At 45.2% G+C, this 71477-nt stretch overlaps 2 protein-coding genes and 1 pseudogene across 2 annotated transcripts; all 3 read right to left on the bottom strand.

Moving 5' to 3' along the window:
* Positions 1-22724: 22724 nt before the first annotated feature.
* LOC147416332 (protein mono-ADP-ribosyltransferase PARP12-like) lies at positions 22725-33912 on the bottom strand (annotated as a pseudogene).
* Positions 33913-42186: 8274 nt separating this feature from the next.
* LOC147416331 (protein mono-ADP-ribosyltransferase PARP12-like) lies at positions 42187-48893 on the bottom strand. The gene is made up of 7 exons (XM_086468017.1): positions 48834-48893; positions 48234-48354; positions 47092-47182; positions 45763-45838; positions 44880-45010; positions 42903-43054; positions 42187-42467 (listed from the first exon to the last, which is right to left on the bottom strand). Exons 1-7 carry the CDS (start codon positions 48891-48893, stop codon positions 42187-42189), a joined length of 912 nt encoding a protein of 303 aa, XP_086324143.1.
* Positions 48894-56200: 7307 nt separating this feature from the next.
* On the bottom strand, positions 56201-70812 carry LOC104354139 (cystine/glutamate transporter). The gene is made up of 12 exons (XM_086468007.1): positions 70617-70812; positions 67723-67849; positions 66867-66982; positions 66051-66176; positions 63523-63622; positions 63389-63433; positions 63078-63201; positions 62664-62767; positions 60772-60868; positions 59799-59948; positions 57154-57328; positions 56201-56265 (listed from the first exon to the last, which is right to left on the bottom strand). The coding sequence occupies exons 1-12, from the start codon at positions 70810-70812 to the stop codon at positions 56201-56203; spliced, it is 1425 nt and encodes a 474-aa protein (XP_086324133.1).
* Between the last annotated feature and the right edge of the window lie 665 nt (positions 70813-71477).

Here is a 71477-nt window from a genome sequence, read left to right as displayed (position 1 = left end):
TCACGCAACAAGCTAGTGCTACCTCTCCGGTGCCCTGTGAGGTACAGTCCTCCCAATATAAAGTAAAAGAAACAAGAAAGCAGGAAAGTAAGGTGTAATGTATTAGAAATACCTACATGATTTAGGATTTCTACTAATTTCTTTCTAGGCATGGCATTTAGAGCACACCAATTTAGAGCAGTCACAAATTCCCTTGGCAATCTATACCTCTCCAGGCCTGAGACCGCCAAGTTATTTGGCTCATGCCCCTGTGTTCACAGAATTGGTCTGTTGGGAGTGCAAGAGTTTAAGTCTATGAAAGTGCTCTCAGAGAGAACAGTTGGAGGGAGGGGGGCATTATAGCTCCCTTCCCTCAGTAGTTAGAGCACTGAGAAGTGATGTATCAAGTCAGGTTCAAATCTTTATGGAGGTTTAAATCCACACGTCTCACCTTATCCAGTTATCAAGCTGCACAGCCTTCTGGAAGGGACCTGGCTCCATCCACCCCACTGAACTTTTCAACTTTGTATGAGAAATTGATCAGGGTGAAAGGGGGAAGGACTTGGTAGCTGAGAAACATAATGCACTTTCTTGGGAAGGAGGGCACTTGCAGTCCAGCCCTCAAGTCACTGCTGACTGGAAGTCCAGCCCTCAAGTCACTGCTGACTGGAAAACACTTCCACAGAGCAAGGATTAAATCTTTCCGCCCCTTGTACTGTGGCTCACTCCTATGCTATGCAAGTTGCTCTCTCTGATGTTTCTTTTGGACACAACACCAGTTATATTATCAGAGAGTATTCTCTGGATTGGAAAGGATGATGTAAATAACCCTTCCATCACAATATGTGGAAATATGAATTTCACTGCATTTCTAGTGTTTATTACCAACCACAGTGAAAGCAAACCCTACAACATCCCTTGACAAAACACCCCAGCAGACTGCACAGAGGTACTACAGATCCAACTGAAGACATTGATTTGCACCTCCCTCTCACCCAATTTCTCCAGCACCCCACAGACATCAGTGACTGACATTGTGTGATTATCTTTGCCTCCTCCAAACCTTATTCCTTTGACCCTCTTTGCAGCTAAACACATTCATCCAGGTTCTCTGCTCTCTCCCATTTTGCCACATACTCGAACAACTAATTCAATCCAACCTGACTGCTGAATGAGGGTTCCCCTCACATGCTGCCACTCCCAACAAAGATCACTTGGACACTTGTCCCTGTTCTTCAAGTTTCCTCCTGTCCACTGAGGGAAGAGGCCTTGACACGGCCCACCTCCACGGAAAGGTCACTCACCTAAACTATTTCCCAGCTCTGGTAAATCTCAGCATTTACAGAAAGCATTGGGTGCAAATTATGTCTTTCCTGTGGCATTTATGACAGAAACTTGGATGTGCTGCGCTAGACCATAAGAATTGCAAACCAAAACTAGTTAGAAGATAGAAAGCACAAGGAAACGACATTGTATGCCTTTCAGTAACTTTTGACTCTGTGAAGGATTATGAACTTTGTGTGGAATAAAGGCCTGACATGCCCCACAGCCTCCAGCAGAGTCAAGACTGGAAAAGGGTAAGTCAAGACTGGTGGTGGGAAAGCCAAGGAAGCCAGCTGATGAGTTACAGAGACTGCCCTGTTTAGAGTGGTACAGAAAGAAGCAATATCCTTCTATTGCAAACCATATAATATGGGAGATGCACTAACCTCTACATTTACAGCCTATATCACAGTACAGGAATGAGGAAATACCCAAAGAAACCAAATAGCACAAGACTGGCCAAGATACAAGTTTTTAACTCTGCAGGACCACTCTCTGGAGTTCATAGCTACAGCCATTAAAGGGACAAACAAGGGTGTTGGGATTTGAACCTAATGGCTTTTATAATGGCCAGTGCGTCATACCTGTGTGTCAGATACTACCTAGATAACTGCACAGGAACATGATGGGAAGAGGAGAAGTTTCCCACTTCGCCCTGCGTGCTGCACACAGGACTACATGACCGAGGACTCAAAAGGGATTTGTCTCGTGCCAGGGTCACACGCTGCTCAGGGCTTAATACTTTCAAGTCACATTCAATAAAAGCGCCTTTCTTTAAAGAGTAACTCCAGTGCTCCAAGAGGAAGGCCAGAAAACAGAGATATTTGGAGCTTTTCAGAGAGGAGGCTGAGTGCATTCATGATTGCAGGGTGTCATGGACATGCATACACAGGGACTGGGAACCCTGCCCTCTGCAGAGTCCTGTCACACATTTCCATGGGGTGTTGCTGGGGTGAGGCACATCAGCTTCTATAGGCACCCAGAGTACCTCATCTGCTACGGCCATACCTACAGCGCTTCACTGGCACCAAGGAATCACAGGCTGAGAGCAGCATAATGGCCTAAATCCAACACTTGTACCACAGATAAAGCCTCCCAGGGAATATCACTAGGGTCTAACAAATAAAATATTTTGCGTTAGTTTAGCACCAGCTTGATATTAACCACAGCTTAAACAGTTAGCTTACAGTAAATGGTTTCATACCCACTTTGCTTTGTAGTTTGAGAGTTTCTGTTCGCATAAAGGTTTCTCATACACAGGCCTGAAGCAAAACCAAGAAGCACTTTTTTTCCCCCTACACTCAGTGTTTTTTCAGTTCCTCAGAAATCACTGTAGCATCCCACCTTGCAGACCCATCCTCTGATCAGGGAGGAAGGAGGTTCCTGCCTCCCCAGTAGGAGCTCAGCAGCCCAAGCTACCAGAGTGGACTTACTTCACCCGGCACTTTCTTCCTTTTCTTTCCACCCCGCTACCAGTACAAACGCCTTACCTGAGGGAAGAAAAAGGTGCCATAAAAACAGCAGCCTCCACCTCAGCTACTGCTGCTTGAACTGGAACCAGGAAAGGAAATAAGCAACCCTGACCCTCACATCTGAGAGATCCAGAAACTGTGGTGAGCTTATGTGCTGCTAACATAAGAAGTCACAGGTGCAGCTAATCTCAGTCACCCCACCCTGAGAGGGGGAAGAGGTAGAAAAAAGCCCATAAGCAAGTCTTTATGCTATATTTTTGTTGTTGGCTACGGCTCAGGCTGTGAGATAAATCTCTGAACTTGGGAAAATAACAGTCTGTGTACGGCTATTAACTTATTTTTTGTTTTCCCCTACTTATGAAATTTATCTCTACTGTTTCTGGGTCATCAGTCTGCAGAACTGCCTTAGTCATCGGGATAGGGTGTTCACAGAAGAACAAATAAATGAATCACGCTCTTTGCAGGAATCACTATGAAACAACTCCCTTTCCCCTTGACTTTCCTATATTTCCCGAGTTGAGGAAGCCAAAGCCTATGGCAGCCACAGTGAGCGTGCTTTGGTCACGGACAGTCTCACCAGGCAGCTTTGCGGGAAAGCAACCTGTGCGCAGCTCTGCCACCGCCTGCGTATGGGGGCAGCTCGTGCTCGTGGGCTGTGCCAGCTCCACTGCCTGGTTGGGGGACTGGATGTGCCCCTGCTGCAGCAGGAGACAGCAGGCAAATCCATGCCCATAAGGGTAGCACAGTATAGGCACACCTCACACACATCCTCTTCTTCTGGAGCTGGGATGTCTTTGTAATTTCCTTAGATCTTGAATATTAAAGCAGGCAGGTAAGAAAAGGAAAAAAGAGATAAATAACTTTTAACACTCCAGATTCCTCCTACGTGTGGGTCCAGGGGGCTTGAACCCATGCTCTGCACTGGGCCGTTTAGTTATGATTCCAGGAGTCATCCTACCGAACATGGGAGAGCAGTAGGCGGAAAGAGAACTGTTATAATCTGGCTTGATTTGCAGAGTGAAGGCCTTAGACAGTGCAGCGTCAACCACTGCAGCACAACGTGTATGACTCTAGGGTTGCATCTGCAGCTCTGGTGGGCAGCAGGACCTCAGAGAGCCTGCAAGGGGCATGGGTGTCAGAAGAAAGTTCATAGAGGAGATGTAAGCCTCAGTCTACTTCCAGAGTGAATTAAACACTAATGTTTGGTTGTAGGAAGGCTCTCATTTCCAGTTTACCTCTCTCCTGAAGAAAAACATTAAGGTTTTCCTTCTGAAAATCCAGAGGATAAGTATTTGGCCTTTCAGAAACTCAATGAGAAGAACAAAAGGAATTTCCATCACACTTTAACCAACTCAGTTCTCCAGTCAATAAGCAGAGCATTAAGCAAGGCCACAGAAGACCTTGGGTTTCATCCCTTTTTGACCCTAAAATATTTGCTTCCCTTGACATTTTTGAGGGAAGTGTCCTAGCACAAGGTTTCAGGAGATCTGCTGAACCTTTGTTTCCAGATCTCTTTCAGGTTATGTGGTGAGTTTAGACAAATCACAACAACATCTGTCAGAGAACTTTTGCAGCCTTCTGAGCAACCAAGTTCAGGGCTTCAGTTCATCAGGAGGGTTAAAGTTTGCTTGTGTTTAACTGCCTACTGTTTATAGCAGGAAACCCAAAGAACACTCACAGGATCCCACAAGCAATTGCCCTTGCCTATTTGTAACTACTATGGTGCATTAAGATGGGACTTTCCACCCGTCTGGGGAACACTATATTTTGGTCTAATTTCCCGAATAGTGTGTTCCTGCTGGGATCACTTCCCCCTCCAAGCAGCCCCTTGTTGAAAGCTCTTGACAAAGAGCTATGCAAGATATTTATGTGCAAAGTGACCTCTTTTTTTTTCTTTCCGTTTATTGATTTTTTTTTCTTTTTCTGTACCTTAAGTGATCATCGTTAAAAATTGTATTTTGCTACTTGCTGAGTATGATATCCAGTGTGAACCTTCTGTGAATAAATGGGTTCAGATCATTCCTCTGAACAAGCTCTGAGACGAGCCAGTTCTCAGGACTCGCCCACAGTTAGTTGTGTTCTGCACTTCTAGTAATTCATGGAATAAAATTACTTGGCCTCCAGTATTTTAATAAAACTTTCCTCTTCCAAACAAGGTGTTGTTGTTATGTTGTTACAGCTCCACAGAAGAGGGATTTTTCTCCAACAGAAAACTGCTCCTCTGGAAATATTTCAGCTTTGCTAATGCATGTGTAATAAAGTTATAAAATGCTATTTCTTTATGTATGTGCTTATACTTAAATTTACCATTCTGTTTATCACTTTATTTATCCACATTTCTTTGTGTTGGGTTTGTGTTGGTTTTTAATATAAGGAAGCATTGTATTAGCACAGTCTAGAGAGCAGTGCATTTATGCGGCGCCTTGATACTTAGTACTATCTTCACTCTCCATCAAGCAGAGCATTTTGATTAATACTCAGTATAATTCTAGCAAGTTAAAAAAAAAGCATAACTGCAAGTCCATTAATCCTTATGTATAGCAAACATGCTTAATAGCCTAAAGTAAGCAGTCATCTGTCTGTTCAAGTGATCAAATGGAACAAAAGACAGCTAGCCATAACAAATCCAGTCTTATTTACTAGCTCCTCTTCCTGTTCCCAGCTATACACTCAAATGGATCTCTGACTTTACCAGAGTTATTCATCTTACCAGTGTCAGAAGAGCTAAACACTAACACTCCTGCAAAGCTCTCAGGGCTGCAGTCAACGTCAGTGGCCAGCCTGCACCGACCTCCACCGCTGTGTGGATGTCTGCATGCTCCTGGAGCTACTTCCCCGTCATTGACACTCATGGGTCCCTGTGCACTGACCTTATGCCTGTTAGCAAACAGGGACTCCTGGATCAGACATGGCAGAGAGTCTCCGCCTTTACGAGAATTACTAATCAGCACAAGCTTTTGGAGAATCTGCACATGGATAGTGGGATAGGTTTGAGCAGGGGTAGGACAGATGTGCTCTCAGAAGTCGGTAAGGTGGCCACCAGATTAGTTTGGAGTGGTTAGAAAGATGAGATGTGAAGTCATGATCCAGCTAAACTCTTTGAAAGCCATAGTTTCAGGAGATGCTCAAGGTCCCTGTAATTTCGGCGCATTTCCTGTGTCTGTGGGTGAGATCTTAGGTGATGTTCTGCCTGCCATTTTTTCCTTCCAGTTAGAGGCTGAGAGTGCTTTGTACAACAGTCAGGGAATGGTGTTTCAGAGGAAATGGTTGAAAATAATTTCAGAAGTGATTTCTGTAGACAAATCATGGTAGGAGAGGAAGAAACAGCTAATAAATGTTTTGTGATCTATAGAAAAAAACCATGGAAAAGAATCTGGACAGGACCACAGAAGGCCATCCAGCCCCAGGATGAAGAAACCATATCTTTTTGACAGATATTCTTAAACTTTCCTGAATGGGATCCTCACTTTCCCCAGCAATCCGTAGCAGGGCTGAATTGTCCTTATTGGTACAAAGTGTTTTATCTAGGTCTAAACCAAATCTTCCCTTGCTGCCTTCCGCAGTCTCTGCCTCTTGCTCTGCCCAACAGGGACTCAGCCCTCCCAGTGGGTGTGCTCTCATCTCTCCTGTTCCCATCAAATAGCACACAACAGTTGCAGGGCTGGGTCTTTTACTACAGACCTCCAGGTTGTCTCGAGGGCCTTGGGAAGCTTTTTGAGCTGCTTGGAGTACATGTTCTACCAAGACTTCTGAACTAAACATCTACAGGTTGCTAGAGAAGGTGGATGTGTCTCAATGACTTGCCCTTCTCCTTCCAGCACTGTGTTTCGGCACTGAGTGGCTCAAGTTAGACACTGTTTCCATTTTATGTCATCTAAGCACTTGAGAAAGCACACAAACTGCCACGTCAGATCAGATCAGGTCATCTAGCAAAAATAATAAGAGAACAAGTATGAGAAAATCTGTCCATTGAAGAAATTTTATTCTAAATACCTGTCAGGTACTGGGCTGGATCATGCCTTGAAATGGTAAGGGAGTTATACTGAAAGGCAGCTGATGAGCAGGAAAAATATGGGTTTGGGTTAGCAAAAAAAAATTCTTTCCAGCAAAAGGAAAAAAAATTAACAGGATGAGTTGTCAGCCTTCTGCAAATTAAAATGAAAGGACATTCCTTAAGGGAAAATTGTTTCAAAATAGAACAAAAAAATGTTGTATTTAGAAAATCTAAAGCATTGTAACTTTGCCCAGCTTGCTTTGTTTGCTCTAGCTTAAGGCAGTCTGGATTTGTAGAGCACATGCTCCGTCACCTACCTACGCTGTCCATCCTTTCTCTCCCCTTTTTCCTTGCTGGTTCAGTCCATCTGCATAAGGTTTCCAAGCGTCCTGCTGCTTCTTCATGTGGTTGGCACTCTGGATGTGGTTTGTGGAGGGTGTCCTAGAAAGAAAGACTACAAAGACATTTGGCAAAGTGTAGGTAGAGCCTTTTCCACAGCCTAGGACCTTCACAATTCATCTCACATTTGCTGCCAGCAGCTGCATGCGCCCTAGGTAAACCTCATACAGACCAAAGGTAAAAAGTTGTATTAGCTCATTTAACTTGTTCTTCACAAGCTGATCATCATGTTATTTAAATTCAATGTGTGGGGGCTGTCCCTCTTTTCTGATCAAGTCCTTTAGTCTTGCAACGAGGCTGGCATTCATTTACATTCCAGAGTCACTTTTACAGAGGCGAGGAGGCTTTGACAGTCCAGGCAATTCTCACTCGGTTTGGTGATTCCTCATTACTGCAAGATGGATATATCTCCCAGTCTTGAATGTATTCACCCTCACAGCATTTATCTGGGTTAAAGCAGTGACCCCACTTTATGGGCTGGGAACTGAACCCCTGAGAGAATAAAGACTGGAGCAACCTTGGGAAACACATAGGTCTCCACATTTCTGCCCGGCTTCCCCAGCTCCCACTGTCATGACCACAGTTAAACATTCACATGAGCTCCATATCGTGCTGAGGTCCTGCTCACACACGTTCAGCAGCCCAAGATCGGTGTGGGATCAGAGCAGCAATGCTTATTGCTTGTTACAGAGGAGATGAGGAGGAGGGTAAGAAAAAAGAAAGACTTCTTTTTTTTGGTGACAATCTCTGACTGCTTTTTCAGTGAAGTATTAACCAAGAAACTCCTGCTTGGATACACCTTTCCATTTGTTTAGGAATTTTGGGGGGGATTGTTGTTGGTTTTTTTTTTAATTTAATTTTAATAATTGTCATTATTTGCTTGAAGCACATAGCTGTAGATGGGCAGTGAGTTTTCAGTGCTGGCTTGTAGCTGGCATAGCAACAAAACATACACACTTGTATGTCCACATGGTGGGTGGAGGGCATAACACTGACTATTGCTGGGTTGCCTCATGCCTCCTATTCTAACACCTTGATTTTCACTGCAGCTAGCTTTGCTCTGTGTAAATATTGAAATTTTCCATGTTGGAGAACTGCTTCCGTGTGGTTTTTGTTGTTATTTAACAACATTAATATCCAAGGAACATTGTAACATTTATTCCATGAGGAAAACTACCCTTTGTAGCAGAACATCAAGTCTGGCAGAGCAGCAGTTTTCATGGCAAGGCTGTGCCTTTTGCTAATCCCAGGAAAACCTGCCCAATTTGGTCAGTTTATAAGTCTTTGCAAAATTACACTTCACAAATGTGCTGTCGAAATGCCTTTAGACTTCTTGGCAGCTGAGTTCCCCTATCATTTCTCTGTGTTGCTCAGGCATTTGAACAGCCAGTCCTTGGGACTGAAGCTTGTGCAGTCTTCACTACCTTCACTTCTGGCCTTCTCTTGCTAACTTTTTCAAGAAATCACTTTTGTACACTCCAAAATTTCTTTAATCTTCTGATTTTTGTGTATATGTAATCAAGTACAGGCAGGCTATCTCACAGCAACAGTCTGAACTGATTTAAAATTACTGGAAGACTTTAGTTGAGGCTAAAGGAGTATAAAGTGTTTACACTGCATCTATTTGCTTGTAATGCAACTTTGCCAGAGCCGTAATTCAATTTATGCATACAGATCAACTTCTTAATACCTTCCAGGAATAATTATTGACATCATTTTATGTTTCAGTGTGTGTATTCAAATAAAACATGTTGCAATTGGACTGAAAAAGTTGAATCTTGTTTTGAAAAGTCTCAACGTTAATGGGTTTTAGCACTTTCAGAATAAAAGTAATTTTAAAAGTTGCGATGTAGCAGTTTCACAAATACATTTTTGCAAAATATGAAGACAAATATTCCTCTGTGATCTTACAGAATTTAGCCTAATGAAGTGTGATTTCATTTAGAGGCTTTCCAATATGCATACAAATATATATATATGCATGTGTATATATGAGAAAACATAAAGTCCATAGCTCTGTATGTTCCAAATTATTTTTTGTGATCTTACCTAGGACTATTTGAAATTTGTAATTATTGCTTCTTGACTTTCATTTAGAAGCACATGCTGGTGCAGTTGCAAGAAACTGCTGGAGCTGTATGCTAAGACGCATGCATTAACAACCGTGTAGGCAGGTATGAGCAATACACTGAATCCCACACCATTCCTCCGGTTGCAAGAAGTGCAGTTCCATGCTTTTCTCATTATTTTAACTACTGAATGTCAAAATGTTAAATAACCACCCCTTAATAAATCAATGCCAAAATTTTCTGTAATAACTACTTTCTTGACGGTCAAGGAGTGCTGCCAAAATCAATAAGCTCATTGTCTGTGGTAAAATTTGTCAGCACTGCTATGAACCATAGAAATATATTAACAGTTGTTTTCTATAGATGCATTTGTCTTTTTATTTTTTAATTGTCAGCTGAAAATAGGCCTTTCAGTTGGCCGTGAAATGAACGTTCATTTTCAGGGACAGTTACCTGTCTGAGGTTGCAGACACCCCGCAGACCCCGCAAGCCTAGATATGCTGACAGACAGGAGTCCTGTTTGCACAGCAGTCATCCACCAAGTCAGTGTAGCTCCTGTCGCTTTTCTTTGTGTCCACATACCCAACTTCTCGAATGTGAGTGCACATCTGGAGTAAGCATTAGTGCAAACCAAGCCTCAGCTGTGTCCGCTGTCAGGTTCACAGAAGATACTGATGGAAAACACTAAGGCTGCCATGTTACACCTTCTGTCTCGTTCCTGACACTTTTGCAGCCTGTGGAGACTCACCTCCCTAGACTTTGAGGCTTAGGATTCTCCTAGTGAGCGCTGCCATCAGGCCAATGCTCCCCATCCTTCCCGCCACCCAGCATGGTCCCCAGCTCACGCACACTGGCAAAGGACATGCCAAAGCCCAACTTCACATTTGTACCACGCACAAAAGTGGGAATGCAGAGAGACTGGATGATTTGGCCAAATACCATTCAACATGATGCATTGCAGCAGTGACATGATTCTGTGGTAGATTTGTACAGGGGTGCTCCGGCAGATGCCTCTTGGACTGAGCACAGCAGAGACCTCACCTTCCCAGGGGGTTGTGGAAGTGCTACCGCAGCTTACTGATAATACTGATAATTTGTTGGAGCTATATAATATTTTTCCTATTTTTCCATCTCTGTGGATGACTATCTAAGACTTCAGATGACAGTGGATCTGTTGCTGCACGCTGGCAAAGTTTTCTAAGAGTTACCCATGGTTTAATTCACACAGTGACTACAGATGCAGTAGCTCGCCGCGCTTCTTGCCTAGTCACACCACCTTGTAATGTTCCCCATGTCAGCCTTACATGACTGAGTGTTTCACTTGTTATCATTGGTGAGGGAGAGACCTTTGGAATAGAAGCCACCAATAACATCTCTGAGTGCAATAAATAAGAACAATTGAATTAATTCGATTTTTCACTAATCAGCACTCAGTAATAGACCGTGTTGATCTGTCTCCAACTGAGCAATCAGTGAAGAAGTTTTATTCCACTGGATTTTGAGTTTTTCTAGATCAACTGGACTGACTTTCAAACTGCAGAGTTGTAACTGGGGATATTTTTTCCAGGAAAAAAAAAAAGGAATCAGAATAACTTTTCCAATTACTGCAAGAACAGCTACTATTAAAGATTTTGCTTTGGAGTGGGAAATAGCCTGTGGTTTTGTACGGCAGACATTTTTTGTGGCACAGGGTCAGCATCACATTCTCTTCTAAGAAGCCGGACAATTTTAGTCCTTGACGTTGGCGGGGCAGTGACAGCCCCTGGAGGAAGAGCGGCTGTGGCCACCCTCTGTCTCCCCTGCTGCTTCAGCACGCCTCTAAAAATGAATCCTCACATACTTGTTTTTCAGAGAACAGCAACGGGCTTGTTTCACAACAGCTTTTGCTATATTTTACTTATGTTTCTTTCTCACACTCCCTTCAAGGAAGAAAACACATGAATCGAGCCTTTGTTCAGAGTGGCAGTCTACATGGCTTAACTCTCACTGCCCCAGAGACATGCACCATCACAGCCTGCCTGACACAACACCCATCGGGGACTGGGCACACTTTGTCATAGTCCCACGTAGTCACAAAAAACATGGAGTCATACATATGTATGACAACATATGCCTGTGTTGTTTTCCATCTCAAAATCATACTTTACCAAATCTAAAGCTCAAAATTGAGGTGCCGGTGTCCTGCTTGGGACTGAACATTATTAAATACAGTATACATTACTGGTGGTTTCCTTATGCCTTACTGCTTAGAGTGCTGGCTGCTGACAAACGACTGCTGTTATTGTCAGCAGTAACACTGTCACACAGAGCAATGTGAGAGAACTTCAGTGTTTCAGTTTTCTACCTGGGATATTTCAGTCTCTGAGTTTTGTCCAAACTGATACTGCCCAGATATTTTTTCAGGAAGATTAGACCAAGCAAATATTGACATATGTCTAATTACTTAGTTGCTGTCTTGAATGTTCTTAAACACTAACAGAAGAATGACGGAACATACAAGTGTCCTCATCCATTTAATACCTGAGTCACTACATGTCACTGTTAATGGATGCCAGCCAGCCTGGGTTTGTGGCAATGTACAACATGGTGTAGTGCCATCTTAAATTACTATTGGTACAACTTAGAGAGAAAAAAAAACATCAGAAATAACAAATTCACACTTAAGAAAACGTGCTGATGAACCACAGAAAGAAAGATACCAGGACGCTCTCTATGAACATTAACATCAGAAACTTTGCATTAGACTGTCTTCAACAGATATTGCCCAGAGATATATTAGACAACAGTTTGTCCATTGGATACTGACACTGTTCTTTTTTAAAATGATTGAAACATTTCATAGAAAATGCATCTAATTTGGAATTATAAAAATAAACTTACAAGAATACAATTTTGTAAAGTACCGTACTTTCATTCTGTGTTTTCTTTGTTTTTTCATTATTTTAGTCCAAATGGGATGGAATTTACAATAAACTTGTTTAGGTTGTTACACTGTGTCAAGAACCGAAGGAATCACATACCGAACCCTGCACTTCAATCACTGTCTGGTGATTTTTAACCCCAGTCCACCTCATTGTTTATGTTACCTACTTTGAGCTACTGATAATACCATGCCTAACACTGGCTGAGGTTAGATGTTAACAAGGTTATCTGGAGCACCATCCGGAGCTGGCAGGCTCTGCTGCTGCCATTGTGAATGATGGAGTGGGTGAAAACAGTAACTCTGGGGAGTCAAATATCTCACCCACGTGTACCAGCCTGCTTCTGGCTGAAGCTGGAGAGCTCTTGGGCACACCGAGAAAACCTTGTAGAAGATCAGTCACCCTAACAGTCACCATGCTTTTGTGAGGGCTTAAATTGTATTATTTGTTATTGAAGAACAAATTCCACGAGTCTGGAGAAACACCTGAAATTGTGGATGACTTGTAAGCCTAATTGACAGCCTGTTGGAGGATTTCTGCGGGTTCAGGTTTGAAGCTGAGCTCCAGTATCAGGGCACACTGCAGAAAATGAGTGTATATAAAATGTGTAAAATGAAGTGTGCAGCTGTTGACAGCCAGACAACGAAACAATTTGTTTAAAAATAAAACAACTCAAGAAAACATGCTAGCAACTTCAGTGCCTTAACAGAAGCAGATGCAAAATGTTGTAATTAGAGTGAACTGCCTGAATGCATAGTGATGTTGTGCAAGACAGATCAATTTAGAAATGTACAGCTTGTGATGAAATATTTGCTTGTTCCAAGCCATAAGAATACAGAACATTGAGTTTTCGATTCTGAGGGTGTGGGGATGTTTGGTGGAGCCGAGGTCCTGCTGGCCAGAGGGCACCCTGTACTCCAGCAGGCACCACCTTCTGATAACATTTCCTTTCCTCCTGCGTGGGAGGACGGAACCTGGGAAGATGAATTAATGACCCAAACGAAACAGATCTCCCACGGTGCCAAATTTCAAGCTTGCACTGTTTGGTGGTGCTGCCAGAGACTGTGACAATGATGATGCTAACACTGAATGGGTGGCACGCATTGGATTTCTAAAGCCTGCTGAGAAACAGCAGCATGTATATGCATGTGTGCCTGTATGGACCGGACTCTGACTTTGAAAGGAAGCTGTTTATTTGGGAGAAATGAATCTCCAGCCTCTTTTTTTTTTTTTTTTTTTTTTTTTTGCATAAGAGCTCTCTGGCAGTTTGCCTGATGTCAGAGCGGGGCTATTTTGCAATTATTGTTGTCTGGTTTGTCTTATTCTTCTTTTTCTGTAAGACACACAGCAGTAGGACAACCTCTCAGTGTACTCTCTTCTCCTGCTTCCAGGATGCAAACCCACAGCTGCAGAGAGCCTGGGGAGGCAGCGAGGGACTTGCACAGAAGGAAGGACTGTGGGAGGTGTTTTCTATTTGCTGATATGGATACCAAGGGTACTGACCATAAAACAATGTATGGAAACAACCAGCCCTCCTCAGCTATGTCATTAAAATAACTCCCCAGCCCAAGGGGTTGCTTCACTGCTAACAGTGAGAACAGCACTATAGTCCAGCAGAAAGCACTTTGGACATGTTTCCTAGTAGTGGGATCTGGGTAGGGGCTAATGTACAGCTGAGGCTTGCAGCTAGGGGATTTCTTTTTAAATGCTCCTAAAGCAAGGCAGAGGGTTGTTTGATAGCGGCTCAGCCTTTTTTGTTTATTTTCCAGAATAAATTCTGGCCCAGAGACCTCCCTTAATGCGACCGTTGCATTCTCTGTCCCTGGCAGGCAGGAGAGTTGAGATCCATCTGCCACGCTTCTTCACACCCTCACAGGTGGGCAGCCTTGGTTTCACCTGGGCAGCCTTATTTGCACCACTGAGTTTTCTTCAGAAACCTGTTGCTACCACCAGACTGCTATGGATAGGGATGGCAGCAAACAGAGCTCCTGCTCGACTGTGAAACAGTGATGGATCGGGCTCAGCCTGTGACCAAGAAGATTAGCTGATGTGGCTGCGTTGTGAGAGCTGTTCCACAGTTACAAATGCAATTTATTCTCCCACTGGTCTCTGGGAAAGATGAAGGAGCAAATGGAGGACCTTAGGTGGAAAATACGCTTTTGACGATCTCAAGCTGTAAGCAGAAAATTCCCAAAACAAGGCTAAGTAAATATCACAGGCCCCTTACTCATGTTAAGATATTCATTCATGCCTTCTAGGTTTTAAAGGAAAAAAAGTTTTGTCTTATCCCCTTATCTCAAGATTTATCCTAAGTTCTTGTGTACTTTCAGATTCATTCACACAGAAATGTAAAATCCTAACAGTTTATCAGTAAATGCATTTTTCGCTAATGAAACCGCAAATTGAAAACGCTCAGGTTTCATCTGGATAAAAGAAAAGTTTGCATTAATATGTACTCACATTCACACCATATGTGTGCATATGTATATAAAAGTTTGTTTAAAGCTGTTCAGGAAGAAGAGTGTCTACCATTGGATACGTAATTTTAGAATCAATCTGGTAAAATTAATATTTTTAATGGTCAGGAAATAGAGAAATTCAAACCATGGTGATTGGGAGGGAGGGAGGTAAGAAAGTGTCTGATTTTTAGGGATCAGAGAGGAGCTGAAAGAAAAGGAACTGTGCTGTGCTGAGATGCTAAAATCCAAAACACGCCCCTGGAAGATACACTAAATGCACTACAGGTTAGAGTTTTTGAAACACAAAGATAACCTCTTGTTTGTTTTTAAAAGGACATTGTGACTAGAAACACCAGCAGGTACTGATGTGTGCCTGGCATGGCGATCAAGCATGAACTACTGAGTTTTCAATACCCTTGGGAGATATGGACTATCCAATGGACCATTATCACTGTCACTAAGCAGCTGAAACAAACGGTAAGTGAACTGGCCAAGAGCATCATTTCAGTAGCACACAGAAGAATTCAGATCAGCAGTATCACTTTTGGGAGCCTTGCCCACATTAAGAAACACAAAGCAAATATAGCCGTTAGCTCAATAAATGTACAGTGAACGGAGAATCAGTTCATTCATTCAGTAAGGGGGCACTCACTAATTTGTTTGCCAGGACTGTTAGTAAATAAGATCCAGCTAAGTGTGACCTGAGCCATAGGATTTGTTCTCACTCAACTTCGGAAAATAAGAGCAATTACTCAGGCAAAGAACATGCATCATTCTGAAAGGAACAGAGTATTTTAAAATACTATTTAAAAAAAATAAAAATTAAAAGACCTGCTCAGCTGGAGAAAGGACATTGTGTTGTTTCTGCATTTTAGGCACGCACACCCTCTCTGCTATTATTAAGGCTCAGTTTGTGGCAGGAGCAGAAAACCAAATAGTAAGTGCCAATCTCAATAAATGGGAGTCTTTCTGTGTGCCATCATCTGCTTGCCCAGCCTGTGCATTGTGAACTCAAGGCCCAATGTGGGGGAACAGAAACAATTTTATTTTACTGACAGATGGAATGGCTGCTATTTAAGGACAGGTTTTTATGTATGTCATTTATTAAGGTCTGCATGCTGTTGAACACTTGGTTACAAGAACGGGCGGAAAAAAAAAAAAAAAAAAAAAAAAAGATCAGTTTCTTCAGCTAAAAGGTATTTTGTCCTGCCAGGGTTAATGAACTTCACATGCTTATGTATGCCACTACGAAACTAAAGTAGTTTCAGAATTTATTCAAATACAATTTGTTTAGAATTAAATCCTAGTTAATTTAATAAACCGCAGTATTTTTGCAATACTTTCAAATGCCATTTGAAAAAAAAAATTAGTGTGTGTTTAAATATCCTTCCCTTTCCTTCTGATAACCACCATGACGTAGGAAAAGTTGTGTAAAGAAAACGCATTTGTAACCTATACAGGAAAGAAACAAGGTACAGAGGAAATCCACACTAAGGACAGAGAGGCTTACTGGAACTAATGAGAGAAGAAACAAAATTAAGTGTATGTACTAAAGAAAACTAAGTATGATTAGATCCCAGGTATATTAAAGGGATCCGAAATTCATATAGACCCTGCAATCCTTCCTGTGCAATGGTCAATTGAATCTCAGCTTCTGCTCCAGGAAATATTTAAGGATTTCTGAAGAATGAACCAATCTGAACAGCAATAGAGACTGAGGGGTGCACTTCAAAGAACGCTATTACTTTGGTGTATTTGATGTTTTGAAGGCATCTGGTGTATTTAAAGTAGATTCATTTTCCAGGGTCTAAATATTGACATTTAGATTGTCTTGCTTATCTCAGGTGCCCTCGTTTATAGTCCCTGAACCTCCTGAGAAATAGCTGGTGTTTTGACCTCACGTTACAGTACATCCACTTGAGAAAGAGTCATCTGATGGCAAAGCAAATTTGTATAAAACAGCCACAATGACGTATTAATGAATGTGCTTGATGTACCTCAGCCCTCAGAGTCCTGCTTACATTCAGGTAGCTGCTGTATCCGAAAACTTTTGAAGGGGACCAGGTGTAAATACCAAGCATCAAGGCACAATGCAAATAAATGCTTCTGGCTGATTCAAGAAAACTGTTTTTTCTATTCAATTTAGGCTTTAAAAATCTTGATTTCTGGTTTCCTGAAAACTAGGGAGTGTTGTTGAAAACCTACAATTTGCTGCTGTAAATTTGAATTTTGCAGATCCAGCCTTTATCTTCAAAGAACCTTCCACACTGGTGGTTATCTGTGACGGCCATCTCAACACCTACGTTGTAATACCGGCAAATGAGAAGTTGAGTAATGCACACAAGATAACACATCTAATTGGTACTGTTCATGCAGGTGGCATCCTGAAAAAGGCTTTGACCTACCTTTAGCAATTTCACCTGAGTCATCTTTCTGTGACAAACCGAACAGTATGGGTTAGATCAGTGGAGAGTGAGGTGGATTGAGAACCAGCTGAATAGACAGCTCAGAGAGTTGTGATCAGCAGTGCAGAGCCCAGCTGGAGGCCTATAGCTAGTCTTGTTCAACAATTCATCAACGAGCTGGATGAAGGGACAGAGTGCACTCTCAGCAAGTTTGCTGATTATAGGAAACTGGGAGGAATGGCTGATACACCAGAAGGCTGTGCTGCCATTCAGAGAGACCTGGACAGGCTGGAGAGCTGGGCAGAGAGGAACATAACAAGGTTCAATAAGGGCAAGAGTAGGGTTCTGCACCTGGGGAGGAAGCACCAGTACAGGCTGGGGGTTGCTTGGCTGGTGAGCAGCTCTGTGGAGAAGGGAGTCCTGGTGGACAGAAAGTTAACCATGAGCCAGCAATGTGCCCTTGTGGGCAAGAAGGCAAATGTCATCTTGGGGTGCATTAAGAAGAGTGTGGCCAGCAGGTCAAGGGAGGTTCTTCTCCCCCTCTACTCTGCCCTGGTGAGGCCACATCTGGAGTACTGTGTCCAGTTCTGGGCTCCCCAGTCCAAGAGAGACTACTGGAGAGAGTCCAGTGGAGGGCTACTAAGATGATTAGGGGACTGAAGCATCTCTCTTGTGAGGCAAGTCTGAGAGACCTGGGGCTCTTTAGTCTGGAGAAGAGAAGACTGCGAGGAGATCTTATCACTGCTTATAAATATCTGAAGGGTGGGTGTCAAGAAGATGGAGTCAGGCTCTTTTCAGTGGTGCCCAGTGAGGGGCACAAACTGGAGCACAGGAAGTTCCATCTGAACATGAGGAAAAACTTCAATAGAATTTCTAGCTGTGGTGTTCTGAGCGGATATTGGACTTGGAGGTCCTAAATGATCTGGCAGTTGTCTACATTAGAGGTTAATGCTTTGTGTACCAGTTAGAGCTTTTTCAGCTTACAGGGGCCTGTGATGGTCTGTGGACCCGTGAGGATTCTTCCCATGGCCAGAAGTAGGCTGAAAGCATTGGCATTTGTAGCTTAAGCCATTGCCAGTGGTATTTGAGGAGACAGGGGTAATCTGAGCTGCTGGGTGTGTGACCAGACGGGAAGGCAGTGGGTGCCCACAGCTCTGGGCGGGCACTGACTTCTGCTGGTTTCAGGCCAAACACAGGACATAAATGGCAATGAACAAAGGGATGCAACTATAATCAAGCTTTCTGCTCTCCCAGAAACGGTTTTAAAACCAGAACCAGTGCTCAATACTCAGCTGCGAAGCAATCTTTCCTTCATTTTCAAGCCATCAAATGCCTGCAGATGGGCAGACTGGCATCCCACCTACGGGAGAGCTGCACCGCTCTGCAGAAAGTAACGCAACCCTGTAAGGCTGAGGAAAGCACAGTCAAGAAATTCATAACATGAGTCACTGATTAGGGGAAAAAACTCCTCTGCGTTTCCTGCTGTAAGCACTCTGGAACCCCAAGGGATATTACCTGCCTTAATACAGTTTGGCTTTCTGGCTGAGTACCTGACCAGAGCTGCAGCCCTAGCCTTGCCCTCAGGCTCAGATCCTCCTGAGGTTTCTAGCTGGAAACACAAATGAACTCTTGGTTTCATTCTTCCTTAAATACTCCTGTCCAACCTTTCCATATGACATCTGTGAGTTACCCCCACAAAGATCTGATCCTTTTCCAGGGAAAAGCTACCATCCTGTTCTCCACATTGATGTAGTAGCCAGCTCTTAACATGCCTCTCAACAGCATTTCCTTCAAACACTTCACTTTCAGAGAAAAATTCTCCTATCCCAATGGAATAAGCTGATTTCTAAAAAGAATATATTACAGCTACTCTTTGTTCTGTGATTCTTAGAAGCCTCACTGGGCAAAGTTTTGTGCAAGAAAAAAACGCCTTGGACAGCCTCATCCCAAGAGTTAATACAAAAATAGGAAAGCTTGGTCCAAGCAGAGAGCAGACACTGACGTACAAGAGAACAACATGACTGTCAGCAGCCCTTCTGCAACCACCTTCTCACTCAGTACTAATTAGCCATTGCTTCCTACTGCCAGAACTCCCTACCGTTACCAAGACTAAACTGGAGCATTTACTATGAACCTTATCTAGACCTGCAGGAACAAAAAGCCATTATTTCCCATGAGAGTTATGAATCCCATGCAGTGAAAACAGCTGTGTTTATTACACTCATCTCCCTATGTATAGAGACACAGTGAATTTATTTGTGGGGTGGGTACATAAGTAATCAGTTTAAGCCGTATGGGGCTTTCCGGGTGGCTAGACCATAGCTTATCTACTTGGCAGACACCAAATCCTTTTCCAGTAAATACACTGCAACCAGCTGTACCTTCTATGGCCAGCAGGTATTCCCCAGTATCGATCAAATTCCACGTCCTTAATTTCCTCCTGCATCTCCATGGACCGAAGCCTCTGTTTCCCTTTACCACTCAATAATTGAATCAAAATATAAGAGTAAATTTGTAATTAGTGCTCTGGGGTGCTTTCCTGTTGGGACTTGACCACGTGAAGGGACAATGTGCTTTAATGGTGTGGTACCCGTCATGTGAAAACTTGCCGGAGAGTGCAAGATGCACAGTGAACAGTAAGATACCATATTCAATTCTCCAGCACTTTGTTAGCAAAGAAGTCTTCGAGCATTCAAAAATACGAAATGCTTTCAGCAATAGCATTTGGTGAAGTTAAAATATAGTCATCTCCCTCCTCACCTTCAAAAAAACCATGAAATGAGATGGCTAGATTTTGAGTTACTAGGTTTAACAACAGAGCAGGAAGGAAACAAGCTGTTTGCCTGTATGTGATTTAACTAACAGTGTTTGCTCTGTTACAAGCCTGTTGATGTAGGATGTTTTTGTTAAACTGGGAATCTGAAACGCGGCTCCCATAAAACGCACAGTGGCAGACTCCCGTGTATGTGTGCGGTCAGTCACAGGAAATAGTTCATTTGAAACCTTTAGGGGTATTCTGCACTGTGGAGGAAATATTTGTACCCAGTAATGGCAAGAGTCCATTTCAGACACCCACAGACACGCACCTCCAGCCCTGAATCAGAAACTACTGATTCAGTAAAATAGGGTCCTCAGATTGTCATGCAGAGGTGAAATATGCCTGTATGTGTATCCAAATACTTCAGGGGTAGGAATATGAGATGTGATAAACCTGCAATGAAAAGCACCTACATCCCGGCAAACCCCACCACCACCTAGCAGCACAGGTGGTTTCAGGGAGCTAGATTTGGTATGCTGATTATTGAAGAGAGAGAGTTAACAGTCTTATCACTAATTGTTGTCTAGTAAATACCACCTCTTCCAATGCAGCCGTTACCTCCTGCTTTCATCGAAAGCCCTGTGCTTAGCCATGGTTAACGAGATCCACATCCACTAGGTCCACAAAGCTCCTGATGAGCTCACTAGTTTACTTAAGAAAAACCTTCAGTTTCTGACCAAATCCCCACAGAAGGATAAGAAAGTGGAAATGGAAATAAACCAAATGCTACAGTTCAGTCCAGGAGCTAAGTTACTTAGGGGATTTCCTACAGACATGAACTCAAAGTTGAGATGGTAGAACAATCCCTCATCCATCTCAGTCAGAGCACACACCACTGAAGCACTTTTCAATCACCTGGAGAAGTGCCGGGCAGCAGCAGGGCAGTTCAAAACAGCCACCACCAGCTTCAGTCTGCAAGGGTGGGAAGGGGGATGGCTGCTGGCATTGCCACCCCTCACAAAGCCCCTTTGCCTCATTGCTCACTGCTGCAAGCACTAGCTCTGAAGCTCTGGTGGGATGCTGCTATGCACTGTTGCTCAGCTCACCGTGTATTTCCTCACTGTTAATGTCACGGTGAGCTGGGGATCTAACTTCAGCAGCTGCAATATCCCTGCTTCTCTTGACCTAAACCCAGGGAAGCTCTGTTGTGTGACGGGGAGTCACCCAGTTGGGATTAGGCAAGGAAGGGCAACGGGCAGACTTGACATAGAAGAATAGGGTGAGAGGTGCTGACAGTGGTGAAATCAGAGAACAAAGAAAACTGCATCCCCAGTGTCAGTTATGGGGCTCCCAGGATGTTTTATAGCATCACTTTCCTACACGCCCAGGGTTTCCCACTGACAGAGGCTGCAGGACTCCCCCTCATGGTGTTTCCCAGTGGCCAGTCGGGATGGGGCCACCAACGTTCAAGTGTTTCCAACGTTACAACTCCAAACTCAGCTCTGGGCAAGGGTAGCAGACAACATCCTCAGCAAAGAGAATATGACTCAAAGCAGCCATGGTGCTGTGCATACTCAGTCTCTTTGTGGGCTTGCTGAAGTGCTCCTAGACCCACAGGGGCCAGGGCTGCTCACAGGGGATGGCTGAGCATAAGGGCCAGCCCTGGGCAGAGCTCAAGGGGGCTGCTTCCAGCTGGTCCATGGACAAGATCAGTCCTCAGGCAAGTACAGGAGAGCTTGCTTTTCCCTCGCCAAGAGTAAAAACTGAGCAACAGCTGCCTGCAATGGCACCACCACTCTGCTCCCTGCTCCCTCCCAGCTCCAGTTTAACATCCGAATGTGCTGGAGCTGCCCTCAGCATGGGAGGGTCAGGCACACAGCAGGCTGCTGCACACCTATTACAATATCCTGGTGTGAATCCAAGGAACGTTTCACACTGGTCCTTCAAGTTTTGGGAGGGAGGTTGTGTATCCCCTTAAAGTGAGATTCCAGCCCAGCCTGCAGTCCAGGAGGGCACAGACAGCTCAAAATAACAATTTAGCTGTTTCTAGAAGAGCAGGAAATTACTGTTGTTTTGATTTGTGGTATGACTGGACTGCAGAATAGCCTGTGGCATCTACCCATTCTCTCAGAAGGGTTATACGAAGACAGGTCCCTTCACTAGCTGCCCACTGTGTTGTCTACTCTGGCTTCAGCACACGATCAATGGTCAAGGAAGACTGAGGAAGACTAGAGAGTCATTTGCTTCTTTGTTATCCAGGAATATTTTTTTTTCCATCTGAATTGGAGCCCTTCTGACTCTTATTGCAAGATAACCAAATGGGACCAGCAGAGAAATTAGGGAACATGATGTAACAGTCCTTTAGGATATGATCTAAAAGTCTTTTCTTGCCACAAAACTCAAAGCAGCCAAACCACAGGACAAAAACAGCTCAGAGTCCATTGTCTACTTTTCTTACACTGACAAGATGCTGATGAACTTCACTCCATGGAAAAACAACTCCAAAGAGCCACCCCTCAAACATGCTTTTTATACTCCGTTTTCCCCATTTTCTGTATTCATTTCCCTAAGTATGTCCTAAACAACATCTACTTATGTACCATATTTTACATGGAAGCAATTAGTTTTATAAATTAATCAGAATGCACATTTAAATCTACATTGCACTTGCATCCAAATCATCATCACATTGTCATGGCTGTATTATTTATGACAATTTAACTGACACCAGTCTGTTTAGGAGGAAAACAACTGTCACAGAGGACCCAGTCATTCCATAAGTTACCATACTCGTAGTTTCACTCCTGTAACTGAAACAGAGCTGCAGTATAGCTGAACATCAGATATGAGGTTCTTACATGCCAACATAGCATTCAAAAAAGCTGAACCTTAAAGTGTTATTTTCAGACAAGATATTGTTACCTCTGACGTCATCTTTATTGGGGTTAACATGTATACTGCAAGACATAGGCAGGCTAAATCTGGTGCTTCTCAAAGATGACAAAGATGGAAGGATTTTTTTCGATTGTCTACACAGCTATCCAAAAGCCTGTTTGAAACCCCAGGTCTGGTTGGAGGGCGAAGGTAGACTTGGTTTCCCTGAACAAAGTCTCCAACAAGAACCTGATCTACAAACATGCTGTGGTGGTCTGTGCTGGATGGACAGTATTGATGAGAATAACTGGCATCTCTGGCAAACTAGCTTCCTAGGGACCAAAAAAATCCATGGGTAAGAAAATGCATGAGCCGAAGTAACAAACATCTGCTGTGAGCACTTTGGCAGCCAACTCCTCAACAAGCACCTTCTTCTCTTTCCTACCCCAGGTCACTCCAAACACATCCTTACTAGGTGTTTCCACATGGGTTTATTTTAAGGCATCAACAGAGGGGCTGACCTGGCGGCTTTCACCGCTGTTTTTTGTTGCTTTACCAGTTACCAAAGGTCTAAGGAGGTAGGATCGGGCCCACACAGCAGGAAGTACAGCTTGTGCTGTGCTCTTCCCCGCACTCTGGAAACAGCCCAAGCATTCTAATGCAGGTCCAGCTCATGCATTTATACTTTTTCTATACGTTGTCCCATGAGTCCCACAGATCCTCCAGTCAAAATTCTGCTCACAGACAGCACGTACATGAGATGGACTCATCCTGTGGAACACGAGCCACTCATCCACCTCCTGCCCTGGGCTTCTCTTTTCCATGTGCTCTTTCTGCCTACAGAAAAACATGTCAGAGATTTAGCATATTTATATACACCCATGCACAAGCACTTTTCTCTGTGGATCAGCTGCCTTCTCCACCCAAGCCCCAACCAGACCTGAAATAATATGGAAGATGAAATTAAAAAAAAAAAAAAACAACAAAGAAAAAAATGGTGTAGCCATACAACCTGTATCCCAGCATGTGATGAAACACTCACACACTGCACACATTGGAGTGTTGCCTTGGTCTCCCCAGTAAATCTGTGTGCCTGACTGAACTGGAGGCAGTGGTGTTTGAAATCAGAAGAGGCAAAGGAGCTGAACTGCACCAGGGGAGGTTCAGGCTGGATATCAGGAAGAATTTCTTTACTGAAAGGTTGTCAGGCATTGGAACAGCCTGCCCAGGGTGGTGGTGGAGTCACCATCCCTGGAGGTGTTTAAGAGATGGGCAGATGTTTGTACTTAGGGACATGGTTTAGTGATGTTGATAGAGCTAGGACAAAGGTTGGACTCAATGATCTTGAAGGTCTCTTCCAACCAAAACTGTTCTATGATTCTATGATTTTCCTTGACTCAAGCCTTCCTCTCTCTCACTTGTAAGGACAAAGCCTTCCACCTGAAATCAACTGGTTGGTGGTGGTTTCCTGCATGCCATGAGAAGACAGGTAGGCCAAGGCCCACAGCTCTTTTTTTTCAGCATTGCCTTTATAAAACTCTGTTAACAGAGAAAGAAGGTATGTGGCTGGGGAAAAAGAAAAACAACCTCTTCCTTTTGTGGTGTTAGATCTGATCTCAGCAGACTATGGCCTGACACTGAAATACTGAGCTAGATGTCTGGAATTGACGGCATGGCTGAGGGGTGGCTTGATCCTTAGCTGGCCTTCAAAAAGAGTTTGCTTTTTTCCTGTTCATATCAGTACCAGGAAGGCCAAGATAAATAATGGGTGTCAGGTGGTCTTCCCCAGTCATGCTTTTTGCTTTCCTGGCCTCCATCCTAAGGAAAGTGTCTTAGACCTTCTTCCTTGGAAAACCAGCAGAAGAAACAAGGGAACTTTGAGCTGGAGATAAGAGGAATTCCTCTGTCATAACAAATGCAAAAAATTCCACTGAGCTTCAGATATTTTTAAAAGAAACTTTGCTAGTATAACAGGAGCTATTTCAGAAATAGAAGATTGTCTTGATGAGGGAGAAGAGAACCAAAACAGGAAAACTGAGTTTCTGATATATAACAAATAGCTGCTACTCACAATTTATACAGGGATAAAGACAATAGATCACAGGCCAAACAGTGTTCTGTCATGGTCCCTCTGCAGCCCTGAACTCTAATTTTCAATAGAATTAAATTTAGTCTCAGACCTGAATTTTTCTGATAAAACACTGGCCAGTAAGCAGACCACATTTTCTACAAATTCAGTGTATCTGTTCTGAGAAGAACTGGTGTAATCATTTGTTTAGATGCATTGAAACATTGAAACCCCTCTATCAGAGGGGTAAAATTCATGTAAACAGTTAGTTATATCCATCCCCTCACTGGCCTTTAAATCAAACCTATCTACTGTTTCTCATTCTCTGTTCAGTCACGGCCAAGTTTGACAGAATTGTGTAAAACTATATATTACACCTACAAAACAAAGAGCCCCATTCACCAGAGTTCTGACTAAATGGTTTTGCTGAATTTGTGGAAAATGCTCATGCTGATCGGAACCACTTTTTTCTTTGCAGGAACATTCAGTTTTGGTGCTGTTTTGTCCTTGGAAAACTTCAGACCTAGATTACTGTAGTAATCTATGGTTACTACACTTGAGCCCAAGTGACTCTATCCTGTGTTCCATTTGTGAAATGGTAGGGGCAGGTGCCAAAACAGGTTCAGTTCAAGTATAGGATTAAATGTAGGTCTCCTTTATCTTTGGGAAACAGTCAACCCACTCCTCTGGCTGTGGCTAATCAACCTCTCAGACTTCATGAATAAATAAAACTCTGGCTTTCTCCATTTTGAATGAGAACATTGCAGTTTTGAGAAGCCAAACAGTAAAGAAAACATTTCCCCAAGTCATGTTCTACCAACAGGGAGGGTATGTACAACTTGAATTTATAATGCCTGTATTTGTTGGGGTTTTTTTTCCTAAAAAAGGTCATAGAATCTTATGTAAAGCCAGGCTTACACAACAAGATTTGTATGCACCCCAAATCTAAACCCCAGGTTTATAAAAGCCATCTTTATAATAAAAATCTTTTAAGTTGATGTGTTTTCCTAATCAAAACATGAATTTTCTATAAACCCCAGGTCTAGTTCCAGAGGGCCCCAACCTTTTTGTCCCCCCCACTCCCATTTTTTAATTTGCTTATTTTTCCACTATAAATCAGAGAATCGGAGCAGTCTGCTTCTGAGGAATGTGCCTGAGCCCATGAGAGCTGGGATACGGGGCTCTGTGGAGAAGGGGGGTGGTTTGCCTTTTGCCAAGGGGGAACCACCCACACACTGGGAGGATGGGATGGGGGCCCAGCCATTATCTGAACGGCTCCACTGCCACCGGGGGAATGAAGTAAAACGGATACAAACAACTGGAAATCCTGCCAAAGTGTTGGGCTCCAAGTCCTCCGGAGCCTGCGGATGCTGTAATCCTTCATTGTCTGCTGAAATAGGTTCTCAATTTCCCTGTATTTACTGTCATTGCAGCTGACTTCTACTAGCTGGGGAAAAAAAGTTAACACAACACAGACCAACGTGTTACAGCACTTTCAGTTACACCTCCCCAGTACCTCCCAAAGGTCCTAGCCACCACCCACTGTGGGTGTGATCATGGCCTCGAGTTTTTCAGGACCCTCTCTCACTTATTCATGGTCTTTTCCTCATTCTTACTCCTGTCCCAGTGTGCTCTAAACTCCTACTCTGAGCACTTGCCCATAATACAAAGGAGCTATTGCTCTCTGTGAAGCACATTTCTTCTGCCCAGAGAACATCTGCAGTCCTAAGCAAGCTAAAGTGAAGTTGTGCAAAGACACTGATGGTTCAGAATAGGTGTCCAGCTGGAAAAGAGAAGGTGAAATCTTTGTTCTGTATCAAGTGCACACTTATCTTTCTTGTGCACTAACTCATCTTTATAGACAAGCCCTGATGTTACTGTAGTGAGTCATCAAAGCAGCTTTATTTATAATCATGCTGCCTGATGTTTCAAAACCACACAAGACCCAAGTCTCATTATAGCAATACTAAATGAGCTGATGATCCCCCTAAAGCACATGCTTTGATTTGAAATTCTAGAGCATGACTGAGTTTTAAAGGAAAAACCACCCTGTGAATAGGGAGCACTGAGGCTCAACCTCCAGATCATCAGCTGTCATCTAGGTCAAACCAAGATCACAATGGATAAAACAATGCTTCTGTGCATGGGCCGTTCAGATGTACAATGCCATGGTGTGAATGGATAGTCCTGTGTTCCCTGCAAAGCTCTTCTGCATAGCCATCTTTGTCCCTCTTGTAGCTGTGTATTTTGCAGTGACACGTTTGCAAGCTAAAAACTAACAAAACCAGTTCCGGGACTCAGGCATGTATTTTAGACTTGCTTGATGCAAGCCATTGCAGACTATAACTTTTCCCAAAGCAGTGCGTGCAGATGTGAACAGATAGATACCTCATATCCTATTTCAGGCAGAGCTGAATGGTCCCAGCATGTGAATATCACCCCATTGCCTGTTTAAAACAAGCTTGACCAAGACTAACAAACTCAAGGAATTTTCATGGCACAGACTCCTGGTTATGTTTCAGGGATTGCCTCAGAAAAACTTATGTCTTTGTACTCTATATAAACTCTTCTCTCTTACTAATGCAAGCTACAGGTAGAGAATGTCCATGTGTTATAATAATGCTCTGCAGCAAGATGCATCACACAACGCTTTCAGCAAAATGTTACCTTTTCCTTCCTTGTTTGGCTACATGCTTATAAACATGCCTTATAAACATGACCTAGTCCTGTCTAAAGCAAGTAGAAACAGCTCTTCAGGCATGATCCCTGCAGTACCTCGCCTTACCGCCACCAGGCCATATTTGCCTCTTCTGGCAGTAAGCTACCAAAAAAAAATGCAGCTGCACAAACAGTTCACACAATGCCTGTTGAAAAACCAAAGAAAAGATTAAAATCACCCTTTTACTGAATTGCATGTCAGGAACATGCAATTCAACCCATTGGTAGAGGAATCAGAGAAGGAAAAGGTCACCAAAACTATGTCAGACTATCAACTTCTGCCTTTTGCTCCAATCAGAACAACTCACTTTCTTCCCTTTTCTCTTATTTCACCTGACTGCTACAAGACTCTACCCTGTTCCAATAACACTGCACAAATTTCCCCTAATTGATGTCTCCGCTCTTCCAGTCCCACTCTTCCTCCTACACCAGACTACAGCATCCACAAATCAGGATGTCAGCCTTATTCCCTGAGCTTCCCAGCTCACTACCAGGCTGTGCAGCAAACCAAAAGTATGTTTTCCCCAGTCTATATGGCTACACATGCCTGAGTCGGGACTGCTGTTTCACATTGTCATCAGTATCAGCCTTGATAGAAAAATATAAAATACCACCCTAGAAACTCCATTACAGTAGAGTTTGTCTATCTCCATCAGACTTATTTGAACACCCCCAACCACGTAACTTATCAGCAGAAAGTGAGAAACTGTCCTGGCAGTCTCCAGGCCGCTGAGATTTCTCCTCAGTGCACTCCCCTTGCAGCATGCTTGCCACAGTGACAGCCTGCCAACACTATCAAACCCACCGCCCAGCCTACCTGCACGAAGTCTACATCAGCAGATAAATGAGTCATCCTGAAGCAGGAGAGGACTCAATAAACAGACGTTTTCCAGGGGCGGGAAAATAATAAGCACAGCAACCCATACCTTTCCTTGTCCTGTTCCCTACTGCCACTCTTGCAGTTCTAGGACTTCTGCAGATTTTTATCACAGTCTGAGGATTCTGATTTCTCTTGACTGTTTCTTGTAAGAGAAGACAAATGTACCACGAATGAGAAAGGAGGGTTTTGCCATCTGGGAATGCTGCCCAGGAGAGCAGATGTCATTGTGCAACACAGTAGGATTAGCCTCACTTGTGCTGCCCCTGCACCCACCCCTCCTCTGCTGCCTGCCTTTTCTGCTTCAGGCGTTTTGCTGTCTGTCAGTAAGGAGGGTGCAGACATTTCATTTCAGCTGACTGAGAAGCTGATTATCACCGTCACCCGATTTCACATTTTCTTCCTTTCACATAGATTCTGTCTCCAAAGCCACCAAGACTTAGCAGATTGCTGACTGGCTTCCAACCAGCACTAGCTCCTCTTGTAGCATTGAAAGAAGAGTCCCCCTCCTCTCCGACCTCGTGGTGACAGCACAGGGCAAACACAGACACTTCAAGTGCTGCCTATGAAAGTTTTGGAGAGGTTTGTGGACATCTTTGTGACTGTGCCTCACTCCAAGTGGTCAAAGTGTGGTGATACCCAGCAAACTTTTAGTTCTATTTATAGTAGTGTGATCTCTATCACAAAACAAGTCCTTCTCTGGGGACCTAGGCTCTGCCTTACTCATGCTAAATCTTTTCTGGTTTCCACCCGTGTGACATAGTGCCTTGTACTGAGCTCCCCATCCCAGGCACTCTCACTGTTTTGCTGTTTGCTAGAGATGCTCGAGGTAATTCCTGCCGCTTCCCACAACCTGGCAGCTGGTGCTGCCCACACCAGACAGTAACTCAGCAAAGGACGATGCCTCAGAGGCTGGGGAAGCCCAGAGCCTGCTGCATGCAGACATCCCGAGAGTCTGGCAGCCTCTCCAGTGAATGCCAGATTAACCAGCACCCCACGCAGTGACGTGCCTGGATTGTGTCAGATGACTCAGACTCGGCTTTATCGCTAGGGAAGATGTAAGGATAAAAGCTCTGTACATTCACTGACAAGAGCACAGTAATGGTGCGCAGCTATGAGAAGATGAAAGCCAAAAGGAGCTACTGAGATGGTGCTCAGCCACTATCTGAGTGATAATTCACTGGCCTGCTTACAGCTCACTCACTCTGCAGAGACCTTGGACAAACTTCTCTCTTTTTCCAGTTGTTGGAGAAGGCCACCAGAGAAGCCATGCTCTTTTTCCAGTCCCAGACAGGAGAAGGGAACACCCCACCTGCCTCTTGCTCCCTCAGACTGGTTTGGAAGAGATGGCGATGCACACCAACTCCTCCAGGCATAAGACATAACACACTTTTTAGTGTTTTAACCAAGGCCACCTTCCACAGCTTACAGCCTCCTTCAAATATGATATATCATGAGCAACCATCACTGCCCATAATTTCTTTTTAAGCTCTGCACAGAATGTTTATATACCACAGAAACTCAAATACAGCTCACAATCAGCTTTAAGCTGCTGCCCCTGACCTTTCTTCTTCCCTGTTCCTCTCCCCCAAGGCACTGGCCACAGCAGTTTGTGAAGGTTTTTTTACTGCTTAGAAAAGCCGTAGCTGTATGGCACATTCACACCCCAGGAAAAGCAGAGTCACCAGCATGTGATGCTCACTGTGTGCCATGGTAAACTGGATTCATATAGAAAGTTAAATTACAATGCACGCAACAACTACCTACGCTGCGTATGCACAGAAGTGACAACAAATCCATCATGAATTGGTGACTATCGTTCTCTTCAACATACTTGCATTCATATTTCAGCCCTTGATTTCCCAATTGTAAATACACAAGAAAGGTTCCCACATTTACAACCTTAGCTCAGCATGGTGTAACTTCAAGGAGACAAAGACACTACTCTAAAATGTCTCTCTGTTCAGACCAGAGCCACCCTCAATTTTGATTAGTCTGCAAAAACTCCTTCCATTTTCTCTCTGTTTCACTTCCTTCCCCTTCCCCTTCTTACTGTGCTAAGATAGGCTGCATGTACTCCATGAAATGTTCCCTCATCGCTCTCACATCCAAGCAGGAAAGGATTTTCAATGACACTTTGGAAAAGAAGCTGCATGACAGTTAGTTCCCCTGTAAGTATGTCAAGAGGTAACCATACAGATATTTTACCTTTTAAATGATTCTTGTATTTCTGTGAACCAACTCGAAATTCAAAAGTGCACTGATGTGTTTGAAACCACAGGTCCACACCTGCAGAAGTTATAGGGGCAGCACCTTGTTCTGGATGCTACAAAAGAGAGGGATATTTATTAGCAATGAGCTTTGGGCCTCAGTGCTGTTGCCCACTTAAAACCTGGATCTAGCATCTATACAAGTCATAGGGAAAAGCCAGTGATTTAAACCAGTCAGGTCACAGGCTCGTCTTTGAGCTACAGCAGGGTCTCTCTGCTGCCTTTGCGAGTCCCTGCACCAGCAGACTGGAGGGGATTTCTCCTGTCCATCTCTCCTCTCTGTCTCCCATGGAGGACCACTGGTGGCTACAGTGCAGTCTGATTACCTGTGCATGTCACCTCCCTTCAGCACAGTGCCAGCCACCTGGCTCCCCGCAGTGCTTCACCCTCCTTAGTCTCCCCTGGAAGGAAGGAATAGAGGCTCCCTGGAAGGAGGAGCTGCGATCCCAGGCTCCAGAGTTACTTCCACGTGAGCTTATAAATAGGGATGGCTCCCAGGGGCTCTGATGGGAAAAGCAGGTGGTTTTCAGGGATTTGTTTCTCAGCAGAAGTATGCAGAAAGTGAACTCTTCTCACATACACAGAACTTTCAAATTAAAAGGGATTTTCAACAAACTCCCTAGTCACCTGTAAAGTCAGACTGTTTTCAGAGTTGGATTTCCTTGGAGCATTGGGGAAAACCAGCAAAAACGACAGAAATGTGTGAGGTGATCAAGAAAGCCCTTGGAGAATACCTGCATCACTTTTATTAAGTAAAGCTAGCAGGTGCTAAGTTCAAAGCAAGGAGAAGGAGAGCTTCCTTCAAGCAATGTTCTGTTCAGCTGGGACAATATTTGAAAGTTTATACAGATTTAAAAAGTGATAGAATAATTACTGAAAGAAGAATGCATCCAGGGTTATTAGATATATAGATACCAACTCTGATGCAGGACACCCCTGAGGCAAAAATTGCTGGAGGCAGGGATAGCATTTTGGGAAAGTATGGCTACATGCCTGCCTTGAGCTTACAATTTCTTTTGGGCACCCCTGTCAGCCAGCAAAGGGGATGGGTTCTGAAGCTAGATGTACTTCTTGTCCTGGTATGCTACAGACTTTCCTACACTTCGGGGGAAGGAGATGGCAGGGAGGGAGTGACTGGCATAGGGTGCTGGGCACAAGAGGGAGATGCTCACCTGCTTCCCATATTCAACCCAATGGTTGTGCCTCTCCAGCCAATACCAGCAGCTTTGCATCCTGCCCATGGAGTGTCAGCGATCGACACATAGTGCAGAAAGATGACCATGGGCAATAAAAAAAAAAGGTACATCAATTTCTGGCAGTCCCAAAAGCATTTGCCATAAGCCTGCAGCCCTTCAGCGTGCTCTGCGGCACTCCCTGTCTCTTAACATCCTCCTCCAGCTCTTCTTGCTGCGGGCCAAAACCTGCACTTAGCGCTCGGCAGCTGCGATTAAACCGTGACTTTTTTTTTTTTTTTTTTGGGGGGGGGGAAGGAGAACTGACCTGCTTGTGGTGCAGATGCTCAGGAGGACTCGTGCGATACCTCCCAGCTCTGCCCAGCCCCGCACCTCTCATCACGCCCGCCCTCAGCTCTCCCCGCACCGTTCCGCAACCCCGCACCCACCTCCCCTACAGCAGCCCGCAGCCCTCCCCGGAGCTGGGCCGGCTCTCCCCGGCCGGCACCGCCACCTAGGGACCCGGCGGTAGAAAGCTGCCGCCCCCCGCCGCAGGGGCCACCGGCAGCTCCGCCTCGTCGCCGGCGCGGCTGGGGAGCAAGCACGACGGCAAGCAGAAGGAGACGCCTTGGTTTTGGCAAGGGGCTAGGTCGGCTGTGAGGAAAGGAGCGGTCTTGCGGCGTGCCTTGAACACCTCCTCCGCCTGGCGCAGGCGGCAAAGCATGAGAGTTTGGGTAACCTTCTTTTTGGGGTACTCTTAATTTGTTTTTCCCTTTAATTCTGTGCTGTTCCCATTTTCAGTGTCAATCGCAATGGCTCTGAACACATCTGACAACCTAGCTGACAGCTGAAGACCAGATTTGTCGCCTGGTTTTGCCCCATTTCAAGCAGTGCTTTTTTTTGTTGGAGTTATCCTGACTAAAAGATCAAGACCTGGTGTAGTGTGGGTCCTGCCCCCCATCACACGGTGCAGTCATGCCCAGGGGGTTCCCAAATCTGCCCTCAGCTCCCATCCCTTTCCACTCCCTCTGCTTAGGCTCGGGCTCCATCCTTCCTTGCACCATCTGCACATGTCCTTGTGCCTGCTTGGTGGAGGATCGCCTTCTTCCCATCCTCCTCTTCGTGCTACTGTAGCACTGACTGCTTACAATCCACAGAGTGTTTCTCACCCCTCTTGTGCCCCTGCCTGCAAGCCTTCCCCTAGGACACACTGCATTGCAGTGCCAGTCGTACCCCACCTGCATTAGACATCAAGCAAATAGATATTTCCCCTTTGAAGCTGATCTCATGCTGCTGAGAAGCTGCCTGAAATGGAAGAGTGCCTTTCTGGTTAGCCTGAAATGCCTTCTCCACCTGTGTAGAGGTTACAGGGGCAGCAGAGTGGTTTGGAGACTAGAAAAAGGTGGGGAATTATCCATTAGGAAAAAGTTCTGGCTTAAAAAGCCTGCAGAGCAGCATTTTATTTGCTAACCGGGGTTAATTGCCTACCACTTGGATATTCCCAGTGCACCCCAGCCCTACCCCACCCCTCACCAGAAGCTGTTTGCTGGACACTGCTCCCTCCTCATCACAGCATGCACGGATGAGGTCTGGTGCAGCGGTGTATCTTCAGAGTCCCATCCATCTCTGTGGTCTGTGATGCTCACCACTTTTTCCTCAACTCTTCCATGTAGGATTGGAGATCATCACTACAGCTCTCAAAACAGTCATGCTTTGCTATTATTCCTTGTCAGCAGGTGGAATAGCTTTCAGGCACCTTCTTCTGCAGAGAGTTGTTAGGATTTCCAAAAGGAAAGAGCACTCTCCTCATACATGCACCCACAGCTTAATAGTTGTTCAGATTAAAGCAATTTTGGAAGGCTCTGGTTTGATCAAGAACATAAACAGAGTTCAGATCTTGACCTCACAGGGTCCTGAGCGATATACGTAAAATAACGAGAGGCTGCTGAATACATCAAAACGCACATGCACCATGGGGAGGCACTGACGCAAGACCTGAGACATGTGTGTGAAAGGCACTGATTGTGAAGGGCAAAAGAAATGGCAGCCCCCGAGGGCGTCCAGCACATGGGCAGGGAGGGGAGAGGTGCTTACTGCTTCTCTGTATCCCTGCTGCTGGTTACAGTCATCCAGCCGGTACCAGTAGTGTTCCATACCGACCACATGCAGACGCCAGCATGTGACACACTGAGAAGAAAGATGTGGAGGTGGAAGGAAGAAGTAAATCAGTGCTTGGTAGCTATGGAAATCAATAACCTCCATTTTCACCCCTTCCATCCTCTGCATCCACCTCCTCCTCCCCATGCAGCTGTTGCAGCGCTTTCCCATCACCAGTCCAGGCAGGTTGTGTGTGAGAGGACACCTCCAGTTCTGCCACCCCTCATCTCAAGAAGCCCAGAAAACAGAGTTGTTCTTCACAGCACTGATAATAAAGGAGGGGAGAGACAGCAAACAGCACAACATGTATGGCTGGACATCTAAGTCACATCACCTTGTGGTAGGTGGAGTGGCCAAGATATGGTGCAACACACAGCCCAGCACCCCACAACTCTCTGCCTGCTGCCAGTGCACAGCACTCCAGGGGCAATCCCAGTGCTGTGCCCAGGGCCCACAGTGGCCAACAAGCTCTCCCAGGTGGCTGAAAGCCAGGCCAGACCCATCCCAATGGTGCAAGGATGGACCTGGGGCCTCAATTCTCCAGTGACCACAGCCCTCTCCCCAGCGGACCTCTAAAGCTGGATTGGTACCATCAGCTAGGGACATGGCATGTGCGAACTGAGCACCCCACACCTCCCCTCCAGCTGGCTCCTGCCTCTGCTAGACCCATTGTTTGGCCACTGGCAGATTTTTCTTGTCATCTGCACGCTCAGGTTTCTCTGGACCATGTCTTGAAAGAAAATAGAAAGGCAGGCCGAAGTAGAGCAGCTATTGAAGGAATGCATAGCCCTATCACAGATCCCACTGCTGCAACACGGTGCAGGCACTAGAAGTCTGCAGCAGTCCAAGACTGAACAAACCCACAGGAGAAGAGAAATCCGTTGAGGGCTATTAAATACAAATACGTTATCTCGGGCTTAGGAAGTCCCTGAGCTGCACGTCCCTGGCAGCAAGGGATGCATCACTACCTGCTGCCCCTCCTCCTCTTCTCCCAGGGATCCAGCGCCTGCTGCTGCTGGAGACAGGAGCCAGGCTAGCACGCTTTGGTGTGTCCCTGTTCAGCCACTCGTATATAGGAGGGCATATGAAAAATTGCTAATACAGCCATGCAATGCCTTACCTGAGGCCTTCTTGCCTGTGTTATTCCCACAGCGTGAGGTCATTTTGTCTAGTGCTGCTCCTGGTTGAACTGGGAGCATGAGCAGTGGAGACATATGTCCTCTTGTCCACCTGGAAGGCTCCTCTCTTGATCCCATCACACAGCCAGTTCTGAGCTATCACAATCCCCCTTGTCAAGAATTGACGTAGGCACTTAAAATAGTACCCATGCATGATTTATGACTTCTCTTTTTTTTCTTTGAATATCACCCCATCCTTTTGGCTCACAAGTATCAGTCACCTAAACATCTTTCTCAGCAAACAGCCCCACCATTGAGCAGCCACCCTAGAGCAATGGAGAACCACAGGCTGTCTGTCATGCAGCTCTCCTCCTACATGGCGTCAGCAAATCCAGACCTTCTTAGTGCTTCCTCTTTCACAACTCCTCCCTTGCTTGTGGTGCCACATGCACCATAACCTACCTGTTGGTCTCAAACTATCTTCCTAATACTTTCCATTTTTGTATCTGTGTTGAATACCATGACTTCATTTTTTTCTAATCTTTCAACTGTATGGGTCTCCAATAGCTCCAGCAATTAATTCACATAGTTAAACAAAAGAACCAGAAATTTTATATATTTCCCACATTTTATGCTCTGTCAAACACAAACAGCATCTCTCTTACTTCCCTGATTTACACAATTAATTTTCTAGCGAATGCTTTTGAAGATGTATATTGCATCTGGTGAAGACAGCCACAGAGAGAGCTGGGCATGGAGCTACATGAGGCACACCCAGGAGAGAAGGTGCACTACAGAGTCAGCAGTGCATCACATGTATTAAATTATAAAGTAGTAGGCTACCTTTAAAGTTTATCTCCTATTTCTGTGAATTTCAGAGTGCCTGCCTTCTCCTCCTGGGCAGATGTCACTGAGGCTTCAGAGTAGGTTGAATGCTACAAAAATAAAGGTCATGACAGTAGAAGTGGCATCAGAAGCTCCCCTGAGAGTATCAGTGGCACTCCAAGGACTGGCCAGCACTACAGGACTATGGAGAAAGCCCCTGTGCAACCTGACAGGCAGTCCTCACAACACCCCAAACAGTCAAAGCAGGACTTCTCCACTAGTGGCTGGGACTCGGAGCTGGGTTTCAGAGGTGCAGTGAATTTTACCTGCTTCCCATACTCGATCCACCACAGGGAATTGTCCAGCCAGTACCAGTGGGTTTCTGTGCCACCAAATGAGTGAGCATCAGGAATGATCAAAAGTGCAGAACTGTCTCAAAAAACATGAAAGAGAGAAGAAGAGAGAGAAGAGGAGAAAAAAATATCACTTTCTGGCAGGTTACTTAACAGTAGTCTTGAGAGGGAAACTCAAAACTCAGCAGGAAATCCTGGGCTGTTGTCACCATTTATTAGGTCAACAGTTGGACTTGATGATCTTAGAGGTCTATTCCAACCTAACGATTCTGAGATTCTATTTCACAGCCCAGAAAATTATCTGATTTCCAAATCCTCAGGGAAGAGAACATGTCATAAAAGGTCTTTGGTTTTCTTTTTTGTCTGTGCTTGAACCCAGGCATGCCATTTTCTGCCCTCTGAGTGTGCCAGCCTATGGTATATGCACTGAGCAGATGCCTGGCCCTGGTTAGTTAGCAATAGTATTATTTAGCTGTTATTTATGTTTCACCTGTAGAAGTCAATACTTCTGAGTTTCCCTGGGTTCCTCAAGAAAACCTCAGTAGATGTGAGAACAGATCACCTGGCTAAGAAGTCCATGTCCCCCATGCTGCCCACGGCAATGAGCTGTTTCCTGTGATGAGCAACAGCTTTCACAATCCTCATGAATTCACAGAGTCCTTAGAGGATTCTATTCATTTTTATCTCAGCTGATGGCACCTTAGATAGGGAGGAGTCCTGCAAATGGCCTTCCCAGCTGCTACGTAATGAAGATTTTGCTTTACTTACAAGTCCTGTACTTATGTTTCAGATTCAGGAAACTGCCTAGACACCACATGTTAATAGGAGCAACTAGAACTGCAAGGGGGGGCAGTGAGAAAAAAAAATCCAAAGCTTGATCTGGGAAGGAGAAGAAAAGCTGGTGAGTGGGACACATCATGGAGTTACTCAGACTACCCAGAATTAGCAACAGCTGGAGGAGGGTCTGATGGGAAAAATGTATTTTTTATAGCGCTGTCACAAAGTTTAGGTTTGGTTAGTAGCCTACAGTTTCATGCAGTGAAACTAATCACATCTCAGATTACACTAAAGAAATGTAAAGAGGCCATTCTGTTAGCAAGGAATTTGAGTTCCTCAGTCAAAAAAAAAAAAAAAATCCAAAAAAGGGAGGCATTTTTTAAGACATTATAATGGATGTGAGGATTTTCAGTCAAATAAGTTCTATGAAGGGACAGGTTGCTTAATCATTAATATGAGGTCAGATTGTATGAGGATCCAAGAAGAAAAAGGATGTGGGGAAGACTTAGAAGAACTTGCTTGAGCTGAGAGGCAAAATGAAGGTCAGCTGGCCTTCAGGACAGAAGAATAGATCACAGTTTCAGATGAATGCTGCGGAGTATAGGTAAAAAAATCATAAACCTACAGCAACTTTCAAAAGGAAAACAAACAGGAAGATGCAAGAGGCTTATCTGCAAAATGCAGTCAAAAAGAGTCTGCAAGAAGCAAGAGTGAAGAGTTAAAGAAAGCAGAGACTGATGCGAGTTCTAACATCTCCTTTGGAGTTACTAAAGGGAAAACCGTTTTGAAAAAAAAGGTAAAAATTAAGGAGACCGAAGCTGAATATACAGCCCAAGAAAAATTATTCCAAGAGCACACAGTGAAATAAAGCTTCTCTCTGGGAATGTGTAAAGACCCAGCTTCCTTCTGTGGTGGGGATATCATGTGTAGACAATTCCCAAGTATTTACAGGTTGAGCACTGGCACACTGATTAATGAGTCCTCTGACATTGCAGTAAAGCATCTGGAAGGAAAATCTCAGCTTATTAAGAACAGATGGATAAGAACCAAGTCAGCATTTCCTATTGCTCCTATTTGTAAGTTAAGATGTAAAAGTAATCTTGGAAATAGTGCCTAGGACTCAACACGCCAGACAATAGGTTTCGTCAGAAGAAATGGGACTGCAAAAGAACAGGACAAATAGAAAAAGTTGTTCCTCGAGCCATGCAAGTCTGATTCCTATAGATTTGTTTCCTGCAGCCCCTAACTGAGGATCCCTGCCCTTCCCCCAAATCCTCAGCCACTCATCAGCACCACAGCTACGTGATGATTTGGGATTGTTATTCCCTCAATCCAGAAATAGCCTTGTTAAATAATGTAACTCTTGAGCCTGTCATGCCAAGAACAATATATGTGTTTTCTTCACCTGGCACCCATACAGTGGTCGTGACAGGTTATGGTGCTCAGGTTGATTTTTAGGAGTTTGAATGTTTTGCAAAATAAACATGCCATTCAGCATGTTCAATCGAGCATTAAGTTTCTGCAGTTCAATTATCCTGTCAAAATTGTTAAAAAGGATTCTTAAAAATGCTGAAAAGTCAAATTTCGCACCAGTAAATTAAAAGAAAGCCTGAAAACTTGCTGAGGTGTTTTTTGATATGAAGCCTAGAACAGGTACGTGGACATGTAACCAACAGCATTAAAACCAGGGACACTGTGAAGTCCTAAGAAGACCACAAAAAAATCGATTAGAAATGCATTTCATTGAAAAGATCACTTGAGTTAACACCTTTGCATTTGACGGCTCTTGCAGAGGCAGCTGGCCTCTCGGCAGAGCCCTCTCCCTCTGGTCTCCTGCAGCTGCCACGTTCCCAAAAAACCTCCCCATGCAGCACAGATTAAGTGTTCCCACAGCACCCTCCTAACAGGGACCATATTTGAAAGTGGAGAAGTAATTAGCCAAGATACCAACCGATCATTTAATCTCATGTTGAGGGCAGCCTTACTCCCTACCCTTGGGCAGAAGGAGCTCGGTGAACCGTGGAGGCCCAGGACAAGCCCACCCCGACACCTGCCCGGCTGGCACCAGCCCAGCTGACAGGGAAGGCAGCAAATGTCACAGAAATCAGTTTGGCTACTCACAGGATTCCTCAGGTTAGACCTTATCCACCACCATCTCAGTGACTCTGAAATGTTAGTCCCGTGTGTCTGAATCAGAAGTCATTTGACCCCTTCTCAACACGGTAGGGAGCTCTTCAAACACTGTTTTTCAGGGAAAAAAAAAAATAAATGAAGAGCCCACAGATCAGATCCACACTTAGTGCCTGCCAACAACTGCACGTGTTGCTGTCCATTCGCAAGCATTCCTCCTTTAAAAGGGTGCTGCGGAATGCTTTCTGCCCAGTACTTTGGAGGCACCCAGGTACTCCAGAGGAAGCAGGAAGTTCAGGTCTGGAAGAAGTTTTAGCACATTTATAATACTGAACAAAACTCCCACAAAGAGGTATTCACAAATTAAGTTGCTTTTCACTTTCCTGCTTTCAGTGCCTCACTGAAATATTCCCAAATCTTTTACCGTTCAAAGCCCTGCTTGGGCTAGAGTCTCAGTATCAACTTATGTCAGTCAAAATCTATCCTGCAGCCCCCCTCCTTCTTTATATCAATGTTGGCACAAGCAGAACTGGGAACAGTTCTCGCTGAACACCATATTTTGGGTTTCTGTTTGGTGGGGGTTTTGGCTAAGTCACTTTTCAAGTAGGTGAATGCTCTGCATCTGATCCTCCCCACCCCAGTATGGTCACTGGTACTGGCATAGGGAAAACTGCAGCAGCACGCACCTGGAGGTGAGATGCTCCTTTTGACAGTGACACAAACCGAGAGGTGCAGAGAGTGACCCTGAAATACTGCAGGCTCAAGAAGCGCTTCTGCTTCAGGTCTGATACTGCAACACCTACAAAGCCAACAGCAGCTACACCTCAGCAGTCCCACACCGCGGCGCACTGTTACAGCTGCACACACCAGAGCCCTGGCATGATGTCAATAAAATACCTGGCACCTAATTGCTGGAGGCTGCAAGAACTCTCCCAGAAATAGTTTTGGCTTACTGGAAAATCTCCTTTTCTTCCAAACTCTGCATGTTTGCACCTGTCCCCTCCTCTCTGGCTGGCTTCCTCTTTTTCAGATTAAACACACACACACACATCTTTTTCAGTGACTGGCCTGCCCCTCAAGAGGCTCTCCCTTACCTTCTCCTGCCCCCAAGGATGTTGGTAATCTCACTCCAAAGCCTACCTTGCTGGAAACAGCTTTCTCCCATACGATGGGTGGTTTCTTTTGTCATGGCAGAGGTGGTTTGTACAAGGGAATCATTCCACAGAGCATTTTCTCTAAGAGCAAAACTTTTCCCAAACCCTCCATCTCCCAGCCTTTGACCTGCCCAAAGGCTGAACATGCAACCTCCCATAAGCTGACAAAGCCATGGAGCAAATTTACGCAATGTTGCAAAGACCAAGGCAGGGTGACAGCTGGAAATGGTTGTTATGCAGTCACTTCCCATTCTTGCCTGCCTGCAGCTTGGAGACAGCAAGGGGAGGATTCATGTTGATGCAAAGCACAGGATGCAGATCTATGACAACTGACAAATCCTAGGCAAAAAGCTCTCCAAAATCACTGCAGTTTTCCAATGCAATGTATTGATAGTACAGGAAACCAATTAACTGTCATACACCACTTTCCTTCTTGAGAAAGGTGTGTAGCAGATAATTTGCTGCCATTTGCTTTTCTTTTCTCTTTTTTTTTAAAAAAAAAAAAAAAAATACTATATATTCAGGAAAAAGTCAATTTAAGTTACTTTCACTTTTACTTCCTGACTGCAGGGAAAGCTCTCTGTTTATCTGTGGCTGACAAGATTAAGTCACTAATGTGCAAAAGAACAACCTTTAGGCTCTTGCAAAAGAGGTGGGACATAGAAGTGCACTAAATATGGCAGCTGAAGAACTCATTGCAGTCATCTGCCTTTCTGACATTTTCTAAGGGCACTGGTTGTGCCTGAAGATAGCAGGCTTTAGGAAAACTGATGAGATCCTACACGCATCCCTACTCTTGGTTCCTCCCACTCATGGCATGCGCAACTGAACCACTTGTGACTTTGCTGAATTACAACAGCTCATGCAGCAAGACTGTTTTAAAATAAACTATTACTTTTTGTTTCCATGCTATCAGTCATCCCAAATGTTATGTCACCATCCACCAACTTTCAAGTACAATGTCCATCATCCAAGCCTTCCCCCATCCATCTCAGTCGGAGCACACACCGCTGAAGCACTTTTCAGTCACCTGGAGAAGTGCCGGGCAGCAGCAGGGCAGTTCAAAACAGCCACCACCAACTTCAGTCTGTAAGGGTGGGAAGGGGGATGGCCGCTGGCATTGCCACCCCTCACAAAGCCCCTTTGCCTCATTGCTTACTGCTGCAAGTGCTGGCTCTGCAGTCCTGCTGTGCACCAATATTCAGCTCACTGTGGATTTCCTCACTGTTAATGTCACGGTGAGCTGGGGATCTAACTTCAGCAGCTGCAATATCCCTGCTTCTCTTGACCTAAACCCAGTGGGGACAGAGCAAGGACAGGGTATCACAGAGATGGGCAGACTTGAGATAGAAAATCAAGGTGAGAAGAGCTGTCAGCAATAAGCCTAGGAAACAAAGCAAAGACCATTGCCAGCATTAATTACAAAGCCTTCAGGATGCAGGAGCTTCCTGCCATTTACTGGAGAGACAGGCCATGGTTCCTTTCTTGTGCACTATGATGTAGGTACTTTCACTTTTTATCCTTCCATATTCCCCACCTGGTCTCCTTTTGACACATCAGCACCATCACAGACAGGAATCATCCCTAAGTGACTATATCAGTAGATCAAGTTAATCACGTACTCAGCAATGCAGCTTTCAGCAGTGGTAGGTATTACTGCATCAGGGTACGCAATGCAGGTACATCCCCATCTCAGGCTACAGGTAAGTTGGAGGTTAAAATTTAGCACTTTCTGCTGGCAAAAGAATAGCCCTTACCAAAAAATGATGTCCCAAAATCCTTCAGGAGATTGAGATTTGTTTGCTGCGTGACAAAATGTTCGAAAGCTACTACTAAAGTTGAACAAACGTTAGAAAAAAGATGTACTAACGTGTAGTTTATTCAGCGTAAATTCAAAGGAGATTTCACCATTCGTTACAGGATCATACATCGGGCCCCACTGCTGTACTCCAAGATATAGGCAGGGTAGATCTGGTGCTTCTCAAAGATGACGAAGATGGAAGGGTCTGTTGGGTCATCCACGCAGCTGTCATAAAGTCTGTTTGAGTTGCCATCTCTGGGCGGAGGGCGAAGGTATTCGGGGTTTCCCTGAACAAAATCTCCAACAAGAACGTGAGCTACAAACATGCTGTGGCGACCACTACGAGAGGAACAGTACTCATGAGAGTAGCTGGCGTCTCTGGCAAAGTAGCTTCCTAGGGACCAAAAAAATCCACAGCTAAGACATTATTACATCAACTGAGGAACAAACATCTGCTACTGTCGCTTTGGCAGCTAGTTATTCAACAACACCAGGTAGCTTTACAGGCATCCTTGCCAGGTGTTTCCACATCAGCTTATTTTAAAACATCAACAGACTCTAGCCACATTTTGCCACCAACCTCCCAGTCCCACCTGTCCAAGAGCTATGCTGAACAGCAGGTACCTGAGGCAAAGAGGGTTGGTTTTAGCCCCTCCCAAAACGGGATTGCTGTGGCTGCAGCAATGCAGATGCAGGCAAATGAGAGTGCCCTACTGGCAGGATTGTGGGAGTCAGGGACAGTGAGTCACCTTGCACCCACCCACCAGCCTGGCTGTGTTCTGAAGCCTGTGCTGCTACAACCTCTGAACCCACACTTCCGCACTTGTACCTTTTCCGTATATTGTCCCATGAGTCCCACAGATCCTCCAATCAAAGTTCTGCTCACAGATGGCAGGCATGTGGGATGAACTTGTCCCGTGGAACAGAAGCCGCTCATCCACCCATTTCGATTTACGGAGCTTCTTCATTTGCTCCTTTTGCCTAGGGACAGAAAAAAAAAAAAAAAAAAAAAAAATTAAAAAAAATTAATTACGTGTTACCCTGGTTCAAGCAAGGACAGTTTCTCAACTCAACTCCTACTTTTGGGTCATGAAGGAACAGTGACACAAACCACTCTCAGTGGGGTTACTGCCTGCTTTGCACTTCTGTTGGTACCCTGCTGCACAGCTGGCTCCTTCCAGCAAAACAAAAAGTTCTCGGCATCGCTATGGACTGTGTCACCCACAACTTCATACCACATGAGAAAGTAAAGAGACAAACATGTCTTGACTGGGAATTGGTCAGTTCCCAGGTTATATAAATCCTGAATACACAAACAAGATTATAAAACTCAGCTGTATGAAGCTACAGTGTAGATTGTATAATCTCTACCCCTATCTTTATTGCACAAAAAGTCCCTTTTTTTAAAAAAAGAAAGAAAACCCTCTTATATAGAAGAGACCAAAACAAAAAGAATAAATTGTAGATACCAGAGTTCAGTCATGGTGCAGGAAAAGAACTGTCCTTTGACTAACACTAGGAAGAACCCTCCACAAGGCTATGTGATAAAAGGCTGATTTCCACAGACACAAAAGAGCACAGAGACAACCCCAGTTATCCGAGTACAGAGAGAGAAGCCCCAGCCCTGGCCCCACCCTGGGCTCCCCCAGGCAATCCTCAGCCCCAGGGACCAGGGGGACACCCAGCACTGTGAGCAATGGAAAGGGTCCAGAGCAGCTCACAGATGTAAGGAGGGTACTGCCTACAAGAGTATGGGACTTGTTATGGGACAGAGGTGAAGAGCATTTGGGGATTGCACAGGACTTGCAATGAGGTATTTAACAGAAGAACTGTAGGTGAGAGAAGGGGGGGGTCAAGATGGTCTGAGGAGCAAACATGGGAAAACAGATGGATAAGTGGGGAAAAAGGGCTGGTTGTGTATAAACAGGCAACTGTCTGGTCAGTAGGCTTGTCTGGCCATGCCCTGTGCCTGATCAGCACAGTCTGCTCTATCTCCTTTTTAAGATCCATTTCTAACTCTTACCTGGGTGATGGACTCTCCAGTCTGTGTGTATTGGGGGTCTGGGTGCAGCGACTGGATTAGGACCTTGGATCACAGGAGTTGCATATCCACAGCACCAGCAACTGCAGCAAGCAAGGGTGTGTGTGTCAGTGTGCGACCACTAGCCAATATAAGGCTAGACAGCCCGTGAGGAGGGTAGCTGGCCTGGGAGCCAGGTTTCAGTGCAGCCATGAGTCTGGGCCAGGTGCTAGAGAGACCAGAAGGTCTGAGCTTGCTTACCAGAGGGACCAAGAGGTCCACGCCAACCACTGAAGACTCCATGAAATCTATGAAGACCTATTTGCATGGGTGTGTCTCTGCAGAACATAAGTGGAGACAAGAGGACGCAGAGTCCAGCACAGGTAAGTTGAGTGTCTAAGACCAGGTCCTAGACGGACCCACACATGTACGTATGTTCCAGTAACAGGCTGTCATCCCAATCAGACAGAGGAAGGGAACAGGATGAGGCCATTGGTGCTGTTCATGATTGCATGAGTGCTGTGCTGTCGGTGTTGGGTTTTGTGGCCAGCTGTGTACATATTCACATGCTTTGTGTGTATGTGAGTGTTTGTGTGCGTGTGTGCCTACTGGGAACATGTGCTGAACCTCACTGCCAGACAGACCCAAGCACACAGATACGTGGCAGTCTCACCTCTGCTGGGCTTCTAGATTTGGCAACTCCTAACGCAGACTGTGGAGGACAATAGATCAGGAAATAGCAGCCTTCTGCTACCATACGGATAATGAAATAAAATAGATACAAACCACTGAAAAACTTGCCAAAGTGTAGGGTTCTGGATCCTCTGCATCTGGTGGATGCAGTAACCTTTCATCGTCTTTTCAAACAGCCTCTTAATTTTTCCATATTCATAGGAAGCGTAGCTGAGCTGTACCAACTGAAAATTTTAAAAATACCAAAAATAAGGTATTACTGACAGAAACAACTCCCCATCCTTCCAAAGGACTCATCAACCTCCACACATCAGGGGAAAAGTCCTGCTTCTCCTGTCTTTCCAGTGAATCATCCTCTCGCCAACTTCACCCTCACTCCCCATGTGGAAGCACAGACTCTGACTGAGGAAAATGAAAGCAATCTCATATGAGCTTCCTCTGGTGGACACACCTCCACATCTAGATTATTTTTACTTTGGAGTAACCCAAAGATGAAATGCACAGCAGTATTCAAGCTGGAGAAGAATGAATATCAGTTTCACCTTAATTTGACACACTAGCTCCTTCCCTACAAGACTAAGCTCTAGCCTTGCCACATCAAATAACATTTTGCCTCAAATCAATGGAGGAAATACTATAACACCCCCTTAAGATGCAATTCATCCAGTTTATCAGAGGATCAGGTGCTTTGGGAGAGTGGAAAGGACAGGTCAGACCATAAGTGGCCGAACAGGCCTTTCTATATATACCTGCATATATAAATGTACATGCATGGTACATGTAGGCGGTCTCTGAGAGCCTCCCAGGAGACACAGGTCTATTCTGAATATGAAAAACTGTCAGTCTTGTTTCACCTCATAGTTGCTTATTTTGTAAGACATGTTTAAAAGCTGGGAACACCTCAACTGCCTTGGATCATGTTCTCAGAAAAATCAGGGTAGTTTGCCCTACCCACTGGAGAGCTGGAAAGACCTACCTTGAACCCAATATCAGGCAGTGCAGATTGGTCCCAGTGTGGAGGACAGACAGGACATGATAGAGTCATGTTTTGTCTGCAGAAAAGAAAAAGGAGCAAATCAGTCCATGATACTCCTAAACAAATCCTCCTTCTGGAGGATCCAGCTGCTGGCTCTACAGCAGCCTTCAGGTATCCCTGGATTTTTACTTCTGTTTTACTTTCCACATAACCATTATCCCTTTCTCCCATTTAAATTTCCACACACATCCTAGTGGCACTAATGTATCTCTTGGCAGGTCTCCTACCTTGACACTGGTAGGAGAGCTTCAAACGAGAAGTAACATGCTCCTAGCCGGGTGGTTTATGCAACTGCTCCAGCTAGCCCTCCGTGTGTGCTGTTTGAACTTCTAGGAAACTGGAGTGTAAGCCCTCTCCCTCCATGTGGCTACTCATCTCTAAACTGCTGGCCAGACTGGTGGCCTGCCCCTACCCATCCCCAGAACCAGGCCTGTCAGGAGGCTGTGGGTAGACGGTTGTGCCCTGCAGGCACTACTGCACTCATCAGTTCTCAACAACTGACTGAGCACTAATACCTTCCTGGCACTCATTTTTTAACCCAGGCAACAGGAACATCAGCATCTATTCAGAAGCTACAGTGTTTTCTTTTTGAATCAACCCACCCTTGGTTGAACCAACATTTAAATTGAACCCTTGGCTTTAAATGCACTGTCTGCTGGTGAGTTTCTGAAGTAAAGGCAGCTCTTTTTAAAATAAAGCAGTAGCACAACAAACTTCTGCAGCAGACACACTCAAATTCTGTAAAGCTGAACTTCCTTTAAAAAAGAAAGCCATAAGATAGCGTATCCCAAATAAGTGCATCCAGTTCGCTTCATTTAGAGGGATTTGCTTCGGTGTTTTATTTTATGCTCGGCTTTTCAGGGAATGGCATCTATCTGCCCCACAGTTCTTGCGACTAGCAGTCGCTTGCTCCTACTCTGTGCACAGTTTATTTGGTATTGTTGGGTCATAAATCAAGGAATAAAAATTCCTGGCACAGTTGTGTCAGCCCTATGTGGCCTTGGTCTCACAGAGAGAACAAATCTACTCTAGAGGTCTTTCACAGCTGCCAGAGACTTCCACCAAACATCCCTCCAGCACACTTCACGGAAGTGTTGCATAATTTACAAATACTGTGACCACAAAATTTGCCATTAAATTTGCCAGTCAACAAAAAGTATCTAAAAAATGAATTTAAGGAATCTAAAAATGATTTCTAGTCAGGTAGGAGGAACTTAGCAGAAAGGTGCTGTGATCTAGAGACATTATTAAATAATGAATGTATATTACCTTCTGTCTTGTCCACCTTGAGAGGACAGAGATTTTGGCAAGCGTGCAACTTGTCTTTGAGTTTCATAGAACAAATTTGTTTGGACCATGTCTTGAAAGAAAAAACACAATCACTCAATAATCAGATAATTTATTGTCCAGGGACACACTTTTATGTGTTTAGAAAAAATAAAATGTAGCCCTGAATACCACATCATGGTGCTCTGTCTACCACACCCACCCCACTCCACACTTCGAAACCATTCCCACTTGTGGTCTTCCTGCTTGGAGATCAGCAAGGTCAACCACCTTCTAACATAGGTTGTGAAGCTCACAGGCAACCAACCACCAACTGCACCTGCATTCACATCCAGGCTGTCAGCCAGGGGAAACCACATCTGATGTCAGGCCTACAGCAGGGAAGAGATTTCAATACGATGGAGGCCATAAATCTAGATTTCCCAGCAGTGCAGGATTATTACGTGGTGCTAAGAGAAAAGTCTGCCCTCTGTTCTTGGTCCTGTAACAATATCACAGAGCGCATGCTGTGTGACATGGCTAATTATCCATTGTTCCCTCCTTTAAACACCATTCTTTTTATTCATGCCAGGAAACAGATTTAAAGTTTGGAAAGCTAATAGGAATTTTAAGACGGGTAAATAAATTAGAAACAGAAAAACATTTCTTATTTTCCCATTTCTCTCTCTGTGCAACCAGCCCTAAATTTTCCTTTGCTGCACTGTGTGCTTTCTCTCCATACAACTAGCTTGCAAGATGTCTACCATGGGCTCACTTCTTCACCCTTTGACTTTTCAGTGCTTTCTTTTTTTTTCCCCCCTTTCTCATTTCTCCTCTTTAGCTTTATAAACCCAAATGCATAAGCCAGATGCCATGAAATGTTTACTCTCAGCTCTTCTTCTGAATATACAGTATTGTCAGAGATGCTTTTTTGACTATAGATGCACAAATCCAGAAGCTCGAGCGGTGCATCTTAAAACTGTGGAGAAATGTACACGCTGCTCAAGTTCTGCTTGGATAAAACTTACAGGAGGAGAAAGACCTATTCAAAGAAACCCAGGCATAGGGTCAATACTCTGCATGAAGGAGGCTACCTTACAGCCAGCTACACTGTATAATGAACTTGAAACAAGGAGATACTTCACCTTCAAAGTTTAACTCATACTGCTGAGAACCAGCCCTGAATAACACAGTGCCTTTCTGGTCAGCTAGAAATTCCTTCTCCAGATCTGCAGATGTTACCGTGGCAGAGCAGTGATGTGGATGCTATAGAAAGAACAAGGAAATTATAACTGTTAGAAACCAGTCTTTGGTTAAGGTGACACTGTGGGGAAATGCCAGTGTTTCCCCAGGCCCCTATCATGGGACGCCATTTTGAACTAAGTCTCTAAGGCTTCAAGCATTTTGTTCTTCAGCAACAGAGGGGTAGCCCACAGAGAACAGCTGCTTGTAACAGAAGCAAAAAAGCAGCCTTCGGCCTGTGTGGTCAGCTTTAGCCAAAAGACGTCCGTCACCTCTGGAAGATGCACCCGCTTTCAAAGCCAGTCCTTTGAAAGCTTTCATAGAGTAGCAGTACTGCTTTGAGGGACAATTAATAAGACAGATCCACCAGCACATCAGAGCAGCACTACAAGGGCACCCAGCAGTGCATGTGAAACGCACCAGCTGCAGAACAGCATGCCATAAATAAGTCTCCAAAGATGGCTTAACAAGAGCTTTTGGCATCAACTGTAGATGGATCTCACCTCTTCCCCATACTCAATCCACTGCCCAGAATCATCAAGCCAGTACCAGGTGTACTCCATTTCGGGAACAGATGGATAAGTCAGAAGACACTACAGTTGCAGAAGAGCTGACCAACGCCTGGCTGCTTGCTCAGCCCTAACATCAGAAGAGAAATCCAGATTATGGTATGGGTCTTTTCCAAAGCTGTCAAACTGTGTGATATCCCTGGTGTGGTCAGAAGTCTAATCACTTCTCAGAAAAGGAGATCACTCCAGCTGGGAAGTGCAGGTTTGTCCCAGAACCGAGGAACCGATGTTTGTACATTTATGGGGCATGATAAGTGTCACAGGAATGACTCTGACCTCTCTGGATTGGACTTCTGTGGCAGGTATGCCTGCCCCAACACCACTAGAAACTTCTCCATTGGTGAACCACAACTCTCTCTAGTGACTGCTGTCATGTACGTACCTCAGTTGATAGACAAGGCGCTCAGCTAATGAGGCACTTTGCTCATGTTACCTGTATAGGTCCACAAGCCCCCATCCAACTTGGGTATAAATGGCGTCCTGCTGGAGGCCATTGTGAGTCCTCCTTGGAGTAGCAGATCTGTGACATGAGGTCCTCCCCACGGCAAGGGTTGCCTACCATGGATACTTCTCGAGGCTGAGTGCCCTCACTTCAATAGGTGAGTGAATGTGTGTTACAGATCTTCCCCTTTCCCCTTGAACCCTAAAAGCTTTTAGGTGATCCTTGTAATAGTACCACACATAATAAGTTTTACTGTTGTTCTTTACATAAGTGTGAGCCAACTCCAGTGGCACCTGAACTTGTGTGTGAACTGTATGGATGTTTGTTTCTTGCGATTAATGGTAGTTAGTGGTGGTTGTATCTCTGGTGGTTGGTAGTTTTGTTCTGTAACAACATGGGTCACTATTTTTCTCTTACGTCTGTCTAAAAATACACATTGTAAGAAAATACAACTTGACAAAATAAACTCAGCTTGTTATGTGAAGGCCAGTGGTGCCACCTGGCTAACAGGAGTAAGATTGGTTTCTAGGCAGTGTGTGATCAGCTGCAGAAGTCAAGAGTGCCTTCAGAAGGCACCGATAGCATCATCCCTCCTTTAGTGTTCAGCAAAGCAAAGCTGCCACTCACAGGTACTGTGCTGGGTGTAGGTGCCCAAGTGCTGGCAGTGGGCACCTCTGTGAGAAGAGACTCGGGGGTGCCCCATGCCAGACACAGCCACTCAACAGACCCACTGCAGGACATAGCTGAGCCCATCAGCCAAGCTGGTGCCACATCTGAGAAAGCTGCTCAGCAGTGAGAAGTGAGGAAAAAATGTGATAGAAGCATCCCTGCAGACACCCAGGTCAGTGAATAAAAGGAGGAGGAGGTGCTCCAGGCACTGGAGCAGAGATTCCCCTGCAACGTGTAGAGAAGACCATGGTGAAGGAGATTGACCCCCTGCAACCTGTAGAGGACCATGGTGGAGCAGATATCTACACTACAGCCCATGGAGGACCCCATGCTGCAGTCTGTGGACATGCCCTGAAGGAATTTGCAGTCCAAAGAGAGGAGCCCATGCCAGAGCAGGTTTATCCTGAAGGACTGCAGCCCATGGGAAAGGCACCATTCTGGAGCGTGGGAAATTTTTGAGGATGATGGAGTGGCAGAGAGCAAATCTTACGGACTGAGGTCAGTGCCCATTCCCCTTCCCCCCCTGTGTTGCTTATTGGGGAGGGTGGCAGGGGGGAGATAGAGGAGTCAGGAATGAAAGAGTGAAGTTAAGCCTGGGAAGAAGGTGGAGGGGGGGGAAGGTGGTGTTCTGATTTTTGGTTTTGTTTCTCACCATCCAAATCTGTTTTAATTGGCAATAAATTAACTTTCCCCAAGTCAAGTCTGTTTTGCCCAGCAATCTGCCTGTCTTTAGCTCAACTCATGAACTTTTTCGTCTTATTTTCTTCCCCTGTCCTGTTAAGGAGGGGAGTGAGAGAACAGCTGGGTGGGCATCTGGCAGCCAGGTAAGGTCAGCTTCCTTGTCAGGGGGTGGTGGCAGTTGGGAATCACTTACCAGCAAAGTCTCTGCTCTGCGCTCTTACCCTGGAGACACAGCACCTACAAAGAGAAGAAGCTGAAATAGGTAGCCACCAATAATTAAAATTCAGAGGATTTTACTTTGCTTGCTGCTGTGCTTCAGCCTGTTTTGACTGTCCCAATTTTGGACCCAGACAACATTTTTCTATGCATCTCATCAATTTGCTGCTCCTACAACATTACCCTATTGTGGGGCACATACACACAGCTGAGATCTGTCCTCCTGCCTGCATGGAGTTTGCAAGGGTCTGTGGCTGAGCTACTCAGAGCTGCTTGAAGAATCTGAACGCAGTATTCAAACAGAGACTGGAATTGATCATTTATCCAGCTCTGACGCCCTTCATGCTTTGGCAGGGATCAAGGGTATTCAGAGCAGCTAATCAGAGGAAATCATTGTAGGAGGAGCTCCCTTATAGAGCTGGTTACAGTACAAAGGTCCATGAACAAAGGCTTGGCAGCCCCTGGACTGCCAGAACAAAGAGCGAGGAAGGACCGGAGTCTCCCTTGCAGCCTGAGCTTCTTCCTCTGCTGTCTTCAGACCACGGTTGCTCTTTGTACGCAGTAACACCAGCCAGGCCTGTTCCTAGAAAAATTCTTCCAATTCGTTTTCTCTCAAATCCCATTGCAGGAGATTCATGAGATCCAGCACTCCCGGGAGCTTTTTTTGGATGCGGCTGTCCCTTCTCTCCCCTCTGCACAGCAGTGTGCTGCTGCTACTGGTGTGGCAGAAGAATTCGAAGTCTGTAGATACCGAGTTCGGGATTTGAGGGGGCGGAGGGGAAATGGAGAGGAAAGCAGAGGAGTGGGGTAGGATGATGTTTCCAGGCAGATTTTCTCCATTGCTCCCCCCCATCCCTGTTCCCTTTCTTCCCACTCCATAAGTGGATGCTAATCTTCTGGCTCCCCTGCGGAGACTCAGGGCTCCCAGTCTGCCCAAACCCCACCAGCTTTCTGAAATGTTCAGTTGTATCCTACTTTCACTTTCACTTGCCAGCGTTTCTGCTCCTTGCAGGGATTTTCCACTCATCCACTAACCCCAACTAGAAAGAAAAAGAGGTGAAGCACTTAAAGCAGACAAATATTTCACTGGCAAGACAGATAATGTCCTTCACCTTTTGTTGAAGATTTTACTATCTGGTCTTGTGAAACTGAGAGATATCCTGCAAATTTGCTTTTTATAGCTCCACACAAATAGCTTTATACAGAGGAAATTTTATACGTGAAAAGCAACCCCATGCCACCTTTTCTCTTACACATTTCTCGCTCACGTGGAAGAAGTGATGAATTAATGAAGATACAAACACAGCTTACAGTATGACTAACTGCAAGTAGTTATCCTTCCAGCAGACCTTAAAGCCAAGCCCACAAACCATGAAATCCCCAACTTCCTCCCTCCCAGCTCAGCAGCACCCCAGGAAAGTTGTCAGAGCCCAGCACGCACGACCTCCCCGGCTCCCCTACTCACAGTCCTGCCGTCAGGCTCTCCAGCCACCACTCCCGGGAGCTGAGGGCACCAGACACGTGCCTGCCGGTCGGATGAGCCCTCTGAACCTTTGCTCCACATGCGGAAGGTCCCCCGGGTGCAACGAGACTTTCAGAAATAAAATACGACTGGCCTGTGAGAGCGACTTGTGATCTCCCACCTGCACGCCTGTACCTCGCTGTCTCTCTCCACGGGATGTCACAAACGCCTCTCCACTAGCCACCGACCCTTAGGAAATGGAGGCTGACTAAAGTTTCCTTTTGGTTATTGCGCCATACGCACACGTGTCAGCCAGGCATGAGCAGACCGGCCAGGCACAGCTAATGTTTTTGGCAGATGCATCAGTGAAATCAACATCCCTACAAACCAGCATAGTTTATCCCTACTGCTTGGTTCCTGTCATCATGCACCAGCACTTACCTTGAACCGATTCCTCCCAGCCTTCCAGCGGCTGGGGATATTCAGGACCTTCTTCTTTCAAGACGTCTGCTGGGAGCAGCTATTGCTGAACATCATTCTTTGAAAGCCAAAAGCTGGCGTCGCCTTGCAAAGCGAACCCCAAATCCCGATGCAGAAAGCCGGTGCATCTCTCAACACACTCTCCGTGTCGGTTATCGTGCTGATCGGGGAGGGGGGGGTTGCAGTGTGCAGCGCTGCACGGAGCGACCCAAACCGGTGCAAACCAAGCACAGAGCACTGCGGGGCAGGCTCAGTCAGCCCACGCAGAGGTCTGCACTGTCCCGAGTGTTTGTATTCCTTTACCTTGAAGTCTGAGCCTCCGCTCTGTTCTTCCCCATGGAAATCAGAGAAGGGTTAGGAGCTTTCCAGTCTGACCTCCAGCCTTTCAGTCTAAAAGGCTGACGGTGTTTCCCAGCAGAGCTCTGAAAGCTTAATGAGAGGTCAAGTAGTACTCACTACATAAACTTGCTCAGATGCAAACTTTTGTTTTGTTTTGTTTTAGTTACACAAATTATGCTCAGTTGAACTGCCCAGAACATTTTTATTTCCTGATGATCTAGTCAGATCAGATCAGTAGTGGCTGAAACACACAAATCTTTCTTCGTTTCTGGAAAGGCTGCACTCTGAGTACCTTTTATAGACGTAGTATTAAAAAAAATAAAACAAAACACCACAAATGTGATTATAAAGTTGGACTTTGTTTCTTTCCCATCTGGCCTTTCTTGACTGGCTTTTGACCTTCCATATAGTATCTGGCTCTCATCTCCACAGTTGCACAACTTTTATGCTTTCCTTTGATGGGATTTATAGGATCAGGTCACACAGGTTCATTTTTGCGTATGTGAATTCTCTAATAAAACACACTTCTGAACTGAAGCCAAGAGCTTCAGTAGGCATGAGATATCAGCTCTAGGAAAAACATTCTGGCTTGGTAGAAAATGTTTACATAGTTTTGCTGGGAGCAGCGTACCATCATCTCTAAAAACAAACAACTCGCCAGGAACTGCAAACGAGCTCACTGTAAATTGATACCGGTAGAGAATCATATTTTTTATTTTTATCACTTTTAATTGCAATGTCAGCTATGGAGCTGTTGAATCTCTGATTTCTAACTGTCAATGTAACCGTGGTACTATATCTGTCTGCATTTCCAGTATCTGACAGGTCTTGGAGCAGACATCCTATATATAGACCTGCAAGATCACATTCCTGCACAGTCAGCAGATGCCTCTGTGTGGTTTCCCTGCATATGTCAAACAATTTATCATGTATAAAGAACGTAATCCTAGCTGCTGGACCATGGTTATTTCCCCCCAGGAATTTCAATTCTTATTCCCTTTTATTTTTCAGAGGAAATGGACAAAAAAAAGGTGGTTTCACCCTTTCTGTGTCTGTCTGCAGACACACAGTGTCTCTGTTGCAACTCTAGACCACTCCAAGGTTTGATGCACGAGTACTGATGCTACAGCATAGGCACACTGTGCTCACAGGGGTCCTGCAGCACAGGACCAGGTTGGCAGTGCCTCGTGCTTCTACCTCAAGACATGGAAAATGCCCCAAACTTGTACATCAGGGGATGGACTCAGGCTATGTTGGGGTGATGAGGCTCACCTAGTTCTGCAAGGTCTTCTGCAGGTTGGTTCCCCAGCCAGCCACACCAGGGCCTGGCCTCAGGGTGCTGCGGGAAGGTGTGCCAGGGGATTCAGCTTCAGAAAAGCCCAGCACGAGGCGGGACTAACCCATGTCTGGGAGCCTGGAAACATTTCCAGATCTCACTTGAAGCCACACTATCATCTAAAGCCAATACCTTCTCCTGTGGGTTGTGATGGTTTTCTCAGTAAGACTGGATTTCCTGTTGGACAATGTCCAGCAGCTTGTAAATTAAACTGTGGGAGGGGATGGGGGAAACGAGCTCTGCAACCACGCTGCTGCTGTCCCAGCTTAATTTAGTCATAACAAGAACAATAATTCTCAATTGCTTCGGGGAAAAAAAAAAAAAAACAACAAACTTATTTCCAAATCTTGATGGTGAATTTTACAAGTTTTGGTAGATTACACTGGATTTGTAAATGGTACTTTGGCTTTACTCTATGTACATAAATGCACGATACAAAAGGTTAGAAACATTCCACATTCTGCTATTCCTCTTTCCAGCGGTCATTAGAGGAGTCTCAGCATACTACTTCCCATCTTCTAGAAAAAGATTAACAACTAAGTGATTGGAAATAGCTAATTGCTGTTTTGTCTGGACATAACATTGCCACATTAATAATGTAAACTAAAGTAATCCAATAACAGAAACCTTTCTCATGTCAATAGTTCAAATGAGCACTTACGTATTGATTTAGCAAGTCGTTTGACCGCAGATTTAAAGTTAAAGCTCTGACATGAAGTCTTTCATGTCTTCTTACAGCATCAAAAGATGCACTTATTCAGGAATCTGCCCAGGTCTCATCAGTGGTCTTGTCTAGATAAAGGAGAAATTGTATTTCACTGGAGTTGGATTAAAGTCTGAACTTTCAATGTCACTGGTGAGGAGCGGGGCTGGGGATTTGGGGGAGGGATCGGGATCTATTTTGTCATATTCTTGTTGATATTTAGCTCATTTTTCAAATGTTTTTGTACATTTTGAAATATCATTTCAGAAAAAAAAAATAGATATTATTTCAAAGCAAAATAAACTTATTCTGCTTATACAATAATCAAAGCAAAACATTCTGACCTTACTTTGTAAATATTTGGATTTCAAAGGGTTTTCAAATATCTTCTCATTAACCTGAATCTGCACTTCCTGGTGAATGAGTTTTTATCTCCCTGCCTCCTCCTTTCCGATTCATCTACCTTATTTCTAATCTGCTCTCCCCACCCATTTCCCTTCATAATGCTTGTCCACATCATGGCTACTACAACGCTTCAGTTTGAAACCTGTTTTTGGCTTCCCTTATTGAACTCTAAGTTCTGCAGCATGGCCCCTTCCCCTATTTGCCAGGTTAGGAAATTAAAAAATAGTGTGTGTATATATATTACACATACACATGCACACTATTTTACTGAGGACTCAGCTAGGCTGCAAAATTAGGATCTCGGTTTCAAAAGACACTCTGCAAGCAAAGCAAGCTCATCTCAGAGAACTGTAGATTGTTCTGCTGAAAAAGAAAGGGGCAGAAACAGATATAACACGCTCATCCCAACTGGCAAGATTATGAACACTTGCAGCAAGTTTTTGGCTCAGGCTTGTCCTCATTTGCAGTGATTAAAAGACTAAGAGCATGGCCTGCTTTTGGTAGGATCGAAGGTATCAGAAATGAAGTAAGTAGATTTTATCTGCTCCCGTGAGTTCCAATGGTTTTCTCAGTAAGTCTTGATTTCTTGTTGGACTACTTCCAGCAGTAACTGTAGTTTGTGTGTAAGATAATCTGAAAGGGGGAAAAAAAGGAAGAAGGTTTAGTCCAGAGGAAATCTTGAGATATGGCTGAAAATCAAAGCATCGGCACTGATGGCTGGAGCACTTTATGTCAGCAGATTTCTGTTTCCTTTCCTGCTGTTTGTTTTCTTCTATGCAGTGGTTAGTGATACACTTCAGCCCAACAGCAAATCGAAAGAAAACAACTCAAAACTGGACTCTTGTTTTTAAGTAAATCATTGTGCCACCAGGGCTACGCCCAAAGGAAATCTGTGCTAGACATTGCATGGAGTGGAGATGTATTTCATTTACACACTCAGATCTGTACCCACAATCATCCTGGCCTCCTCACTAAAGAGATAGCCCTCAGGCAGCACCGTCTGCTCCTACCTGCCCTCTCCCCAGCCTTTCAGCAATATTTTTGTCCTTGGGGTTAGAGAGTCTGCCTGTCAGTCTCTAGCCCAACTTTTGATCTCGTTGCTCAGTGTCAGCTGAATTTGACCGAGGGGTGGCGATACCAAAGACACGACAAAATTTAGTAGAAACCACGGCTGGGATGCAAAAGCGACCCTCTCTGTTCCCCGTGTTGGTAGACCTGAGCCCTGTCTTTTTTAAAACAAAGCATCAAGCTGGCTTATCAGTATATTCACAAGCCAGGCAAGCACAGCCCGTGCCTGGCTGCTAACCACCTCCAGCACAGCCTACCCTTCGTCTCTTCAGCTGCAGAGGCTGTGTCTTGGGAAAGCCATTGAAGGGGTGGCAGGGGGTCATGATTTAGGTTTTACGAGGTCTGTTGGTCATGGAGCAATTTGTGTTAGAGATGACCCCTGGGAACAAACCAATATCCCCACCCCTGAGTGTGTATAGGTCCACAATAACTGAAACTCAAATGCATACTTACAAAAGGGGCTGCGGCAACGACTTGACATTTGCCTATGGATTATGAGGTAATAGACTGGAAAACCACTTAAAACCACGGTGCATCCAATGCTAATGTTCACAGGGTCTGAGTAGAAAGACATTGCCACTGTGAAGAGGCAGATGATGGTAAAAGAGACTGGAATGAACAGGGGAACCTGGGGAAAAGAGCACAGAAGACTCTCAGGCAAAACTGATGACTGCAGCAAAACAGCCTCTGTACATGCCAGCACACGCTGTATTAACTTTTTTGTCTTAAAGAAGATGAGAAAAATCATATAGCTGTCCTGCACACTGTTTCCATACAATCAGTTGCAAACAAGTAGGATGCATAGAACAAAAATTGAGTCGTGCCACCTTCAGAGCCCAGCGTGCCATGTGAGGTGCATGCCTCCTATATTCATGTGCACCAAAATATAAACCTCACTTGCAACTGGAAGCCAAGCAGGGGGAGAAGTCCCCTATACCCCACTACTCTCTGAATGTACTGCTCCTGTGAAGGCACATGTATCTACTTGTCACCTGTAGCAACTGCTGGTGGAAAATCTGAAGCCAAGAGCAGAAGCAGCACTTTGAATCAAATGATTCTTTGGTTATAACACTCAAGACTCATTCTGACCTGTCTCCAGCTTGCCTGAGACTTATAGTGCCCAAAAGAGAATAATCCAGACTCCCTATTTCCATAGCACCTGAATCAAGAACATGAGCGTCAACACCCTGATGAAAGACCAAAGCAGCAGTCAGCACTTCAGCCTTATCCTGTTGGGTAAGCCAATTCATCTGGGTTATTTGGAGAGTAAATTGGAAGGCTGCAATAAATAATAAAACTGTGAAACGTTCCCTCAGTCTTTGGATCCAACCTCAGCCAAGTTACTCCTCACCATGGCTGATAAATGAAGGACCTGCTGGTTTCATCTATGGTGACAATCTCTTTTCCGGTAACAGACATCCTATTTTGGATGCTGACCATACAGAGCTGGAAGAGATCAGTTGCTCTAGTGATGGCAGCCATCCAGCCACCAAACTTATGTGCTCTTGCTGTCTTTCCAGCCAGAGCATCCCTTTGCCAGCCTCTCCTACGTGCACGCACTCACGCTGAACATTGGCTTGAGAGGTGTGTGAGAGGACTGCTTCCTCCTCTTACCGGGGTTTTCTCACCATTCTTTACTCAAAAATGCTATAGGGGAGAGGTACCAGCACAATCACGTGTATTTTGTGAGCTGTTCCCCGTAAGAAGACGACCTGTATCTGGCCACTAGAGCGCAGCACATGCCCACACCACCTGCTCGCAGCCCTTCCCTCTTGCAGATAACTGGGCTTCGGGTTTCCAGTGGTCACAAAAACTACGGAGAGGGGGCGGGGGGAAAAAAAAAAAATCAGTCAAACTGACCAAAAGCCCAGGGTTTCCCTCCCTCACTTAATTTGCCTCTAGGAACCGTTAAAAGCCTAAAATCTCGGTCTAAAACAAAATAAAGCAAAATCTCAGCAACTGAAAACATCACCAGTGCTATCGGCTAATAAATTTTCTGTGAGAAGCTTGGTTTAAAAGAAAACGAGAAAACTTATTTAAAATCTGGTTCTGGGTGAGTACACGACCATGGCCAGCCAACAAACTAGGAAGCTTCAAGGTCACTGCTGAACACACTGTTTCCAGGAAAGATTGAGAAGAAAAATTACCCCAAACTTTGCATCAGTTCAGGAAGGAGCCCTGGGAGCTGTGGGAAGTGTTTCTGTCCCCTGAGCTTCTCACTGATCAGCTCCCCAGTGTCTGTGGCCTCGGAGGTCTCCTCTCCTCCCCAGGAGCTGGCTGGAGGCACCGTGCAGGCACAACCGGAGACAGGAACAAACTGTGCACGTCTCAAGCACCGCCCCAGCCAAACGCCTTCTGCACGTTATCCAGCAGTGGGAAAGGTGCCCCCCAGCACAAGAAAAGCAGCTCCAGCACCAACTCCAACTTCCCCAGCTGACATGAGGTGGATCCCAGCACCCAGCAGCACGAGAAGGGCCACCAGAAGGGCCCAGCTGGAGTCTAGGGAAAGGCACAAGAGGACAAGGCTTCCTACGCTTTGTGGTACGGACGCACACACTGTGCACATCCTCAGGACCTGCAGCAGCAATAGGTGCACACAAGCTGCTTTACGCTATACAATATTTTTGTGACAGCAGATAATTCCCCTTAAGTCAGGTTTGCTCTTCCCAGGATCCCTCCGGCCATGCTCTTTTCCCCCAAGCCTGACACCCTCCTGCTTCTCAGCTAGAGATGAGACTTACCTACCACTGAAATAACACCCGGACAAGGGTCTCTTCCTTGCAGCCTGTGAGAGATGAGTGTGGGAACTGCCTTCTGCACATCTCCCAGTTCCCAGCCTGAAACTTTGTCCCATGGAGCAGGCTGCCGTCTTACAGATACGACTGGTTACGCCATGTAGAACAGGCTTTATAGGATTTACCACATCTGTGGGCACATCAAGCAATTTCAGGAGCTCCCCACATGCCTTACAATAAGGATTGAGACCCCTTAGAGCCTAAAGTCAACCATGGCCATGTAATGCCCTAATTACTAGCAAACAAGAGAAAGAAATGACAAGCCTGCGCACTCCTGGCTGTTAGATACGTGCCATGCATTACCTTGAACGGGCTGCGCAGCTCTGGGTGACGGTGGCGATGGACAATGAGCCCGAGGGTGGCTAATCCTATGAAGAGCCATCGGGAAAAGCTGAAGAAGTTCATTAGATGGTAGATATCTCCGATACACACCATGGCAGTAACCAAAGGGAACTGAGCATTGTGAAGATGAAATACAGTCATTAAAGCCTTACTATGATCCTCAGACTAGAAAGGACAATATGGATCACCTCCTCCAGCCCCCCTGCAATCACAGGCAGCTACTTCACAGCCCCAACATTTCAGAGGTCAGAGAGCTTTACAAAACAGTATCACAGACTGAAGGCAAAAGGCCTAAACACACCATTATAATGTGCCACAGAAAGGAGCAATCTTTTCAAGATCAACAGCATCTTTGATGCTTTATATCCTAGGGCAATTAAAACATGCATGATCTAAAAGCCCATACTGCCGGTACAGTACAAAGCAGATACAAAGATATCTGCTAAGTTTTTAGCAGGTCAGCCGAGCTGCAAGCTTGTTAGGACTTAACTGCAGCACAGTTAGGATGGAGCTGGACTGTTTCTGGGAAAAAAAACAAACAAACAAAAAAAAACAACCTGAGAGCCTGAGAGCATCTCTGCAGATGTTCATTCCCTGCCTTTCCACCATGCCTGAGAATTTCAGTTTTCCAAATAGCCAAAACCTGGTGTTGTCATAGGACAATCAAGCAGCTACTGTGGCAGATGGTAGGGAACAGTAGTTTAAAATGGTGTCCAAGGCTATAAGGCAGGGACTTCACGGTATGGGGTTTGGATACCTCTGCTGGCACAAAGGGACTTAATACCCTGCAGCCATCTCCAGTATTCCACCTTCTTTATTTTTCAGAGGCTGACTTAGTGTCTAGACACCCTTTAAAGCTTATCAGTTTCTCCAGGCTTTGCAAGAAAGCCAAGACTGCAAAAACAGAGCATGTCACACAGACAGGTCTCCTTACCATTAACATGACAGCAGGAAGAGGTGTATGTCTTCGAATGTGGATCATGGAGAAGAGAGGAGGCCACTGTCCTTCCCTGGAAGCCACAAAGAGAGTCCTAGGAAAAGACAGGGAGCCCTATGCATTAGCATCCCACATTCAGACTAGAAATGAGAAGATCAGTCACCGGACTGACCTGAGGCCACTAGGCGTGCCCCCTCTGCCCAGCACAGGTCTGCTATTCAAGGCCACAGTTCTGCCTTTAGCCACAATTTTGGGGCATTTGGGAGAAAAATACAGTGTGGAATTCCCATAGCTCTCCCAGGACCAGTTCAACACAGCGCAGTGCCCACCAGCAGGACCAGCAGCATCCCCTTGGGTGGCCCATTAGCAGAGTTCAGGCTAGAAACAGAAGCAAGAAAGTTTCTTGCCATCAGAGAAGGGGTTAATCTTTCGAGTAGGAAGTGAAAAGGTCACAAACTTCAATTCTTTATACAAGAGACTGGTGAGTTTATAAAAGGGGATTGTCAGTCTTGATGCCTGTATTTTTTTATATATATAAAAATATATAACTGTATATATATAACTATAAATACATATATATATATATAAAATGCAATTTCCTCAAATAATAGAGGATTTTCAGTCCTCTGGCCAGCTGTTGGAAAATATAGTTTGGAAAACTGCCGAGAGGCCAGCTACACACAAGATCAGCTACAAAATGACAGCAGTGAGCTCGTTGCCTCCATCCCTCCTTTGACCCATGAAAGGGCAATTAAGGCGAAGGCATTGCATCCAGTTCTATAAATTCAATATCCACAAGCCAACCATGCTGGAGCATCAGCTGGGCTGGAGCAGGGCCCGAAGCAGCTGGGGCATGAGTGTAAAACTGGTTTTATTGCTGTCTCTGTGGTTTTGCAGGGGTGTGGCTGGCCAGTAGCCAGGGAGGCCCCATTGCTGTTTATATGGCTTTTCTGCAGTGATTATGTTATGGTGCCAGGATGGGGGAGAGAAAGGCGATAAGGACACGCAGAACCTTTGTGCTGTCCAGGGACTTCTCATCCTCAAAGAAAACCACTATCTAGAGGAGCTAACGGGGAGGATTCTCTGCACCCGCATTTAATACAGGACTGAAGGGTAGTGGATCAGTTATTAGCTTTCACTCCATGAAACATCCCTTTCATATCAACTGATTATTCCTTTTGCAATCAAAGCTGTGAAACAGCCGGCCCCAGAGAGTTTGCTCAGCTCCCCAGGACCAGCATGACGTGCTTCTCCATGAGCTCTGCCCTCCTCTCCAATTTCAAGGCTCCCATAAGGACATGCAGTGTAGTAGCCAGTGAAGCTGGCAAAATGATTTTTCCATGGCACAAAGCTTTGCTCATTGCTATAACAAAACTTGCTGAGCCTTGACTTTTGCTTTAGGAATAGCCCATCCCTGATAACATTTCACTGACCTTAAAGCAAAGTCCTTAAGGGAGAGTTTGCCTTTGGCCAGAAATCCTCACAACAGAGGGACTCTGTGCCCTGTAGCAGAGCAGCTGAGTGAACCCAGCAAAAGAAGACTCAGTCTCACTGAGCAGCTGCCAATGTCAACAAAGCCTCTAGTTCACCAGAAACATTGACGTTTCACTTTAAATTGGGGATTTAAACTGAAGGGTGGGAGGAAAAGATAAAAAATCTTTCTTTGTGACCAGCCCTAGACACCAAAGTCCAGACCTGGCCAGAAATAGAAAGGGTAGACTCTTAGCCAACAGGGATCATCCTGCAGTTGACATCCTGGGAGTCAAAGGCCTTATTATTCCCACAAGAGTGGCTAAAATGCCATTGTGTGGGTGGGCAGTTGCACAGGTCATTGGTGCTTCCCTCCAATTCAGTAAGCCAAAAGAGTAATACATTCTTAGGGATGCAACCTTGAAAACGTGAAGATTCCTCCATTCATGGTTCCAAAGCAGGACAGCGCGACAAGGACAGGGACCACGGAGATCAGGCTTTTGAAGGCTCGCTGCACAAAGCTCTGGAGGAAGGGCAAGCATGACTTTAGGAACACATGGTGATCTCTGGACATCAGATTCAACAGAAAGAAACTTTCCTCCATCAGAGTGAAATATAACTCATAAACCTTGCCTTTTCTATATGATCTACGGGTTATTTTTCATTATGTTTTAGGCAAGACTAGAAGAGGTTACTGTTGCCCAATAATCCAGAGAAATGACAAAGCAATAAAGCATCTTATAGGAAAACCATCTCCAAAACACTTGCCACAACCACCCCTTCAGCATAAGCTGATCACAATAAGAAAGATAACGGTAGGGGTGACAACTCACCACAGCCACAGCAGGAGAAGCCAGAACGTCTTGGGTTCCCAGGACTGTGTAATAAGAGACGTTGGTGAGCATGTACCCCACAATTACCGTGATCACAGACACAATGACAGCCAGGGGGATATTTCTACAAGAAAGGGGAAGAGACACGCACAAAGAAGAAGCCGTTATCCCTTGTTATGCACAGTATTACTGCAGATTGCAGCTATCATTGGTTGGGTGAATCCACAAACTTATTTCCTCCCATACTATGTTTGGGAAAGCCGCAATATCCCAGAGGCTGGTAACCCAAGATGACTTCATCCCAGCCTTACCGTTCAGGTCTGACCAACTCTTCACGCACAAAGCCAGTCTGAAACCTGCACGGTGAGAAGAGACAGGGAGAGAGCTTGAGCCATGTCTTGGACAGCAGCCTGCTGCCCATGAAGTGCCCTCCTGTCGCACCTACCAGCCTGAATATGCGAACATGCCTGCGTAAAAAGCCAGGGGCAGCTTATCCAAAACCAGCGACTGTCTGTCAAAAGCACCCTGGAAGTTTTCAGTGTGGCCTGCAGAAGAGATAAACAACAGACATGGAACAGGGAAATGTCAAAGATGGGCTTCTGTCCCACGGGATAGCACCCCTTGTACCTCTTGCCCAGAGCTGGGAAGAGTGTTTGTGACTTCGTTGGAGCCAGGTATTCAGATTTGTTTCATTGCTTTAATTTGCAGTGCTGTGCTGACACATTTACTTCACAAACAGCGACAGAACAAATCCATCCTCCATCCAGCTACGGGAGACATTTCAGAAAGGGCAACAGTGGCTGCTAGTTCTGTTTCAGACAGAGCCTGCTGTGGGAACAGGAGATCATGGAGACAAGAGGACCCAAGTTGTCCTGTCCTTTCTTTAGGCCCAAAATTAATTCACTAGGTTGACCCCCCTTCTTCTCCCTCCCAGCCCCCTAAGCAGCTGGATACACACTCCTCTTTGATGTGGTGCAGCCAGCGAGGCAGCTAATTCGGCTCTCACTGTGCTCCCTCCTACCCCGCTGCCGGAGCACTGACCCCAGCCCCACACTGGCCGGAGCATGGGAACCAGCGCGGAGGAGGGAGCAGGAGCAGAGACTGCCAGCCTGCCCCCCTCTCCCAGGTACGATCTTTGCCCACCATCCCTCCCAGCTGCCATGGCTCATCCACAGGAGGAGGAACGGAGGACACAGAGGGCAAAGCAAGCAAAATCTAAAAAGTAGAGGTGGCTCAGATAGAGATCCTGATTTACCAGCCCCCCCCCCCCGCCCCCCCAATTTTCCTAAAAGTTCTCTGCTTGAACACAACAACAAAAGCAAACAAACAAAAAAAAAAAAAAAATCAAAGTCAGGAATTTGGATAGGAACTCTATTTTATCACACTCCAAATAAACCTAGGGATGACCTCTCACTCAAAGGAAGACTGATAAAAAATGCAGTCAAAAGGAGCTGCATTTCCAACATTTTCAAATCTATGTGGCCTAGGACCCTAGGTTCCACATCTATATTCAGTTTTCCATATCAAAGCCTCTTTAAAAGTAAAAGGTGCTGAGCTCGCCTAGGTGGGCTTCACCAGGGAAGGGATGAAATGGCACAGAGCACACGAAGAAAGTCAAGCCACTTCTATGGAGGTGCCTCTGCAAGGAGCTCTGTGGCGAGATTTGGGCATTTGAATTTGAAACACTGTCCCAGCCAGTCTCTAAAACAAACCTGAGCCAAGGAGAAGGTAATGGCAAAGGAAAAGACAAGAGTGTAACCAAAAAAATCAGAACAAGGCAGGGGAATCAGGCAAACTGATTTTTAAGCACAAAAAAACAAGTCAGAAAGAAAATAGATTTGACAAAAACTAAACCAAAATATAGAAGTGGGCCTATTGGGGTAGCCTTTTTATGTTCTAAAATGATTGCTGGTAAGTGATGGTGCACAGGAAGGATTTATTGTCTGCAATGCATTAATGAGCGATTTACAGTCCCTCATGAGTCGCGTTAAATACAGCCTGTCATATTGGGGTCTCTTGGTGAGTTCTCCCTCCAGATGTCACCAGCACTTATCCTCCTTGCTGGAGAATGGGTGCCAGGGCTCCAGATTGTCATTTGAAGGCATTCCTAAAAATAATGGCTCGGGATTTCTAGCTGCAGGGCAGTCCTTCAGTTCAGAACTTCTGCCAGCCAGAGTTGATCTTTGCGTGTTCAAAGGAGCCAGACATCAGAAAGAAACCTGAATGTGGAGCCTACTGCCTGTGTTGTTTTCTCTGCAGAGGAAGGTAATAGCATGAAGAGGGAGCAGGCTTCATCCCTTGAGTGGGAATGCCTTGGGCTTTTCTATAAACTGAGGCTTGGATTAAAGCCAATACTCTTATATCATTCCCAGAAGATACTACTGGTAGGGTCTTTTTTTTCCCCCCATTCTGGATGTGACTGTGCAATCCTGCACGAGGCATTGTAAGTTTACTAAGTTACTGCCCATCTCAATTAGGAGGTAAAAACCTTTATCTTGTGCCACAGAAATGTTAGAGATGCAGTTACCAGGGCTCAGCTGAGGGCCAGTAACTCATTACCCAGCTGTGATTGGCTCAGGTCACCACGGGATGCTGTCACACATCCCTGTGTCCATCAAATTTGTGCTGCTTTGGAAGGATTTCAAGTCAGGCTGGAAACAGGCAATTCTGACACCAAAGACCATCTGCAGAGGAAGGTGCATGTATGACCCTGGGTAGGCTCACACAGCCTCAGGCACTGAGGCTCGCTGTTTTGGAGAAAGCACAGCTGAGCCAGCTGCATCAGCCCAGTGCAATGATACAGCTTAGTGCCAACTACCCTGGTTTCAGCTCCCAGTAAATTCACATCCAGCACACAGGAAAGCTCCTGCCAGATAAAGGAGTACCACACTTGTCACTAGGGACCAATAAAAGCTGTGACAGGCGGGCATGTCAAGCAACCTCCCTCCCTCTGCCACACAGCAGCACACCTACCCTGCGCCAGCAGCATCATCCCTGGCACGATGATGAGTGCAAGAGCCAGGAGTTTGATGATGGAGAGCGCCGTCTGCAGCCGGGCACTCCAGGTGACACTCCAGGAATTGAGGGTGAGGACCGTGTCTGGAGAGGAGACCACATTGCTACAGCTGTAGCTCATGCTTGGTGGACACAGGAAAAAAAATACAGCAGCACTCCCTGCTCCAGGGATGCCGGGGAGAAGGCTGCATCTTTACAGAGAGGATGCTCGGGGCAAGAGGTGTCAGAAAACATTACAGGTGTGGCCCAGTGCACAGCGTTTGAAGGGGGAGCTGAGTTATGCTTCTAAGAGGGGCCAGGAGCCCGGTTCCTGTCCAGTGATCCATGCCTGCCGCGGGGGAAAAGCGTGAGTTTGCAGGCATGTCTCAGCAGTCCCCTTCACAGCAGTCCCTGTGCCACCACACACCAGCTCAGAGCAGGCAGGATAGCTTCACAGGCTGGGTACACCAGGCAAGGAGTCCAAAACTTCGAGCCTTACACCCTCAAACCAGGTAGCATTTGCACAATTATACATGAAGAGTTTCTACTCCTGTACTTGACACAATTTACCCTCGAACCTAGGGATCCAGCTGGTCAACAGAGAGGTCCAATTTCCCTTCTTGGAGAATACAGTGGCCCCAAACCAGCGCCTTAGATCTGGAAGTTTCAGGTGGCCAAGGAGTTAAGACGGGGCCCCGATCCCACAGTTATCCCAGAAGATAACACCCCGTAAGTGCCCCTGGTCTGAGGCAGAGAGGGCCCAAGACAAGCAGTCCCACAAAAGTTAGTACTTACAGTACCCCAGGAGAGACACGAGCTTCACAGCAGGGACAGGGGCTGCACAGGGGGCAAAAAACGGCTCCAGCATGTAGCGTCCAAATGCCAAAGAAACCACAGCGCTGTTGGCAGGCCTGGGGGGGCAACCGAGCACAAACTGGTCTGCAGACAGCCAGAGAATGGCATGATGTAAAACTGCACAAAACTCGGGAGGGGGGAGAAGTTTCCCCACCCACTTAATCCTTCTTTCCCGTGGTGAATTCCTGTAGAGTCTTTTTCATAGGTTTTTCTCAGTAAATGGATTAAAAATAAATAAATAAAATAATCGCATGCTGCAGAAAGATTAATTCCCAACTTGAAAGCAAAAGTTGAGATTAATCATACTGAGCGATACAGTGTGGTTGCTATGTCCTGCTTCAATTCAGCTTACATGAAGGACACATGTTATTGAGAGGCAAGGACTTTCTTTTTAAAGTTAAAAAGAAGTCATTTACAATTTTCTAAAATATTATTTAACTCAGGGCTAAGCCAAAAAGTGGTCTCCACAAGAGAATCCAAAAAAGTTTCACAATGAAAACAGAAGATCTGAAATAAATCTGGTATCTATTTGCAGTCTCTGAAAAATACCATGGCTCTTGGAGGATACCAGCTGCCAGGAGAGAATAGAGATATTCTTAAACTACAGATCACATTGAACATGTATAACAATTTACTCATTATACCTTCTTCCTTCTATCACTGAAAACTAAAAGGTGTTCAGATTGTTTCTACTCTCTCCTTTACAAACTGCCTAGACTGCTACCTGGCACCATAACTTTGGGGTTTTTGAATCGTCATAGTATCCAGCAAAAGGCAAACAAACAAAATCTCTTACCTGATAGCAAAAAACTCTGCCCACAGGAATAAGAAACTTGGCAGAGGCCCTAGCGTCTCCAAAATGTAGATATAATGTCCTCCAGACTTGGTGATTCTTGTTCCAAGCTCTGCATAACATAAGGCACCTGGAAAAGTTCAGGTAGAAATGCACAGAGTAAATCGTCCCATGGATTTTCTCTTTTCTGTGTGAATTTTCAGGGATTGAATAAATCTGTTTAAAATAAGTAGTGAATTTGAGGAAGAAAAATGGGTTTAGCAGGACCACTTTTCCCTATTTTTGTGTGCTACAGTGTTTTGAAGTAAGTTTTGAAGTAATTGACTTTTCTGTCAGAAGGAAAGAAATTCTCCATTTTCTGGATAATGATACAATTTTTTTCATGGAAGTTGTCTAGAAAGATGTGTGTTGGAAATGCTGCAGGAGGTTTCCTTTGCAAAATGTCCTGGAGGACTGGATTCTCACTTCTCCTCACAGTTAGGCTGGTGAAATGGTGCTTACAAGGCAGTTACAGCAGCTCAGCTGAAAGGCTGTGGCTGAACTGGTCATTTCAATCAAGTTTTTGATCACAGACCATCTTGCATTGTCCTTATCTCACATCTTCATACAAATCCTTCCTTCATTTGAAGACACTGGACAGAGCTCCTGGAAGGGCATCTCCTCTGAGAGGGAAAACCTGCCACCGGAGGAAAACACACACCCCCACTGGTGCAGAGCAAGGGAAGCATCTGCCTGAGAGCCTCAGCCGTTCTCTTCTCACACGTTCCTGTACGAGTGCACAGATAGACCTGGGGACTGTCTGCTCCTGCTTTGACAAGCATCTCTGTGCCTCCCTGCCCCTGTACCAGGGTGGAACAAGAAACCCTGGGAGAGGAGCAACAGAGAAGACAGCTTAAAACTCTCAGGCAAATAGACAGAAACGTTTACGCTTCTGCCTGTGCCAAAAAAAAATCCCATCGGTGTTTTCCCTATAGAGCAATTCATCATGCCATTTGAACATGTCTAAGTACGAATCTTAAGTCCTGCCTACACTGAATTGACTTGCTATTTTAAACATCCACTGCTCACCAAAAGAAATCACAAAACACTTCACTACTTTGAGCACAACTCTCCTTGCAGCAGGGCTGAGCACTGTTGGAATGTGACCATGTGGGGTAGGAACATCTCTAGCTGTGCTATCTATTTCTTTGCCCAACTCAGGCGGCTGTGGAGAGCGACCACAGAGGAACTCAGTGGTGATATGGCCATGCCTCCAAGTCCCGTGGCGATCGTGCCATATTCAGGTCGTTCTGATGGTGAGGACCTCCATTTTTTTCCACCTCTCTGTTGGCAAATTTCTGCAAAATTGCTATTCAAAGTGTCGGATATAAGTAGACACCTCATCTCATTCATTCCAGTGGGTCTTCTTACACGCTTCAAGCGTGCATTTAAGTGCTTTGCTAAACTCGTGCTATGGGACTCATATAAATGCCGTACTTGAAAGAAAAAAAAGCATGAAAGAAAAAAAAGCATAAAAGAGAGCAGTCCTTCTTTATGAACTGCAAAAAAGTGTCAGAGGAATGATCACGGAAGGTCATCAAGCTGATAAAAGGGAAGAACAAACCAACAAATTTGGCTTCAAAATACAATAACTTAATGAAGAGGCTCCCAGGGACTTCCAGCAGGGTCTATCAAAGAATGCAACAGAGAAAGAAACCTTTCCAAGTGCAGAGCTTGGGCTATGTGATCAGCACACACACTGATCAGCTCAGTTAAAAGAAATACCGTGCTCACGTTATATTTTAAGATTTTCTCTAAGCAAAAGTGTATAACTCACCAACCAACCACACATAGGCTGCAACATGAAATACCGGTACGTTTATGTTAAAAGCAAGAACCACATATGTTGCCATATTAACATTGAATGCCTTGATTTCTCAACTTGCATGTACACGTCACAGTACCGAAATGGGTTTTTCCACATGGAGTAATTCTCCTTTCTTGTTTTTTTTTCCAAAGTTATGACAGAACAACAACTTTAAAGTCACCCACTGAAATAAATGTCAGATTTCTCCCCAGAGCGGAGAGATCTTGCGGTTCTCCCAACAGCACCTTTAAAACATTTCTGAGACTGTGCTTTTATACAGTTAATGAAAGAAGCTAAAAGCCTAAAGTTTTATCCATCATCACTTAAACAGCTATGTTATTTCAGAAGAACTAGAATGAAACTGCCAGCAAAAAGTCAACCCTTTGTGAAAAAATTCTGATAAGAATATCTGCGAGATAAGGACAAGGGTAATGCACAGAAAGCAGGGCTGAACTGCTGTGCTCCATCTCATGTCCCATGGCAGCATCAGACATATCCAAACCATTTCTGATCCCCAGACACCCACCCCTGGCTGGTGGATACACTGCAGCTCCCCAGGCAATCTGCTCTGCTGTTTCTCTATCCCCACCAACAGAAAGGGGATCCCTTGTGGCATATTAAGACTGTCACTTCTTGCCCTTTTCACAGTGTCTATGAAAAGCACCGCACAGCCCTCGGGCTCACAAGTGCCTTTTAGATGCCTACATCTCCCTTCCACCTTATAGAACGAGTCCCCTCATCTTCTCCCAGCTTTTCTTGCAGAGACTCTGTTAACTCTATCTGCAGTCGTTGTAACTGCTCTGCCCTGGACTTGCGTATGACTTCATATTTGCAGACCATAAGTGCTGGGATTTTCTCAATCATCCCAAGGGATCCATTTGAACTAAAGACCCCTGGTAACCCCCCTAGACTCATTAAACCTTTGTTTCTGTTGCAGTAGGAACAGGGAAATTTTGGGTTATTCTTCTCCTGACTTTTTACACATAAAAATGTACTGGCTCCCCTCACCTCCCAGGTGCTTAAGCAAAGGCTGACAAAGCTCCCCACTCACCACACAGTGAGAGAAGCCCACAGGCAAACCAGACGACCAGGGAGAAACCCACGCTACCGGAGTTTTTCAGTACTCCTTTTGGGGAGATAAAAATGCCACTGCCAACCATGCTGCCAATGAGCAGTGAGAAAGCCCGCAGCAAAGTTATCTTCTTCCTTAGAAAGACAGCCTCTTCTTCTTTCTTATCTTTCCCCATGGCTTTCTTCTAGTCCCAGGGCAAAGTCATGCGTTCAAGACCTACAGTCTCCCAAGTGTCCTCAAGGCTCACCTGTAAGACGAGGAAAGAGTTAGGGATTCAGGTGTCTTATTTTCTGGACAAGATTTTTCGCAGAAACCTGTGAAGATCTGTTGAATCTGTTCTCTTCAGCTGCTGAATGCACCAACCAAACCACAGGTGCATATAGCACACTCAGTATCATCTCTCACATCAGTACAGCTCCTGAGAGGGACTGTAAATGTTTTCTGCCTCTTCTGCCAAGGAGCACAGAGCATTACAAGTTGCATGCCACACTTCAGGATATGATTTCCAAACTCAGCTTTAATGTCCAGACTGGAACTGGCCAGGTTAAGGTTAATGTAATGGGACCTAACTTGGCAGAAAGCAGATTTCAAGTTGCAAATCTAATAACCAAGACCCTGAGAATCTCTGAAGTTAAAAAAAATTTTTTTTTTTTTTTTTTTTGAAGAGCAAAGAGCGCTGCTTGTTGGGGTACACAGGCGACTTAAGCTTTTTTAATTTCCTTTCCATCCTCACTGAATGAGCAAACCCCAGTTTTCTCACTAGGGCTTCATTTCACCAGTGTTTCTTAATATATGGTCAAGCCTTTTTGCTATCGGAGTATTGGAGAGTCAGGAATAAGT

The sequence above is a fragment of the Leptosomus discolor genome, chromosome 1, assembly GCF_034619465.1.
Source record: "Leptosomus discolor isolate bLepDis1 chromosome 1, bLepDis1.hap2, whole genome shotgun sequence".
NCBI classification, from domain to species: Eukaryota; Metazoa; Chordata; class Aves; order Leptosomiformes; family Leptosomidae; genus Leptosomus; species Leptosomus discolor.
Note: the sequence above shows the minus strand (reverse complement) of the source record. Positions and strands in the feature narration are given on the sequence as shown.

Bases quoted from the DNA above. Each gene is read 5' to 3' on its own strand.
- LOC147416331 (XM_086468017.1), bottom strand. From the start codon at position 48,893: ATGGAGTACACCTGGTACTGGCTTGATGATTCTGGGCAGTGGATTGAG. The intron at 47,183-48,233 runs GTGAAGTATCTC...TTTTCTTTCAAG, and splicing joins GTATGAGTTAAACTTTGAAG to ACATGGTCCAAACAAATTTG. The intron at 45,011-45,762 runs GTAGGTCTTTCC...TAAAATTTTCAG, and splicing joins TGCCTGATATTGGGTTCAAG to TTGGTACAGCTCAGCTACGC.
- LOC104354139 (XM_086468007.1), bottom strand. From the start codon at position 70,812: ATGGGGAAAGATAAGAAAGAAGAAGAGGCTGTCTTTCTAAGGAAGAAG. The intron at 63,202-63,388 runs GTAAGGCTGGGA...CCTTTCTTGTAG, and splicing joins GAGTTGGTCAGACCTGAACG to AAATATCCCCCTGGCTGTCA. The intron at 62,768-63,077 runs GTGAGTTGTCAC...CCCTTCCTCCAG, and splicing joins CTTCTCCTGCTGTGGCTGTG to AGCTTTGTGCAGCGAGCCTT.